Source organism: Hemitrygon akajei, chromosome 11, assembly GCF_048418815.1.
Source record: "Hemitrygon akajei chromosome 11, sHemAka1.3, whole genome shotgun sequence".
Taxonomy (NCBI): Eukaryota; Metazoa; Chordata; class Chondrichthyes; order Myliobatiformes; family Dasyatidae; genus Hemitrygon; species Hemitrygon akajei.
The window spans coordinates 121,005,626-121,074,506 of record NC_133134.1 but is presented as its reverse complement, the minus strand read 5'-3'; the positions used below and the strand labels follow the sequence as shown (position 1 = coordinate 121,074,506).

At 40.4% G+C, this 68,881-nt stretch overlaps 1 protein-coding gene across 4 annotated transcripts; it reads left to right on the top strand.

Annotated features, from left to right (window-relative positions):
* Positions 1–9,877: 9,877 nt before the first annotated feature.
* Positions 9,878–66,827, top strand: znfx1 (zinc finger, NFX1-type containing 1). Of its 4 annotated transcripts, none has more exons than XM_073061611.1 (15): positions 9,878–10,213; positions 25,293–25,413; positions 25,530–25,559; positions 28,810–30,687; positions 34,149–34,280; positions 37,025–37,173; positions 40,306–40,449; positions 41,750–41,867; positions 44,250–44,482; positions 44,817–44,956; positions 47,061–47,215; positions 51,824–51,969; positions 57,510–57,620; positions 59,610–59,705; positions 62,665–66,827. In XM_073061611.1, the coding sequence occupies exons 2-15, from the start codon at positions 25,308–25,310 to the stop codon at positions 65,110–65,112; spliced, it is 5,886 nt and encodes a 1,961-aa protein (XP_072917712.1). In that variant the 5' UTR covers positions 9,878–10,213; positions 25,293–25,307; the 3' UTR covers positions 65,113–66,827. The 4 variants fall into 4 exon arrangements, with proteins under 4 accessions (XP_072917712.1, XP_072917715.1, XP_072917714.1 ...); XM_073061613.1 differs by lacking the exon at positions 9,878–10,213 and adding an exon at positions 10,805–10,937; XM_073061612.1 differs by lacking the exon at positions 9,878–10,213 and adding an exon at positions 10,883–10,969.
* Positions 66,828–68,881: the final 2,054 nt, after the last annotated feature.

Sequence of the window (68,881 nt, the reverse complement as noted above, 5' to 3'; positions counted from 1 at the left end):
AAAAAATTAGAATAAATAGGACTTGAAAGGAAAAATCTCAATAAACCAAAGTGTTTTCTAAATTGTATCCAGATCCTCAGAGTATGTTTAACTATTAAATTATCAGTTAGTTTACTTACAGATAAAGGAAGTGATGATCCAAGAAGAGAAATAATAGAAAATTTATTAACAGAGTTAGCTTCGAAAGAAATCCATACCGGACAATCTACACTATTAATATAATATAGCCAAAACATAAGATATTGTATATTAACTGCTCAGTAATAAAACCTAAAATTAGATAAGGCAAAACCTCCAGTCTTTTTAGATTTTTGAAGATGAATTTTATTTAAATGAGGATGTTTATTTTTCATATATAAGAGGATAAAACAGAATCAAGAGAGTCAAAAAAAGATTTAGGAATAAAAACAGGTAAAGCCTGAAAAAGATACATAAATTTAGGTAGAATATTCATTTTAATAGAATTAATTCATCTAATCAACGATATTGAAAGAGGTGACCAATTTAATGATATCCTTTTTACATGATTCAATAAAGTAAGAAAGTTTTCTTTAAACAGGTGTTTGTAATTCTTAGTGAGTGTTACACCCAAATAAGTGAATTGATTCCTAACTTTAAAAGGGAGATTAGTATCAATTGATATCAAATTATTTAAAGGAAATAATTCACTCTTATGTAGGTTCAATTTATATCCTGAAAACTGGCTAGAACGGGAGGGTAAAGAAAGTACGCAAGGTAACGAGGTCTCAACAATAGAGATAAACGGCAATATATCATCAGCGTAAAGTGAAATTTTGTGAGTAATTCCTCTACTTAAAATACCACAGATATCATTAGATTCTCAAAAAGCAATGGCAAGAGGTTCTAAAGCTAGATCAAAAAGCAAAGGGTTCAACGGACAGCTTTGGCTAGTTCTTCGATGAAATTTAAATGGTTTGGAATTTTGAAAATTAGTAACAACCCAAGCAGAAGGACATAAAGTAATTTAATCCATTGAGTAAAATCTGGTCCAAAATTAAATTTTTCTAAAGGTTTAAATAAATAATTCTATTCAGCCCGATCAAAGGCCTTCTCGGCATTTAAGGATATCACACATTCTGATATCTCCGGGGAGGGAGAGTAAATAACATTTAATACACGGCGTATATTAAAATGGGAATGTTGGTTTTTAATAAATCCAGTCTGATCATCAGAAATAATAGAAGGTAGAATATTTTCAATCCTACGAGCCAGAACTTTAGAAAGGATTTTAGTATCAAAATTGAGTAATGAAATTGGCCTATATGAAGAGCATTCAGTTGGGTCCTTGTTCTTCTTTAGAATAAGCAAAATCGAAGCTTCATAGAAAGATTGAGGCAAGCTACCCAATTTGAAAGAATCCAAAAAGAATAAGTGTAACTGTGGTTTAATTAATGAAGAAAAAGTCTTATAAAATTCTCCAGAAAATCCATCTGGACCGAGAGCCTTTCCTGAGTGTAATGAATGTATAGCGTTGGCAGTTTCCTCATAAGAAATGGGTTGATCCATCTGTTTACAGTTATCTGCAGAAAATGCAGGGATACTTAATTGATCTAGTAAATTATTCATTAAAGTATTATCTTTAGGGGAATCAGAACTATAAAGTTCAGAATAGAATTCTTTAAAGTGTCATTTATTTCAGAGTGATCAGTTGTCCTGTCACCATTAGTTTTGAAAATTTCTTTAATTTGTCATTTAACTATAGAAGTTTTTAATTGGTTGGCCAATACTTTGCCTGATTTATCTCCGTGAATGTAAAATTGAGTTTTATCTTAAGAAGTTGAGTTTCAATTGGATATGTTAACAGAAGATTGTATTTAGTTTTAACTTCAACATGTCTTTTATATAAAACAGGATCTGGAGCTATAGCATATTTTTGATCTAATTGTTTCAATTGATTGGCTAATTCAATTTTTTCTTTATTAGCTTTATTCTTAACACTCGCAGTATAAGAAATAATTTGTCCTTTAATATAGGCCTTGGAAGTATCCCATACAATAAGATTAGAAGTCTCTTCCTTTTTATTCTCTTCAAAAAACAAAATAATATGCCTCTCTAGAAATTTTAAAAATTCCTTATCAGATAACAAAGTTGTATTAAAATGCCAAATACTGTTTGTTTGAGGAAGACCAGGGAGATTTAGAGATAGAAATACAGGAGCATCATCTGAAACAGCAATCTCTTTATATTCACAGGAACGAACTGATGAAATTGTTTGACGATCAATAAAAAATAATCAATCCTGGAATATGTATGATGAACATGGGAAAAAAATGAATACACCCTATCTAAAGGATGTAAGAAATGCCAAATATCAACAATTCCACTTTTCAATAAAAAAGATTGAATAAACAAAGCTGATTTATTAGGAGATGCTGGTTTAGAAGATGGTCAGTCTAAAACTGGATCTAGCCAACAGTTAAAATCTCTTCCCATCACCAAAGAATAAAGACTCATATCTGGTAAAAACGAAAAAAAAAATGCTCAAAGAATCCTGGATCATCAACATGTGGGATATACACGTTGGCAAATAATATTCATTTATTATCTAGTTTTCCTGAAACTATAACAAAACCTCCATTAGTATCAGACATTACTTTGTGTTGGACAAAGGAAAGCGTATTATTTATAAGAATCGAAACTCCTCTAGATTTGGCCTGAAAAGGCGAATGAAAACAAAATACGTTCCAACAGCTAAAAAAACGTAGATTATCACATTTACGTATGTGAGTTTCTCGCAAAAAAAAATAATAGGACCTTAAATTTTCTAATATAAGTAAAAATCTTTTTACGTTTAACAGGGTGATTTAACCCTTTCATGTTAAAACTGAGTAAATTAATAGTTTGGTCCATTTTTAGTATTATTTAAAGGAAGGGTGAAAATGAAAGTTAAAACCAATCCATAAACCTTGACAAATGGTAACCAAGCCAAAGATTGGCTAAAAAAAATTCGAAAACAGCTGAGAAAAAAACCATCCCCCTGCCCACCTCCCAAAGAAGGAAAACCGACCAATAGAAAGCCGGCATCTACAACTACGGAGAACCCCACCCCGCAAAAAGCCTGTTGATCACTCCAATTAGATTCAAGGTTGTTTATATTCCAAGCTAAACTAAACAATATCTAGACAAATTCAATTCTTGTATACCAAAAATACGGTATTAAAAAAATACAAATGAAATTAGTTACAAAGGTTTACCAAAAGTAAAAGATACCATTATTCATACAGAAAGATATTAAAGATTTAATCTTATATCTTCATGAAAAAACAGGCTTAGCAGTTAGCTTTCAAATTAAAAAAAATCTTTTATGCTTCAGCATTCAAACGAAACCATTCAAAGGGTCCATTTTTAATGAGATTCTCAGTCAAACTGGGTAGCCAAGGGACGGGTTAAAACCCTTGTTAAAAAATTCCAACAAAGCTTGTTTAAACTTAGCACATTCCTGCATTACCTCAAGTGAATAGTCTTCGAGAATCTAATAGTCCACCCTATAACAAATCATGCCCCTTTGATGGGATTAGCAAATTAAAAGTTTCTCATTTAATTTTGTGTCTTCGTGTAAGGACAAACTAAACAGCTAGCCTTCGGATTTTAAAAATCTTTGTGCTTCAGCAGTTGATCGAAACCAGTTGAAAGAGCCATTTTTAAGTGTGATTCTGAGATGAGCTGGATAGTGAAGGGAGGGTTTAAAACCCTTGCTAAAAAACTCAGACATAACTTCTTTGAACTTAGCATGTTCCTGCATAACCTCAGGCGAGTAATCTTCAACTATTCTAATCTTGCTGCCATGATAATCAATCATGCCTCTTCGATGAGATTCGCGTATTAACAGTTCCTTTGTTTTAAATTCATGAAAACATATTATTACTGATCTTGGTCTATCTCTGTTAGGAGGTGTAAACAGAGGAGTCCTGTGAACTCAATCAATCATAGGCAAAGATGCCAAAATTTCTGGAAATAATTCTTGCAGAAAGTTTGCTAAGAACTCCATAGGATGATTACCTTTGATTAATTCTTCGAGACCCCGATTGTTCCTTCTACTTCTATTGTCTATGTTGATAATCTTCTGTCTTAACTTTTCATCGGACTTCGATTGCTTTTCACAAAGCTTTTGCAATTCATCCAGCAAACACGAGGAAATCTGCAGATGCTGGAAATTCAAACAACAACACACACAAAATGCTGGTAGAACACAGCAGGCTAAGCAGCATCTATAGGGAGAAGCGCTGTCGACGTTTCGGGCCGAGACGTCGACATCGCTTCTCCCTATAGATGCTGCCTAGCCTGCTGTGTTCTACCAGCATTTTGTGTGTGTTGCAATTCATCCACTTCTGTTTCCAGAGATGACAACATTGCTTCATTGTTTTTCATACATTTATCGTGTTCATTAAGAGTTTGCTGAATAGAATCCAATTTACCCTCTATTTGTTTAAATTCAGAGCTGAATTGCTGAAACTTCTCAGAGGCTTCTCATGTATGACTTTGCAGCAAATCCATAATAGAATCCAAAGAAGCAGGGGGATCATCCTTTTTAGTACCTCTGCCACCCTTTGATGTAGCCATAATGAAAAAATATCACACTTAAAAAGGAAGTTTTAAGACAGGTTGGAAGTAGTAAGATAATTACAGTTGGAGCAATGGGAGATTGCTGTTACTCCATCAGCCACCACCAGGAAATCTCCAGTACCTTACCTTTTTCCAAGCATATTGCAAGCTTTGGGATGCGGTATCAAATTCAGCAACGTCAGGATATTCGCATTCTCAGTTTATATAAAAACTGGCCACTTCTTGGAATATGCACTTGATGTTTCTCTCTCGGTGGACACTGCCTTTTCTATTGGACATTTTCTGCAGCTTTGAGCTGCATTTCATAGCTCCTATGCCTGTGTTTTCTTTCACTCTCTCTGACTGTCAATGAGGTGGCTTCAACAACTGCAGCAATTCTGCCTCACGCTAGCAGAAATATTCTGTTACAGCTATCCCTCTTCCATTTTCCTTTAACTATAACATTTTCCTATCAATGTCCCGCTGTAAGCTCTGACAGCCCTCCACACTATCCACAACACCTCCAACCTTTGTTTCATCAGCTAACTTACTAACCCATCCCTCCACTTCCTCATCCAGGACATTTATGAAAATCAGGAAGAGTAAGGGTCCCAGAACAGATCCCTGAGGCACTCCACTGGTGACCGACCTCGATGCAGAATATGACCCGTTTACAACCACTCTTTGCCTTCTGTGGGCAAGCCAGTTCTGGATCCACAAAGCAATGTCCCCTGGGATCCCTTGCCTCCTTACTTTCTCAATCCATTTACACTACACCTACTGCTCTACCTTCATCGATGTGTTCAGTCACATCCTTAAAAAATTCAACCAGGCTCGTAAGGCATGGCCTGCCTTTGACAAAGCCATGCTGACTATTCCTAACCATATTATATCTCTCCAAATGTTCATAAATCCTGCCTGTCAGGATCATTTCCATCAAATTACCAACAACTGAACTAAGACTGGTCTATAATTTCCTGGGCTATCTCTACTCCCTTTCTTGAATGAAGGAATAACATCTGCAGAACCTCTCTTTTCCATTGATGATGCAAAGATCATTGCCAGAGACTCAGCAATCTCCTCCCTCATCTCCCACAGGAGTCTGGGGTACATCTTGTCTGGTCCCGGAGACTTATCCAACTTGATACTTTCTAAAAGCTCCAGCAAATCCTCTTTCTTAACGTCTATATGTTCAAGCTTTTCAATCTGCTGTAAATCATCCCTACAATCGCCAAGGTCCTTCAGTGAATACTGAAGCAAAGTTTTCATTAAGTACCTCTGCTATCTCCTCCGGTGCCATACACACTTTTCCACTGTCACGCTTGATTGGTCCTATTCTCTCATGTATTATCCTCTTGCTCTTCACATACTTGTAGAATGCCTTGGGGTTTTCCTTAATCCTGCTCACCAAGGCCTTCTCATGGCCCCTTCTGGCTCTCCAAATTTAATTCTTAAGCTCCTTCCTGCTAACCTTATGACCTTCTAGATCTTTATCATTACTTAGTTTTTTGAACCATTTGTAAAATTTTCTTTTCTTCTTCACTAGATTTTCTACAGCCTTTGTACACACAGTTCCTGTACCGTACCATCCTTTCCCTGTCTCATTGGAAAATACCAATGCAGAACACCACACAAATATTCCCTGAACATTTGCCACATTTCTGCCGTAATTTCCCTGAGAGCATCTGTTCCCAATTTATGCATCCAATTTCCTGCCTGATAGCTTTCTATTTCTCCTTACTCCAATTAAACACTTTCCTAACTTGTCTGTTCCTATCTCTCTCCAAAGCTATGGTGAAGGAGATAGAATTGCGATCACTATCTCCAAAATGCTCTACCACTGAGAGACCTGACACCTGACCAGGTTCATTTCCCAAAACCAGATCAAGTACAGCCTCTCCTCTTGTAGGCCTATCTACATATTGTGTCAGGAAAACTTCCTGAACACACCTAACAAACTTTACCCCATATAAACCCCTCACTCTAGGGAGATGCCAATCAATATTTGGGAAATTAAGATCTCCCACCACAACTATCCTGTTATTATTACACCTTTCCAGAATCTGTCTCCCCATCCGCTCCTCTATGTCCCTGTTACTATTGGATGGTCTGTGTCAGAGGCGCGGCCACTGTTACTTCCCTCAGGTAATCCATCCCCAACAGTACTCAAACAGGAGTACTTATTGCTGAGGGGACACTCACAGGACTGCTCTCGTATCTGCCTCTTGCCCTTCCCTCTCCTGACTGTTAGCCACTTATCTGTCTCCTGAGGCCCCGGTGTGACAACCTGCCTATAGCTCCTCTCTGTCACCTCCTCACTTTCCCTGACCAGACGAAGGTCATTGAGCTGCATTTCCAGTTCCCTAACCCAGTCCCTAAGGAGCTGCAACTCAATGCACCTGGCACAGATGTGGCTGTCCGGGAGGCTAGGAGTCTCCCAGACTTCCCATATCTGACACCCAGTACAGAACACCGGCCTCACATATATTTCCTGTTTCTATTCTTCATGGATAACCTACCTGGCCTCGATCTGTTATCACCGAAGCCCCATTGAACCAAAGCTCTCCTACTCTGTCTCCCTCTACTCCGTCACCCGCTGCTCTGATGCCAAGCTGTCTCCTTTTAAACTTCGTGCCGGTCTTACTCGCTGATGTCCACACACTTGCACAGTCATCCCTCGATCAAACCGCTAATGAAAAACCTGTCTCCTTTTAAACTCTTCGCGCCGGTTTAACTCACTGAAAAACAGAGTTTCCCTTCTTGTAGCCAATATTCATGCCCTAAGTCAATATTACCAAAAATAGATATATTGGTCATTCCTATCACTCATTTCTATTTATGAATTCTGTGTAGCAAATGTGATTGCAGTTACTAAAAGACAATAGGAACAGAATTAGATTACTTGGCCCATTGAGTCTGCTCCGCCATTTCATCATGGCTGATCAATTTTCCCTCTCAGCTCAATCTCCTGTCTTCTCCCCATATCCCCTCATGTCCTGACTAATCACGAACCTATTAGCCTCTGCTTTACATGTACCCAATGACTTGGTCTCCACAGCCACCTGTGGCAATGATTTCAACAGATACACCATGCTCTAGCAAAAGAAATACCTCTTCACCGCTGTTCTAAAATGATGTCCCTCTATTTTGAGGCTATGTCATCTGGTCCTAGACTCTCCCACCACAGGAAACATCTTCTCCACATCCACTCTCTTTAGGCCTTTCAACATTAGATAGGCTTCAATTAGGTCATCCCTCTTTGTTCTGAATTCCAGTGAATACGGGCCCAGAACCATCAGGTGCTCTTCAGATGACAAGCTGCTCAATACTGGAATCATTTTTGTAAGCAAGCACGAGGAAATCTGCAGATGCTGGAAATTCAAACAACACACACAAAATGCTGGTGGAACACAGCAGGACAGGTAGCATCTATAGGGAGAAGCACTGTCGCCGTTTCGAGCCGAAACCCTTCGTCAGGACTAACTGAAAGGAAAGATAGTAAGAGATTTGAAAGTAGTGGGGGGAGGGGGAAATGCAAAATGATAGGAGAAGACTGGAGGGGTTGGGGTGAAGCTAAGAGCTGGAAAGGTGATTGGCAAAAGGGATACAGAGCTGGAGAAAGGAAAGGATCATGGGACAAGAGGCCTCGGGAGAAAGGTGGGGGGGTGGTGGAGCACCAGAGGGAGATGGAGAACAGGCAGAGTGATGGGCAGAGAGAGAGAAAAAAACAAACAACTAAATATGTCAGGGATGGGGTAAGAAGGGGAGGAGGGGCATTAACGGAAGTTAGAGAAGTCAATGTTCATGCCATCAGGTTGGAGGCTACCCAGCTGGTATATAAGGTGTTGTTCCTCCAACCTGAGTTTGGATTCATTTTAACAGTAGAGGAGGCCATGGATAGATATATCAGAATGGGAATGGGACGTGGAATTAAAATGTGTGGCCACTGGGAGATCCTGCTTTCTCTGGCGGACCGAGTGTAGGTGTTCAGCGAAATGGTCTCCCAGTCTGCGTCAGGTCTCCCCAATATATAAAAGGCCACACCGGGAGCATCGGATGCAGTATACCACACCAGCCGACTCACAGGTGAAGTGTCGCCTCACCTGGAAGGACTGTTTGGGGCCCTGAATGGTGGTGAGGGGGGGAAGTGTAAGGGCGGGTGTAGCACTTGTTCCACTTACAAGGATAAGTGCCAGGAGGGAGATCGGTGGGAAGGGATGGGGAGGACGAGTGAACAAGGGAGTTGTGTAGGGAGCGATTCCTGCGGAAAGCAGAAAGAGGGGGGCGGGAAAGATGTGCTTGGTAGTGGGATCCCGTTTTCGTGAACCTGCTTTGAAGCCTCTCCAGTGTTAGAACATCCTTTCTACGATAAGGAGCCCAAAACTGTTTGCAATACTCCATGTGAGGTCTCTCCATGGAAAACCTCAGCATTACAACCTTGTTTTTATATTTTAGTCCTCTTGAAATGAATGCCAACATTGCATTTGCCTTCCTCATCACCGACTTAACCTGCAAGGTAATCTTTAGGGAATCTTGCACAAGCACCCAAGTCCCTTTGTGCCTCAGATCTTTGAATTTTCTCTCCATTTAGAAAAAATCTAGGCTTTTATTTCTTCTGCCAAAGTGCATGACCAATCTCTTCCTGACACTGTATTCCACCTGCCGCTTTCTTTGCCCATTCTCCGAATCGTTCTCAGTCCTTCTGGAGCCTCTCCACTTCCTCAAAACGATATTATAACGATAGTCCCACCTCCAAAACTACTACATTTCTGTAACGCCCGCTGCGATAGGCACAATATAAATGACAGTGCACGTTCTTATTCCATGGAACTTGAAACTATGGGAGGTTATAAATATTATTTGTTTGTGTATATATTTTGATATCCTCAGGCGACGCAATGTCAAGGCAGATCTTGCATTGATGTCGCAAAAGGTTTTCAGAATCGGGTTTATTATAATGTGAATTATTTTTTTGTGGCAGCAAAGAAACATTAAATTACTGTAACTTGCAAAATAAATAAAAATGCAACTAAGGAATAATGAGCTAGTATTCATGGATTCATGAATTGTTCAGAAATTTGATGACGGGGGGGGGGGGGAGAGAACCTGTTCCACTGAACCGTGCGTGGGTCTTCAGACTAAGGTACCTCCTTTGTCTTTTTTTAATTTTCAATTATAACACATTGAGAAATAGATTAACTGCACTATTACGGTTCTCGGTATTTTGTTTTTCTAGTCAACTGCTTATTTTAAGCCAAGCTGCATCTGCTTTTACCCGGATGAAACCAGCGATTCGGCATCAGCCGCTGCGGAGACGGGATCCGCCTTTAGCTAAACGATCGCCCTATGATTTCAGCCGATCATGCGATTGGCTTTCAGATCCGGTTGCCGCTCTGTTTCTTCATACCAGAAACCAAATCGAGGAATGAAAACCGAAAGTGACGATAATGGGGGCGGTGATGAATCAGTGCCACTTTATAAAAGGAGGGGACTGTGCGGCTGATCAGACATAGCAAGAAGACCTTTATGACTAATCTGGCCGACAGGCAGTAGACGAAGCGATCCGTTTACTGGCATTTTGATTATTTTATTTTAGTGCTGTCGCAATCGCTAGGCGAAGCAGGAGTGAGGTGGACAGAAACAAGACAAGGTGAGCGCTACAGTAACCAATAAGACGGGCGGAGATGAGTGTTGTCTCGTTGTAGATTAATGTTCGGGGTCATGAATGGGTGAACGGAATGAAGGGGAATGGATGTATTTCGCGTTCCTGTCAGCGACAAGCTCCCCAAGCATGAATAACTCAGAATAGTCAACTCTGGGCAAAGTTATTCCGGAAGTAAAGTGCGCAAACAGAACGCGGAAGTATGTTTATTATTGTAACGAAGTAACTGCAGTGAAAGACTTCTTAACACCATGGGGAATTGCTGGGGAAATGCTCCCTGTACCCCTTCCCCTATAAAGGTGACCGAATTGCGCTGTCTTCGCGAATATGTAACGCGAGTTGCGTCCTCGTCCAGGTTCTGCCGAAGATGATGTCACGAAGTGGGTGGAGATTGGTGACCCATTTTTATTTCCCAAATGCTGATCTATTATATACTGTTTCTCGGTATTTTAATCGGATTTTCCAAAACAGCCTTGTGCAGAAAACAAAAATTGCGTTGACTTGATTCACTCACTCAAAACAGGAGGGAGGTGTGCCTGGCCACCGTGATAATTCTTAGTGAAATAAATTTTCACGCAAACAGGCGTGGGAATATCATTGCCCACATTCTTGTTTCAGTGTGAAACAAGAGGGGGACCTTTGTTGTTCAGATCTTTTCTATTGACATTCAATCCCATGGCCTAACTTTTTGAACACATTGACAACATACCGGGTAAGCCAATAAATAGATAAGGCCACCTTTACGTGAGTATGGAAATAAACGCTCGCTTCCTGTTTTGCAGGATGTAATTTTACCGATAATCCGGTGTTTGTTTTCGAAACTGTTTTGGTTTTGAAATAACCATTTTCCAACAAATGTGACACCGTGAATTTGCTTTGATAACATTGGGTATAGAGGCTCATTAAAAGTTATGTTGTTTGTTTACCGTAATTGCTGCAAAATGGGAGGAGACCGATCGTAAACTGCAGTGATCCATTGGCTTGTATACAGTATTTGTTTTTTTCCTTATGCGGGGGTAAAGTAGCTGACCAATTGGTGCTGTGGTTGAAATGTTGTGCACGTCTAGTTGTGTGTCTGTAGTAATCGTTGTCACCATGGTAAAATCACCTCTTCTCCCATGGATGCTTTCAGACCGATGTGAAAATGATGTCATTGCACCATTGAATTACTGCACCGTCACGTTATTTTACAAGTAGTTTCCTTGCTCTACCTTACAATATTCCGGGGGATGCATGTCTTTTACCAAAACTATGAGAGCTGGTGCCATTTTCTGATGTTCTGTATGTAATTGCCCGCAGATAGAGTATAAACTGACGATGTTGATTGTGTGACCTCTTTATCTATCATTCGCTCCCTCAGTGAAGGTCAGATCATCCTTATGGGCATTACATGTTTTGTCCTATCAGGGAGGACAGTAAAGACAATGTTTAAGTGCATTTTAATGTAAATTTATCTGTGCAGTAACGCAAAAAAAAAACATTTCAGCTTATTGGGACACCATTTATACCCCCGCATTTCCGGTGAGCTCTAAGACTTTGTCGTGCTGAAAGTAGGAGTCGATCTAGTGAAGGTCTTGCTATCTTTTCTTTCAGTTAGTCCTGACGAAGGGTCTCGGCCCAAAACGTCGACTGTACTTCTCCCTATAGATGCTGCCTGGCCTGCTGTGTTCCCCCAACATTGTGTGTGTGTGTGGCTTGAATTTCCAGCATCTGCAGATTTCCTCGTGTTTGCGTACTAACTCTCAGTAGTTTTAACAAACCTGTAAGAAGGCTGCCTATACCGCGCTTCAACGTTGGCTCGGGTGCGTGCTGCTGACCACGGCAGATACACAGTACTCTAGCAGAATGAATTGCTCAGAGTAAAAATAACGATGACTTCATTCAGTAGATAGATTGTTCCCAAAGATTGTTACGTTAGTATTACAATTGCATAGATATACAAATATCAGAGGCGAAGTAAGAAAGAATTAAAAAAAAGTTACCTCCAACAGGAGGGGGTAATCACATCCCTGCTACAGGTTGACTCATATACCTCTTTTGGAGCAGCGCAGTTGTCTTAGTCGATTACTAAAAGTGCTGCTCAGTTCAGCCAAGGTGGCATGCAGAGGATAAAAAACATTGTCCAGAATTTTCCGTAGGGCCCTTTGTTCTATCTCAGCCTCCAGTGTGTCCAGCTTGACTCCTACAACAGAGCCACCCTTTCTAATCGGTTTATCGAGCCCCTCCCAATGGCTAACGGTTCTGGTTCCACTAACACGCCAAATGTGTGTAAGAGTAGAATTACTTTTGAGTTTCAATTACTGAATTAAAATATTGTATAAAACAATCGGGTTTAATATTTATTAAGACCTAAGAACAAACTTATCAATTCTAACAATATAAATGTTTATTAGGTTTTCTAGGGCTGCTATATTCATCACATGAATCGTTATTTGCATTAAATCTGAAGGCAGCTGCATATAAGTTTGCCTGTTGGGAAGCAAATTTATATTTATCTTTCTGTTAGGAATAATTAGCTAAAATATCTGAGATTGGCAACTTGACAGTTGAGTGAAAAGTGCAGACCAATTTGATAATTATCTTACGATAAAATGTGAGACAAAAATACCATTTCACTCTTACTGTTGAGTAAGACTAAAGGAAAATTAGGTTTGGAGTGATTAAGTGGTAATGATGCAATTCTTGTTTTGGAAAGCCATTCTTATGATGTCTGCATCACATGACAAGAACACAACATGTTTTTTGTGTCTGTGATGGTTTTGAAAGAGGTATAGGTGCTCAGTTTTATGATATAGAGCAAATTGTATTCTGTTTTACAAAGATATCTACTGACATATATTACTTACTTACTTTACTGTATTGTCACCAAACAATTGATACTAGAGCATACAATCATCACAGTGATATTTGTTTCTGCACTTCGTGCTCCCTGAAGGTACAAATCGAAGTAAATATAATAAAAATTTAAATTATAAATCATAATTAGAAAATAGAAAAGGGAAAGTAAGGTAGTGCAAGTCAGGTCTGGATATTTGGAATGTACGGCCCAGATCCGGGTCAGGATCCGTTCAGCAGTCTTATCACAGTTGGAAAGAAGCTGTTCCCAAATCTGGCGTATGAATCTTCAAGCTCCTGAACCTTCTCCTGGAGGGAAGAGGGACAAAAAATGTGTTGGCTGGGTGGGCCGTGTCCTTGATTATCCTGGCAGCACTGCTCCGACTGCGTGCAGTGTAAAGTGATCCCAAGGATGGAAGATTGGTTTGTGTGATGTGCTGGGCTATATTCACTATCTTCTCAGCTTCTTCCGGTCTTGGACAGGACAACTTCCATACCAGGTTGTGATGCACCCTAGAAGAATGCTTTCTACGGTGCATCTATAAAAATTAGTGAGGGTTTCAGGGGACAGGCCAAATTTCTTCCGCTTTCTCAAGAAGTAAAGGTGCTGGTGGGCCTTCTTGGCAGTGGACTCTGCTTGGTTAGACCAAGTCAGGTCATTTGTGATATTCACCCCCAGGAACTTAAAGCTTTTGACCTGTTCCACCTGCGCACCACCGATGTAGATGGGGTTGTGTGGTCCGCTACTCCTTCTGAAGTCAACAACCAATTCCTTCATCTTGCTGAAGTTGAGGGATAGGTTATTGTCTTCGCACCATGCCACCAGGTTCTTAATTTCGTCTCTGTATTCAGACTCATCATTACCCAAGATACGGCCTACAATTGTGGTGTCATCAGCAAACTTATATATTGAGTTTGATGGAAACTTGGCTACACAATCATGGGTGTACAGTGAGTACAGCAGGGGGCTGAGTACACAGCCTTGTGGGGCACCGGTGTTCAGAGTGATTGTAGAGGAGAGCTTGTCCCCTATTTTTACAGCCTGGGTCCTGTCTGTGAGGAAGTTGAAGATCCAGCTGCAGATCTGAGTGCTAAGACCCAGGTTCCGGAGCTTAGGAATCAGTTTATTTGGAATGATGGTATTAAAGGCAGAGCTGTAGTCAATGAAAAGGAACCTTACATATGCGTCTTTATTAAATACTACATTTGAAGGAGGATTTGAGTGTAAAATGTGACCACTTTAATTTTCCTTCTTAAGATCTCAGAGAAATTGTAACAAATATCTATTGCCTTGTGGGCATGAATTTTCCCAGCAACATCACATCACCGTTCATGTTAAGTTCACACAACTTATGAAACAGTATGTTGGATTGGTGGTAAAGAAAATGTTAATTGTGCCATGTGTGCAAACTATCATTATAAAAGAATAAAAATGATATATCATAAATGTACTATTCACCTTATAATCTCTTAATTAGTCTCTGGCATTAGTTAAACTACACCCCAGTGCTGTTACAGCATTGCAACAAGTCCCAGTTGCCCCATGTTGTTTGCTGTTCTATGAAGTTGCCATGCAAATGCATCAATACATATCATTTATGTATTCTAATTTATCCTATTAATGGGAAGCTTGCCTTAGATATTTTGAAGCAAGGAATTGTAATTAGCACTTATATCAGGCTCTGTGTAGTTATTTTAGTTACTGCCAGTTATGCCACTGGCACTTAGGGCAGCAGTGAAGGTTACCCATCTGTCTGTCCTTAGTCATCTTCTCTGTTGTGCCCCAGGTGTGGTTCAAGGTCATCGTTTCTGTATCTCTGGTATGGCACCAAGTTGCCTTTGGTCTCCCCATTTCCTCCATCCTTCAGGGGTTCAATGAGTGCTGACAATGTTGGAGTTGGCCTCTCTTCTCATCACATGCCCAACCTATCTGCAGCACTTCCTCATGATTTTGTCCATGTCCTCTTGGTGACACTGAATAAGGGTGATGAACTTAGAACATGGAGTTATGATGCTATGGCCTTCAAAAGGTTTTGGCAATCGCAAGGGCAGGATTGGCTGCTTGATGTTCCAGGGTTTAGATCAGTCCTTCTCAATCTTTTTGCCCTGCAGGAATCCTTGAAATAATTTTCAGGTCTCAGGGAAACCCTGCATAAAAACTATTGCAGGACATTTGCAGCTCATGGTACGTTAGCATGATCAGTAAGCTGTACGTATAGTTATCCAAAATAATTATAAATGCTTGAATTTTGAGAATGAATTTTTGCAAACCTTTCCTGGGAAAAATACAGGTAGTTAAGTTTAGCTTAACTTTCTTGAAATTAATCTCTTTCTTTCCCGTTCATAAATTTTAAAAACTCATAAGGCAAACATAATACATTTCTGTTAAATAACTGGTTTAAGCCAAAATAGTATTTAATTTTTCTGAAGGTAGGCTTCGTAGATTTAATTTAAATAAAGATTGCAATTTGATTTTATTTAATGTTGTTTACAACATGAACATTTATTGACAAAGTTGAATAGTAAAGTTAATAAAAACTATAAGCTACAGCAATATGAATAAAAATATTGCCTAAGACACAATTTTATACAAGACATTGAAAAAACATTTACTTACTAAATGAGACATGTCTAGAAAGCACATGGGTTAAATATAAAAAAGAAAGGCATAATAAATAACTAAATGAGAAAACTGCAAAAATTAAAACTTCACAATACAATTCACTTTTCACCTGCACAATCCACCTTTTGCAATGTTTACAACAACAGCAAAGTGGCAGGCCAACAGCTGAGTTGTGTGTAAGAATTCCTTCTTAAAATGAAAATTTCCCTCCAATGTTCTACTACACTGATGGCTGTTTGATCCTATAAGTCAGTGCATAAGGGGAAGTTGGGCGAGGTAACTCGATAGGGAGAGGCTGACATTACAGCCCAAGTTGGGTGAGTCCATTCAATGCTTGGAAAGTGCACTTCATGTTCCTCATCAGCCTCTTCTCCATCAATACAGCGCCTACCAACTATCAGCTTACTCTCCTCCCCTCCATGCAATACAGCATTCACCATTTGTCAACGGCCTCCCCTATCTCCCATCAAAAACTGGGAATGGACTCAATCAAGTAAACACGGTCCTACTGTGTACTGCCATACTGGGCTGAGAGACTTCTAACGCGATAGTTAGCTGGGCTGCTTGGTCACAGCCCACCACTGTGAGTGCTAGCATTGCGAGTTGTGTGAAGTTCAAAAAATGATGTTACTTGATGTTACACAATCTCTCGCAGAACCCTTAGCAATCTCTTGTGGAACCTCGGTTGACAAACCCTGGTTTAGATGTTTGAAAAGTGACGGAAGTAAAAGAGATGTGGGGAAGCGGCATTGCTAATCAGCAATAATAGCACAGCTTCAGAAAGGGAGAATATCATGGAAGGAATATCTACTGAATCATTGTGGGTTGGAAGTCAGAAACAGGAGGGTGCATTCAACCTATTAAGAGTAGTTTACAGCCATCCCACCACCTCACTCCGCCCAGCAACAGGGAAACTGAAGAGCAAGTAAGTGGGCAGATTTTGTAAAGGTCAAAAATAACAGTTGTTGTCATGGGTGATTTCAGCTTCTCTAATATTGATTGATACCTTCTTAGTGCAAAAGGTTTGGATGGGGCACAGTTTGTTAGATGTGTCAGGAAGGATATAAAAAGTACTGCACCTTGTACTAAGTAATTAATTTGGTCAGATGACAGATCTCTCAGGATGAACATTTCAGAGATAGTGACCATAACTACTTAACATTTAACATAGCCATGGACAAGGATGGGAGCAGACTGTATGGGCAAGTATTTAATTGGGGGAAGGCAGATTATGCGGGTATGAGGCAGGAACTTAGGAGTGCAAATTGGGAGCAGATATCCTCAGGGAAATGCACAGCGGAAATATGGAAGTTGTTTAGGGAGCACTTGCATGGGGTTCTGGATAAATTTGTCCCATCTGAGATAGGAAAAAGATGGCAGGGTGAAAGAACTATGGTTGACAAGAGAGGTGGAACATATAGTTAAGAGGAAGAAGGAAGCATACATAGGGATTAGGAAGAAAAATGAGTCAGAGCACTTCAAGGTTATGAATTATTCTGGGAAGAGCATAAGGATGGATTTAGGAGAGCTGGAAGGGGACATGAGAATGACTTGGCAAGTAGGATTAAACAAAACTCCAGGGTCTACATGTATGTGAAGAGCAGTAGGATAATTAGATAGTTGGTAGGGTCACTTAGGAATAAAAAGCAAAACATTTGCCTGGAGTTGGAGGAAGCTCTTGATGAATACTTTGCTTCAGTGTTCACATTGAGAGGGACCTTTATGATTGAGGTCAGCACAAAACAGATGAATGAGCTGGAGCATATTGAGGTTAAAAAAAAAGGCAGTGTTGGAGCTTTTGGAAAACAATAGTATAGATGACACCCTGGGGCCTGATGGGTTACTACAGGAAGTGAGGAAAGAGATTGCTAGGGCATTGAAGATGACCTTTGCATTCTCACTTTCCACAGGAGTAGTATCTGAGGATTGGAGATGGCAAATATTGTTCCTTTGTTCAAGAAAGGTAATAGACCAATGAGCCCTATGTCAGTGGTAGGCAAACTCATGGAGAGGATTCTTAGGGGTGAGTATTTGGAGAAGTATAGACTTATTAGGAATAATCAGTATGGCTCTGTGAGGGGTAGGTTGTGCCTCACAAGCCTGATAGGCTTTTTCAAGAAAGTGAAGAATACCAAGTTGAAGAAGGTAGATCAATGAATGTGGTTTATATTGATTTTAGTAAGCCAATTGGACAAGATTGAAGGCCCGTCCAGAAAGTCATGAGGGATGGGATCCATGGAAACTTGGCAGCATCGATACAAAATTGGCTTGCACAGAAGCTAGAAGGTGATAGTAAATGGAGTATACTCTGTGTGGAGTTTGGTGATGTGGTGCTAACGTGGGAATCTGTTTTGAGAACCCTGGTGTTTGTGATTTTAATAAATGACTTGGATGAGGAAGTGGAAGGGTGGGTTAGTACGTTTGTACATGACACAAAGGTTGGTAGTGTTATAGATAGTCTAGCAGGTTATTGCAGGTTACAACAGGACAGAGAGCAGAGCTAGGCTGAGAAGTGGCAGATGGAATTCAGTCAGGAAAAGTATGAAGTGATACACTTTGGAAGGTCGAACTCAAATGCAGATTCAAAGATAATGGAAAGATTTTTAGCAGAGTGGAGGGACAGAGGGATATTGGGGTCCAAGTCCACTGGTCCTTCAAAGTTGCCGCCAAGTTAATAGTGTGAATAAGGAAGCATTAGTTTGTAGGCTTTCATTATTTGGGGACTGAGTTCAAGAGCCATAAGGTAAAGTTGCAGCTGTATAAAACTTTGTTTAGACCATACTTGGAGTATTGTGTTTAGTTCTGTTCAGCTTACTTTAGGAAGGATGCTGAAGTGTTAGCGAGAGTGTAGAGGAGATTTACTACGATGAGAAGTGACTGTATGGAGATGTATAAGATTATAAGAAGCCTAGATAGAGTGGAGCCCCACTCAGCCACTTTGTTGGTCATAAGGAAGTCAAATACAATGTCAGCTTTCATTGCTAGGGCAGTAAAATATAAAAGCAAGGATGTAATACTGAGGCTTTATAAGGCATTGGTCAGACCACATTTAGAGTTTTGGACCCCTTATCTAATAAAGAATCTTCTGGCATTGGAGAGGGTCCAGAGGAGTTTCACGAGAATGATTTCAGGAATGAAAGAGTTAATGTATGAGGAACGTTTGATGGTTCTAGACCTGCACTTGCTGGAGTTTAGAAAGAGGATGGGGATCGCAATGAAACCTATTGAAAGTTAAAAAGCTTAGGAAGAGTGAATGTAAATGTTGCGTATTTAAGTAATTTTTGAGTAATATTGTAAATATGCTGTTTGATTATGCATTCTTTGTTTAAGTAATTAATTATGGTTATATATATGAAATAAGGGAATTGCATACATCTTTACCACGTGCACCTCGCTGACAGTAAAAACTAAGTTGGACTGTCATTTCAGACTCTGTCTTTTCTTTTAAATTAGTTTGATGTTTTGGAGTTACAAAACATAACCATGGAGAAGTTTCCTGTAGTGGAGTGTCTAGGTCCAGAGTGCGCAGCCTCTGAATACAAGGACATCCCTTTAGTACAGAGATGAGGAATGTTAGCCAGAGGGTGGTGAATCTGGAAATCATTGGCACCGGTGACCGTGGAGGCTTACTTAAAGAGAATACATAAAGCAGAGGTAGATAGGTTCTTGTTAGCAGAAGCATTAAAGGTTACTGGGAGGAGTCAGAATGGGGTTCAGAGGGATAATAATTGAACAGCAGTGCAAATTTGATGTCCCAAAGAGCTTAGTTCTGCCCCAATGTCTTAGGGTCTTAAGGTTGTATGGCAGCCAGTGGAAATCCTTTTTCCAGTGCAGCAATGACCAATATCAGAAGTCATCTGTTTAGGGTGAGTGGAGCAAAGTGTAGTAGTGATGGCAGAGGTGGGCTGTTTACACAGAGAGTGGTAAAGACCTGGAACCTGCTGTTTCAATAGGTTTCAGTAGGTACATTTAATGTCCGAGAAATGTTTATTTTTGCTGTGGGAGGTGGTGTTCGAGATTGATACAATAGGGACATTTAAGAGGCTTTTTGATAGGCACATGGATGAAAGAAAAATAGAGAGTTATGGCCTATGTAGGAGGGAAGGGTATATTGATTGGGAGTATTTTAAACCGTTGTAAGATGAAGGGTCTATACTGTGCTGTACAAGTTCTGTGTTCTATAGGAGTCCGCTGTAGATGATGCTTTCAAATTGTAGCATTTGGATAATCTTCATGTCCTTTTTCAGGGATCGATTTTATTTGCCATATATATTTACATGTACTAGGAATTTGTTGTGCTTTGGTGTGGCATGCAACAAAAAATAACTATTCAACATTTATAAAGAATTATATAAAATAATGCTGGAAGTATGCATATGGAATATACTGTGTATAAATAAATAAACAGCAGCATGTATTTACAATGTAGACAGAATTATAAAATGTTTAGTTACAGTGCACTGCAGTTACTGCGATAACTCTGGGGGAGAGGTGGAAGCTAACTAGAATAGTTGATCAGATTAATTTACCGGTAAGTAAAAATGCTGATGGAACTCAGTAGGCCAGGCAACGTCTATGGAAAAGAGTAAACAGTTGACGTTTTGGGCCAAAACCCTTCATCAGATTAACTGCCTGGGGAGGAAGCTTTTAAGGTGGTGTGAAGTTTTTGTTTTAAAAGTCCTGTAGTTTTTGGAAAAACCAGTTTGTCCTGTTCCTCTGAAATCAATTGTCCGACCATGTGGTGAAGTAGTATTCTGGTGGTGAATTAATCAAGTCAGTGACATTTGTGGTAAAATCATGTTGACTCCATGAATCCTGGTCAAAGAAAGAGGAAAAATACATCCTATTTTTAATTACTAATGAATGACATGCCCAGCAAGCGATTATGCCTAGCTATCAAAAAGTGGCAGGGTAGCATTGTGTAATGAAATAACACTAGTCATTATAGAGAATGGACGTTTGATTAAAGTACCAGAGGTCAGCCAGTGCTTCTGCAACCTAGACTGGAATTTTTGTTAATTTTTAATTTTTAAAATTTTTTCTCAGCTCAGTTCAAAACCTGAGGTACAGGCATAGCCAAGCATGCTCATTTCTCAATTGCTAGGAACTTTCAGACTATTCTAGTGGTGTTCTGAAGATTTACATAACTATTCCTGTGTAGGCATAATTGTTTAATGTTTTGTGTAGTGACTTTGGGATGATAACAATTGCAGATATTACTATTGGGGCAATGGATACTCTGTTCGTGTTCCATAGTCTTTCAATTTCTTCTTTTAGTTCAGCACTTTTCTGGTGTTCTTCACATTGATTTCTATATGTGTATGTTTGGAATGTCTACGTCTATTTAATAAGTTCTTCTTGCTCGTTTATCTTGTAATATTATATCCAGATGGTTATCATGGATAGTCCTATTTTTAACAATGTATCAGTCGTAATATGATTTGTGGGACTCTGACTCTAAAACTGGATCGGGCTTGTATTTATGGTGAGCTATGGTGTTTTTTATAAGAGTATTATTATTATTATTATTATTATTATTATTATTATCATCATTATCATCACATGTACCAAGATACAGTGAATAGTTTGTCTTGTGTACCGTTTGTTTCGTTACACAGTGCATTTGAGTAAAACAAAATAGAACAATAATCGAACAGAGTAACATGTAACAGCTACCGAGAAATTACAATGTATCCCCCGCTTTACGAATGTTCACTTCACGCCGCTTGGCTTTTACAAAAGACCTACATTAGTAACCTGTTTTTGCATTACAAAGAGGATTTTTGCTTTTACGGAAAATTTTCCTATATAAGTTAATGGTTCTTCACTTTACGCCATTTCGGCTTACGAAATGTTTCATAGGAATGCTCTACCTTTGTGGGGGGGGGAGCAAAAGGTGCAAGATCATGATGAGATAGATTGTGGGGTCAGGAGTCCAATTTATTGTACTGAAGAACTACAACCTAATCTTACAGCAGCAGGGCAAAAGCTGTTCTTGAACCTGGTGGTTTGTGCTTTTGGGTTTTTGTATCTTCTGCCCAGTGGAAGAGCCGAGAAGAGAGAGTGGGTCTTTGATTAATAGGCTGCTTTACTGAGGCACTGAGAAGTATTGACAAGTTCCAATGAGGGGAGGCTGTTTTCTGAGCGATGCTGAACTGTGTCCACAGCTTCATGGTTTCTTGTGGTCAGGCAGAGAGCTGTTGCCGTGCCAGGCCATTATGCCTCCAGATAGGATGTTTTCTTTGGTGCAACAATAAAAATTGGTGAGGATCGATGGGGACAAGCCAAATTTCTTTAGACTTTTGTGGAATTAGAGGTGTTCAGGTGAGGGCTAGACATATACCAGCAAGTATAAACTAGCATACACAAAGTGCTGGAGGAACTTAGTCAGTCAGTCTGCATTTGTGGAGGGGGATTAACGGTTACCAGTTCAGGCCAAGACCCCACATCATGACTGGAAAGAAAGAGGACATTTTGTGGGAAGGGGGGAGGAGCTCGAACTAGTAGGTCATAGGCAAGGACAGTAGACCATAAAACAAAGGGGAGGAGGTGGGGAAGCAAATGTCATCAGTTTGGAGACTACTAAGACAGAACATGAAGTGTTGCTCCTCTGGTCTGCATCTGGCCTAAGCGTGGCAGTAGAGAAGGCTGTGGATACACATGTCACTGTAGGAATGGGAAGTGGAATTAAAGTGGATGGCCAATGGGGGATCCTGGCTGTTCGATGAAGCAATTTCCCCCAGACTGTGTCAGGTTTTGGTTGTCTTTATCCTGATGGCATCAATATTCCACTAACTTTTCACTTCTGTTTTCCCCATGCCTTTTGTTTTCCCTGATACTTCTGGCCTCTTTACCCCCTTCTCTTTCCTCTCCCTTGCCCTTCCAACCTGCCCATCACCCACACTTTCCTCTGTCATGTTTACACCTGCTTTATGCCATGGTCGACTGTCCCCTATATTTACTTATCAAGTATTTCAATGTACTGCTGTCGTAATGTTAACAAGTTACACAACATGCCAGATCTGATTCTGATTTCTATCAAATTTCATTTTCTTCAGCCCTTTGCTTCTTCCACTTATCGCCTTCCAGATTATCAAATCATTCCCACTTCCCCCGCCACCTTCACCATCTCCCCATCTTCCCTCTTGCACCTGGATTCACGTATCACCTGAAATCTCTGCTTCTCCCCTGCGCCCCCCCCCCCCACCCCACCTATTCTGGCTTTTGCCCTTTCTTTTCAGTCGTTTTGAAGTGTCTTGGCTCTAAATGTTCATTTTCCTCCATTGACCTGCTGAGTTCCTCCTGCATTTTGTGTGCGTTGCACTAAATTTCCAGCATCTGCAGTTTCTCTTGTTTCACCAAGCACGTAGTATTCAGAGGCCAATCTTACAGAACTGTGTAAAAGTCTTAGGTACACACATAATATGTATATTATATATATTGCTAGTTTGCCTATGACTTTTGCGCAGTACTGTATTTGTCAATGTGGAGCAGAGAGCGAGTTTGTAAATCTGGCACGAGCGAAGGGTGGAATGCCGTGGGAGCGGTGTGGCAGAGGAGGAGTGCCAGGGAGGGGAGGGGTGGCGCACGTGCAGACACACTCAGCCCTAGGACACCAGGCAAGATCATTTGAAACAGTTGGTTTATTGATCTTTCTTCCTTCCCTCTCACTTCCCCATTTCTCAACCATGTTTACCTTCTCCTAGCGCCCTTCCCATTCTCAGTCCACAATAGAGACCCATGTCAGAATAAGATTTATCATCATTCACATGTCATGAAATTTGTTTTTTTTTTGCAGTGGCGGTTCTGTATAATACATAAAATAACTACAGTATTGTTCAAAAGTCATCGACACCCTATCTGTATGTACAGTATATGCCTAAGATTTCTGCACAGAACTGTAAATGTCCCATAGCTGTCCAGACTAGATACTAAATTTGGAAGATTAGTTTGTAATCCCGTAAAAACCATCCCTTCAGGTATGGAAAACTCTGAGCTTTATGTAATGCTGCATTAATGTTTACAGCACAGTGCATTCGATATATAATCAGGTGACAGTGACACTTTGCAACTTTGCTTAAACTTAAACAAAAGCTAATAGCTATTAATTTATCATTGAAACTTGTCCTTGCACCAGGCAACATCTTTGCACACCCATTCAGTGAGGAATGTGCAACTAGGTATTTGCAGACTTCACATGCCAAATAGTATGATGTTTATGGATAATATTTTTCATATTGTTATTAGGGTCTAGCTGATTATTTGTAGCGATGTGAAGTACAACATGTTGCTTAGCTGATTTCATATACGTAATCTTGAACAATTGTCTGGTATTCCACCCAGCATTCCCATTAATGTGAAAATGATCCACAATGAGAAAATAATTCTTGTGCTTCTAATTATTTTACGGGGAATCTCTATTTCTCTTAAATTGAGAAGAGATTGTGCGCTGGCTCTAGAACCAGAATTAGAATCAGGTTTATTATCACTGCCATGAAATTTGTTGTCCTGTCACACCAGTACAGTATGACATATATAGAAAAATACTAAACAATAAAAATTTTCAAAAAAGGAATAGCAAAGTAATTTCTGTTGGATCATGGACGGTTTAGAAATCTGTTGGTAGACACCAAGCTTTGAGTGTGGATCTTCAGGTTCTTGGGTTTATTTGTTTAGGAATTTATTATTTTTAATTTGCTGAGCTATTTATAAGAGTACATGAAGAAAATGTGCAGGGAATTATGATAACATACTTCTCTAAGTAAATCATTTGAAAATGTTGCTAGAGAAAGGAATGACATTCTGTGTACCAGCAATGAGAGGATTCTCTGATCTCAGAATCACATTCTGACACTCACCAGCATTGATTGTGATTCGGTGCCAAGCATAAAGCACAGGGCGTACCACAACACAATAGAACCCGCAAATTACAAGACAATATTGCAAACAGCCATAAACAATCAACAAGTACTAGAATGGTCATATGCTTAAACATCAACAATCAAACTTATATAAATGTAAACAGATACTTTTAATCAAATTCACAATCAAATCAGGAGATCTAGAGTCATCATTGAAATACCACATCATAAGGTATTTCCAATGAATTATGGATTTGGTTATTTTAACAGACCATCCTTGTGTAATCCCAGTTTCTAAACTCTTCACTGTTAGGATGGTTAACACGTGGAGTAACAGAATATCTAATTTTCCTAGGATTCATTTCCTGGGGAATTCAGTCAGGGGGCCATTGCTGATACTGTTATGTTTGGCGAGAGCAGAGAATTTGGGCATATTTTTAATTGTTAGTAAGTGTCCTTTGAGATCTGCTGATGTCTGTGTGCACATAGTTTGGGTAGAGACCGGGTTGGATTTGCCTCTGGTATCAATTCAATCAAATAGATTGCTATTACTTGTAATCTATGTTCTGCTAACAACGGTTGCTTGAACAAACTTCAAGGACAGAAGACAAGAACAAAATAGAGGAAGCATTATGAAACATGTTTTTTACTGCTTTTTAGACATTAAACCTTGCACCAGGTTTTCTTGGAAATCTCTACTTGTTGCTGGTAAAGTAAATGACATGTAATGGCTTGATGTCCTTCACAGAGCGAGCCATTTCAAATGGATCCAGGCTACAGGTTGAGGGGCCGAGAAGGTGAAGTGGAGAATCCATTCAGGAGAACAGCCATAGCAGAGCAGTCAAGACGAAATCCTAGAAGAGGGGATGGTAAGAGATTTCTTTTTGAAGATTACTGACTGTTCTTTAAGTCTGTATTTTAGATCTAGTTTTCTTTGTCTTTTACAATGTTCTTTTCTTCTTCCTCTTTTTATGCCTTTCTGAAGTATTCACCATTTACCAAGGTAGAAAGGCAGGTAAGTGACCTGCTTCCAAGCCTTAATGATTGCTGCTTGAAGCTGGATTGATAGAGAGGAATGGTGAGACCCTGGGATAAGAGGATCAGCTTGGGAGTGATACAGGACCTCAGGGAGACAGCAGGACAGTGGGATTAGATTGGGATTGATATATACAGTGTGCAGAAAGTTAGTCTTAGAACTGCTGGGTCTGCTGCTAGGTTTGGAGGTCAATGATTCAAGGGTACATTGTTTTCATCACCTCCATTCCTGTGGTTAGAGGGTGGTCACCCAAGAGCATTAGAAGAATGAAAGAGGAGAGGATTCCTACCGAGAGTCCATTTCCAGTGGATGGAGTGTCAGCAGTTAGGCTGAAGCATAAGGGGTTGACATTTACAGCTGTGGTGAGGCAAAATTTTTTCACCGAGAGTTATCAGCCTCCAGAATTCTCCATATTGGAGATTCTCAGGCATAGCATTTTCATCACATTGATAGATAGATTTTGAGCTTTATGAGAGTTTGAGGTTATTCCAATTTGACATACAAATGGAGAAGATCTTCCAGAATCCTGTGACATGGAGGAGTAGGTTTCAGTCATTGACTGGCCTACACTTAGGCTCCTTGTTCTGGTTATGCTGTTTCTAAATGATATTCTGCAACTTAACTTCGAACTCTTGCATCCAATAAAAAGACTTCATGCATAATGCCTCCTCTAGTAGCAACTAAGATGGGGAACCAGCTTTGTTAGAGTACTGCATCACAGTATTTAATTTCACAATGTATGTTCAAGGCACAGGTTTCAGCTAAATACAGTCGGCCCTCCTTATCCGCAGGGCATTGGTTCCAAGACCCCCCGCGGATACCAAAAATCGCGGATGCTCAAGTCCCTTATTTAACCTGAATCAGTGAGCTCATCTTTAGGACCCAGCGGAACCCCAGACTTTATTTAACATGTTCAGAGCGGTGGGCATTAGGACCCGGCGTAGCTCTGAATCCGCGGTGATTCTGTTCACGAAAATAATTATAATCGCTATTGAAAACAAGGTGGAAGTAATAAAGCGATCAGAAAGAGGTGAAACGCCATCGGTCATTGGAAAAGCATTAGGCTACAGTCGGTCAACGATCAGAACAATTTAATGGAGCATGTGAAAGGCACTGCCCTGATGAAAGTTACGATTATTACTAAGCAACGCAGTGGTTTAATTATTGGGTTTTGGGTCTTTGATCCTCCACATCAACCCAGCACAGTGGAGAGCGCACTCGGAAGCGGTCTGTCACTGGATCAAACTCGGGAACTTCCCAAGCCCGGCGCTGAAACATATGTTCTTAAGTGTTTTATATGCATAGAAAGGTAAAATATATACTATATACCAAGACAAACGTTTGACTAACTGACGCTAAATAATACCGGATGTACCTGTTCCGACTTATTTAATAAGAGAACTTCCGATTTTTTTTTCAATCCCGATCCACGATAACCCACGTACATCCTCCCGTATACTTTAAATCAGCTCTAGATTACTTATAACAGCTAATACAATGTAAATGCTGTGTAAAATAGTTGTTATACTGCATTGTTTAGGGAATAATGACAAAAAAAAATCTGTACATGCTCGAACAACAAGTGCTGGAAGAGCACTTTCGGGTTTTCGCGATTCGCGGTTGGTTAAATTTGCGGATAAGAAAGGCTGACTGTATTGTTGTGTTCAACTTCTTCAACAGTGCAGACATTTATTTCAGAACAAGAAAAAATTGAGTCAGTTGTTGATTGTTCTCTTTCTTTCCCCAAAGAGGAAGCGTTAGTATTTATTCCTCTTACACCTAACCACTTTTCATTTACTTCTTGCTTTGACTTTACTTTTTTTTTGCATTACTTTCTCATGTGTGTCTTACATTTTCCATTCTTTGACTGTTGACCTTTATTCCCTGGATTGTAAATGAGATTGGCAGGTTTGATTCTGAATAAAGCCCTGCAGTATTAGATTGAGCTTGAATTTGTAAAACCATCCATTAAAATATCTTTCTTGCTAAATTATCACAAAATGGATTAGAACCTATGAACTATTAGCAATAAAACAATGATGACCATGTAAAATATGCATTCGTCACGAGAGTCCTAGAGGAGCTGAGCTTCATTGATTACAAATGTAATGGATCTGAGAAAAAGAGGACTACATTGATTCCTATACCACGATTTTTGTAAACATTCACATGTTGATTGGCCACAAGGGACAATTTCTGATCTAGGTGCATGCTGTGAATCTTGTTTCCACTTTCTCCTCTTCTGGAGTCCACCTAACAGCTGAGGTAAGTGTTCGGGGTGTGACATACGAAGATTGGATCATGGAATTGATTCTAAATAGTAATGGGAGTTCAGCAGACTCCTAAAGATCTTGTAACTCTGAAAACAAAGAGGTTCTTCTTGTGTCCTGACCAACACACACAGAAATAAATTTTCATTTCCAACAAAAATAAAAAAAATGCTGGCAGACTTCAACAGGTAAGGTAACATTTGTGCAAACAGAAACAATCAATGTTTTGATTGTATGACTCTGTCCAACTATAAGTTCCATATTTCCATCACTTGCAGTTTTAAAAAATATATATTTTTATTCACTTGTCATTTCATCCTTTTGATTATAGGACTATAGCACACAGTATTCATCTTGTATTTGCCCACCCAAAGACAGTCAGAATACTATCAAAGGCGGTCACTGGCTATGATACAATGTGGGAGATCCAATACACATGTAATCTCGGTGATTTTATATTTTCTCTCAGCCAGGAAACACAGCCTGTTTTCAAAGTGGCATTCAGATAGTTATTAAGTACACAGCCAATAAATGAAACTGTAGATAAGAAACTGCAGATAAGAAACTGCAATATAATTAGATGGTGAGTTTCAACTTTTTAAAACTAGAATGCGATTTAAATTCAAGAAAGATACTATGTTAAGCAGTAATTTTGAGAACAGCATTTTGATGGTAAATGCAATATTAGTTGTAGGATAGTTGGGTTGTTTCAAGTGACTTTTATAATGCCCAATTAATTATATTTAAAATAATAATACTGAAAAACTAAGGTTGCATTGTGTGCTGTGGTCCTCTCGAACTGAAGAACAGGCATTGTCCTGAATAGCAAACTATTGCATGGAATTTTGGAGCTCTTTAGATTTACAGTTAATAGAAAGGATAAGAGTGCTTTTGAAAGCATGTGATAATACACAATTTGACTGAAATTTAGAATGTGTTTTCCTTTTCAATGTTTTCAGCCTCTGCAGAACGAGCTTTACCACAAGGATATCATTATAACAGGAACCAGAGAAATGCCACAGGAGCACCGGACAGAAAAGGTGCACCACATCCCAGAAGAGCACTTTCAACACCCAGGCCGGGAGAGTTTGGAGAAAGGAACCAAGATCGTAACTTCAGTCACAATCCCAAGCATGTAGATGGGAGGCAAAATGGTCCCAGAGCAAATCGGAACACAGCTGGTAGAGCCCCCAATGTTCAGGGCATTTGTCAAGGCCCCCAGCAGGGTATGAGGGACCAACACAAAGAACAGAGACATGAACCATGGAGAAGGAACGACCTTCCTGAGGGAGGCAGAGGGAGACAGGCTGAAATGCAGGATAATCCACACCATCAGGAAAGGAGATCTCACAAAGTACCCACAAAGGACAAAGAACACAGTGTGAGAAAGTTAGGTTATAAAACACTGGAGAACCTTCTGGATAAAGAGCCATCTGAAATTGTTATAACATTAGCCTGCAGTTCTGGCCTGAAAGACGTATTAAATAAAAAACTAGACATAAGTTTCATCCAACTCGTTTGTAAAGTTTTGTATAAGGCTTGTCAGTCCAAGACTGATCGTCAGAGCATTCAACACCTCTTGGGCATGGTAAAGGACTCTCAGTTTCTGAAGGTTCAGTTACCTCATTATGTGGTTCAGATGAGTACAGACCCGGTGCTTGCCCGTAGAGAGCAGTACCCTGAACATATTGAAAGAATTCTGTTCTTGCTTCAGGAATTAGTAAGCATCTTTCCAGCCAGTTCAGTTCAAGAGGTGTCTATGGTAATTTTGGTTTTGGACCCTACGGTGAATACACTACGGGCTGCTGGGGTTTCAATTGGTGAAGAGATTGAAAATAATATGGAAAAGATAAAAAATATAATTCAGCACTTACAGCAGAGAAAGCGCGATGGAACGCTAAAAAATGACACCCTTATGTTGCTAGATGATAAGGAAACAAATCCTGAAGACAACTACAGAATGATGACCATCTATCCTACTTACAGTGAGGTGCATCTTGAAGAGAAGCCATTTCTGCGACCTAATCTAATTACTGAAAAATATGCGAGCGCTGAAGTGTACCTCGACACTCATTTTCGTCTTCTGAGAGAAGACTTTGTGAGACCTTTGAGAGAAGGTATCTTAGACTTGCTTCACAATTATAATGGCAAAGGCCTGAGGAGGAAAGTATTTGACGACATCAGAGTATATTTCAATACCCGCATCTTAGTCCCCCTGTGCACGGCTAGTGGTGTTGGGTATAAAGTCCAGTTTGACACGCAGCCTTTGAGATTTGTCCGGTGGCAAAATTCAAAGCGTTTGCTGTATGGTTCGCTTGTGTGTATGTCCAAAGACAACTTTGAGACATTACTTTTTGCAACAGTGTCAGATAGGGATCCTAAGAAGCTCAAAGAAGGTATTGTCTATTTGTCCTTTAATGCACGAAGCCGGCCGCTGCTAGCTGAAGTAGAACCTTCAGATTGTTTCTTGATGGTGGAAACAACAGCATATTTTGAAGCCTACCGCCATGTTCTTGAAGGACTACAGGAGATACAAGGCGAGGATATTCCCTTCCAGAAGTATATTGTAGAATGTAACACAGATATCCAGGCCCCAAGATACTTACTTTACAATAACCAATATGACCTTGAACCACTAATGAAGGAAAAATTAAAATGCTCTGAGGAAATGGACAAAGACCCATTTCAAAGTTTGATGAGGAACACCAAAATCAACGTTCTCAATAACACATCGTGGCCGTCAAAGGAAGCGTTGAACTTGGATGAGTCACAGATGAAAGCTCTGAAGATGGCACTGACTAAGGAACTGGCCATCATACAAGGGCCTCCTGGAACAGGTATGCTTGATGAAACATATTTTTTAAAAATTCATGCATTGCATGCTTTTAGAAAAAGGTAATCTATATCTTTAAGTCATTTATTTTGTTTCTAATATTCTCCCTCCCCTGTTCTCTATTCTGTAATTGTATGAGACTGAATCTTTGGGATTACTGTGCACGTAGCTCCTTCACAATACTGGTTTACATAGATGTTCACAGGAGATGGTCACAGTCCTGCTGCTGGACTTCAGTGGGACCTAATGATCATTCTACTGCCCTCGCAGTACGTGTGTACAAAGCTAGGCTGGGAGTTAAACACCTTCTCAAAAATCACCCTGGCTGGAAGCTGTCTTCAGGGTTTTTAATGAGGAAAAAGTAGTAAAATGATAGAGTAAGATATGTATTAAATTCAATACAGAAACTTGATATGAATATACAAATACCACAGATTATTCTCACGATCTGTGTTAACCAAGGCAATATACATGCAGCATAACATTATTATAGTGTGTAGATCAGAGTGGGCCTGTGGCGCAATGACAGCTTAATAGCGATAAATTTCCTTCAGGTACAGTGACTAAAGGTTTACCAATATTAAGTAGAACCTAAGACTCACCGATATTGCTGTTTCAAGTGCAAATAATGGATGGATGGAGATGGTTGTCTTTCTGCCATGAGTTTCAAAATGAATCCCAAATTACCTGTACGGGAAATGATGTAAAAGGCAGCTTATGTACAGGAAATGATGTTCATACAAATTGCACTGCTTACAAAGTGAACATCACCTTTCAAGGCAGAGCACAATCATTGCACTTTTGACTGGAGCTTCCCATAATACACAAAGGGAAATGTGTGAGTCTAGGGTGAAATGAGGATGAGGGAAAGCAGCCTAATGGCTGTATCTAAGGGCATGGGGATTGGATTAGTGAGTGGCTGTGGCAAGGAGTGTGTCCAGGGGTAGTAATGGATATGCACTCAGTGGCCACTTCATTAGGTACACCTGTACAGCAGCTCGTTAATGCAAATAACTAACGAGCTAATCATGTGGACCAACTCGATGCATAAAAGCATGCAAACGTGGTCAAGAGGTTCAAGTTTTGTTCAGCCCAAATATCAGAATCAGGAAGAAATGTGATCTGACTCTGACTGTGGAATGATTGTTGGTGCCAGATGGGGTGGTTTGAGTATTTCTGAAACTGCTGATCTGGGATTATCACACACAACAGTTTATAAAGGTTACAGGGAATGGTGCGAAAACAAAAAAGAAATCTGGTGAGGAGCAGTTCTGTGGGTGAAAACACCTTGTTAATGAGAGAGTTTAGAGAAGAATGGCCAAACTGGTTCAAGCTGACAGGAAGACAACAGTAATTCCAATAAACCCGTGTGACAACAGTGGTGTGCAGAAGAGTATCCCTGATTGCACAACACGTAGACTCTTGAAGTGGATGGGCTACAGCAGCAGAAGACCATGAGCTTCCTAATAGAGTGGCGGCTGAGTGTAGGTTCAAGGTTTGGGCAGTTGTGGAAAGGAGTGTGTAGGGTGAGAGGAGGGATATTGGGTGAAATCAGTTTTGGTGAGGTGCGGTGAAGTTTGTCAGTGTGTAGATGAGGGAAACGGGTGGACCTCATAAAAATGACAAATACGGGATGTGAAAAGATCTGTCTTCATGGGAGTTCACTGCCATTGTTATTGTGGCTATACAGAGATAGAGATACAAACATTCATTCCCCCCACTGCTTACACTGGAGAAGCTCTGCATGTAGTTTCTTCATTGTTGCTGGCAACTTTAATCATCCAGTCTTAAAAACAGTTCCACCTAAATTCTATCAATGTGGGTTTTGCTACCAAAGGAGAAAACGCATTAGATGTGGTTCACACCAGCAACTGTGGGGCTTACAAGCCTGCCACAAGCACTCCTCCCACCCCACTTTGGATACTCTAATCTCTTTAGCTGTTATGTTAATCCTAGCACACAGACCACTGTTTAAACAAGTCAAGCCAGTCCACAAGGAAATCGGGGTTTGGCAACTTCAGCGTTACAGGGTTGTTTTGAGAGCATGGATTGGAACATGTTCAGGGTGATGGTGACCTATGATCATCTTACAAACATGCCGGACCCATGACTGGCTGATTGGCGCAGTGAAGTGAGGATGTCACTGCCTTTCAATCCATCTGCGTTAGGGCCAATGAGAAGCCATGGCTTACAGCAGAAGTCCAGGCACTGATGAAAGGACAGGGTGCTGGGGGGAAATAAGATGGCCCACGGGTCAGCAAGCACTGCATTTTCCTGTGCCATCAGGAGGGTGAAACAGGACTAACACACAATCTACAGCCATTTCTCTGATAGCACGACATGCTGCGAACGTGGCAGGGCAATCAGACCATAATGGAGAGTTAAGACCACACTGCACCTGAGTGACAGTGATGCTTCTCTTCCTGATAGGTTGAATGTCTTCTAACCATGCTTTGATGATGTGCTGGTGAGTAAGCCCCCACTCCCCGGAGGAGCCAGCACCCTGGCCACAGCCGATGTAAGGCAGACCCTAGTCACGGTCAATCCACACAAAGCTGCAGGACCTGATAACACACCTGTTTGGGTGCTGAGAGACAGTAGCCCAGCTATCGGATGTTCTCACAGATGACGTTAACATGTCCAATGTCCCTCCAGGCTTCAAGGCTTCCACCATCATCCCAGTGCTCAAGAGGCCGACGATAACCTGCCTTAACCTCCACTGTCTGGTGGCACTGACTTCAATAATAATGAAGTGCTTTGAACAGCTGGTCTTGATGTGCATTAAACCTGCTTTTCTACTACATTGGACATCTACCAGCTGGCATAATACTCGAACTGGTCCACCAATAACACAGTAGCCTCTGCCTCATACTTAGTCCTGTTCCACCTGGAGAATGGTGTCTCTTACCTCAGTGTGCTGTTGAAAGACTTCAGTTAGGCGTTCCGTACAAGCATTCCTCAGAACTTGGTGGGTAAACTCTCCTTGTTGGGTCTGAACACCTCTGCATAACTGGATCTTGGTGCCCTTGACAGAGAGATCTCAGACAGTCTGGTGTTGGCAGCAACATGTTTGGCTCCATTGCACTGATCACCAGTGTCCCCCCCTCCCCTCCCCCGGGGATGTGTGCTCAGCCCACCGCTGACCCGAAACTGGCCTGCAAGATCCAGTTCCCCAACAGTATCCAAGCTTTTATTGAGGTGAATGGCCTCAATAATCATGATTGTTCCAGTGTGTTTTTAACTAAAAGACAAAAATTGAAGGAATCTGGTATCTGAGGACTAACCAAGGTTTCCATACAAAAAAAAATTGAATTAATTCTTGCAATACACACTTCAGATTTTGCTTTGCAATTTGTATAATGCTTCTGGAAAATTTAAAGCAAATAAATGTTGCAATGTGCATGTCAGTGATAATCTGATAGTTATCTTCAAACTTTGTAAATAACACTAATTCATCATTCTCAGGAAAAACTTACGTTGGATTAAAAATTGTGCAAGTACTCCTACATAATGAGAAAATTTGGCAAACATATTTGCAGAAGGCTCCAATTTTGGTGGTGTGCTATACAAATCATGCTCTTGACCAGTTTCTTGAAGGTAAGATTCTGCTTTTGTCTGCTTGAAATTTGTTTTCAAATTTATTCAAACTCTGAATATTATATATAGTTATCTTTGCATTTTGTTAACTGAACCAATTTTCCATCTTTTTTGAGCCTACATAAATTAGATAGCTGTGTAATGAAGATGTTACTAAAATTCCTTAATTATTGTCTCTTGATTTATAATATTAAAGATTGATTTTACTGGAGTTTTTTTTAAATATTTGTCATCGGCAGCATGGAATAATAATCCTTATGAGGATCATGTACTTTATTCATCAGTTGCAACTACACTATCAGAAGTGATGTGCAAGGCTCAAATTAGTCATTAGTTGAAGAACACTGAATCTACCACATATTGCAATTGGATTTGTTGGTTATAAGCCTGAGATATAATTCTGACAAATCTGTTGGAATTCTTTGAGGAAATAACAGGCAAGATAGAGAAAGAGAGTCAGTGGATATTGTTTACTTGGATTTTCAGAAGATCTTTCATAAAGTGCCACAGTTGAGGATACTAAAGAAGATAAGAGCCCATGGTATTACTGTAAAGATACCAGCTTGGATAGAAGATGGGCTGATTGGCAGGAGCCAGAGTGGGAATAAAGTGGGCCATTTCTGATTGGCTGTCAGTGACTAGTGGAGTTCTACAGGGGCTGGCGTTGGGACCGCTTCTTTTGGATGATGGAATTGATGGCTTTGTAGTCAAGTTTTCAGATGATACAAAGATAAGTGAAGAGCAGGTAGTGCTAAGGAAGCTTGGGGTCTGCAGAAGGAATAAGACGGATGAGGAGAATGGGCAAAGAAGAGCAGATGGAATACAATGTAGTGAAGTGTATGGTCATGCACTTTGGTAGAAGGAATAAAAGCGCAGACTCTTCTAATTGGAGAGCAAATTCAGAAATCAGAAGTGCAAAGACTCTTATGAGTCCTTGAGCAAGATTTCTTAAAGATTTGCAGGTTGAGACAGTGGTAAGGAAGGCAAATGCAATGTTAGCATTCATTTCAAGAGGAATAGAATACAAAAGCAAGAATGTAATGCTGGGGCTTTATAAAATATTGGTCAGACCACACTTGGAGTATTGTGAGCAGATCTGGGCCTCTTATCTGAGAAAGGATGTGTTGGTATTGGAGAGGGTCCAGAGAAGTTTGTGGATGATGCAAAGATAGGTGGAGGGACAGAGCAGTGAATCTGTGGAATTTATTGCCACAGGTGGTTGTGGACACCAAGTTATTGAGTATATTTAAAATGAAGCTTGATAAATTCTTGATGAGTAATGGTGTTAAATGTTACCAGGAGAAAGCAGAAGAATGGGGTTGAGAGGGATAATAATTTAGCTTTGATGGAACAGTTGATTTAATGGGTCGAATAGCTTAATTTTCCTCCTATGCTTGATGGTCTTATGGGCTAAAATCTTGCAGTATGTCTGCTATTGCAGGGTAGTATGAGTGCTGAATGTGGCTTGGAACATTGAGTTGCATGGGTCCAGCTTATTTTTCATTCTGTAATATAAAGAGGCTTGCAGGCCTGGTGATTAAGATGTTACACTCATTAAATTTCATTTGCATAGAAATTCTGTTTTATTATGCAAGGCAAGTGCTTATAATACTAACTTACTGTTCTATAATGTTATTTGAAATGACTGAATGATAGAAACTACATTTCTTGGTAAGGGTTTCTAAGAACATCCAGAAGCTAGACTAACATTGTTTTATTTTTATTTTCCTTTCTCTAAAAATATTTGCTTGGAGATTCTATAATGCTATGCAATGTGTGTTTTTTTAACTAACAATAGGAATAGAATTTTTTTTAAAGAAAATCTCAATTGCAAAACACAATCAGGAACTTCCAGATATTTGATACGGATCCTTGTGATAAACTCACAAAGGTTTCGGGTGTATGGACATCAAAGAGTGTAAGGCACAGTATTGATGTCATTTACATGCAATTTTCCATACAGATGCAGGCAATGAACTCTCATTTCCACAGAACACAAGGAGACCTTAACTGAAGGTTAAGGCATGATTGGCTATTTAAGATCTAGCTCAATGTGAGTTACTGCTGCTCTGGGGTACTCCTCTTCCTCCAAGTGAATTTCACATGTAATGAAATGTTAGTCATTCAGAGAAAGCACCAGAACCATTGCTTTGTCTTTCCATGGGAAATCCAACAGGAGTGCTATTACTAAAGTACTAAATGGCACAGACTGCAAACCCGAATTTTTAGTATGATGGTATTGGGGTGTGTGACAAAGGTCTCACCCTTATCCAGCTCTGGCTGACAGAGGAGAAGCTTAGCCAAATTAACTTGCACCATCATAGTGAAGAACAGCACAGAAACAGGCCCTTTGGCCCATTTAGTGCATGCTGAAACTATTTAAACTGACTACTCCCATCCAGCTTCAATGGGACCATAGCCCTCCATACCCTTACTATCAATGTACCTATCCAAGCTTCTCTTAAATGTTGAAATTGAGCTCGCATGCACCACTTGTGCTGGCAGCTCATTCCAAACTCTCACGACCCTCTGACTGAAGAAGTTTCCCCCTCATATTCCCATTAAACTTTACACCTTTCACCTTTAACCCATGACCTCTGGTTATAGTCCCATCCAACCTCAGTCAAAAAAGCCCGCATTTCTAAATCCCTCATAATTTTGTATACCTCTATCAAATCTCCTCTCAATCTTTTACATTTTGAAGAATAAAGTGTTACTAATATAACTTACTGTTCTTTTGTCAGGAATCTATGGATTTTTGCACAATGGTCTGGTCAGAGTGGGTGGAAGGAGTAACAGTGAACTACTGAAAAGGTTCACCTTGAAGGAACTGCGGAGTGCCAGGGATTTTAGAAAAAAACTACCCCAGCACCTGCGCGGAGCCTATTTTGAAGTAAGGAGATTTTAACATGCGAGTGGATTGGGAAAATCAGATTGGCACTTGATCTCAAGAGAGAGGATTTGTAGAATGTCTACGGGATGGCTTTTTAGAACAGCTTGTTGTTGAGCTGAGGAGATCAGCTATACTGGATTGGGTATTGTGTAATGAACCAGAGATGATTAGACAGATTGAGATGAAGGAACCCTTAGGAGGCAGTGATCATAACATGATTGAGTTCACTGTGAAATTTGAGAAAGAGAAGCCGAAATCTGATGTGTCGGTATTTCAGTGGAGTAAAGGAAATTACAGTGGCAAGAGAGAGGAACTGGCCAAGGTTGACTGGAAAGGGACACTAGCGGGAAGGACAGCAGAGCAGCAGAGGCTGGAGTTTATGCGAGAAGTGAGGAGGGCACAAAACAGATGACATTTTCAAAAAAGAAGACTTTTTTGAATAGAAAAAGGATGCAACTGTGGCTGACAAGAGAAGTCAAAGCCAAAGTAAAAGCAAAGGAGAGGGCATACAAGGAAGCAAAAAGTATTGGGAAGACAGAGGATTGGGAAGTTTTTAAAAGCTTACAAAAGGAAACTAAGAAGGTCATTAAGAGGGAAAAGATGAACTATGAAAGGAAGCTAGCAAATAATATCAAAGAGGATACTAAAAGCTTTTTCAAGTATATAAAGAGTAAAAGACAGGTGAGAGTAGATACAGGACTGATAGAAAATGATGCTGGAGAAATTGTAATGGGAGATAAGGAGAATGCGGAGGAACTGAATGAGTATTTTGCCTCAGTCTTCACTGAGGAAAACATCAGCAGTATACCAGACACTCAAGGGTGTCAGGGAAGAGAAGTGTGCACAGTCACAATTACGACAGAGAAAGTACTCAGGAAGCTGAATAGTCTAAGGGTAGATAAATCTCCCAGACCAGATGGTATGCACCCTCATGTTCTGAAGGATGTAGCTGTTGAGATTGCGGAGGCATTAGCAATGATCTTTCAAAAGTCGATAGATTCTGGCATGGTTCCGGAGGACTGGAAGATCGCAAATGTCACCCTGCTATTTAAGAAGGGGGCATGAAAGCAAAAATGAAATTATAGACCTGTTAGCTTGACATCGGTGGTTGGGAAGTTGTTGGAGTCGATTGTCAAGGATGAGGTTATGGAGTACCTGGAGGCAAATGACAAGATGGGCAGAACTCAGCATGGTTTCCTTAAAGGGAAATGCTGCCTGTCAAACCTAGTGCAATTTTTTGTGGAAATTACAAGTAGGCTAGATAAAGGAGATGCAGTGGATATTGTGTATTTGGATTTTCAGAAGGCCTTTGACAAGGTGCCGCACATGAAGCTGCTAAACAAGATAAGAGCCCATGGAATTACAGGAAAGTTACATACGTGGATAGATCGTTGGTTGATTGGCAGAAAACAGAGAGTGGGAATAAAGGGATCCCATTCTGGTTGGCTGCCGGTTACCAGTGGTATTCCACAGGGGTCCATGTTGGGGCCGCTTCTTTTTACATTGTATATCAACGATTTGGATTATGGAATAGATGGCTTTGTGGCTAAGTTTGCTTATGATACAAAGATAGGTGGAGGGGCCAGTAGTGCTGAGGAAACAGGGAGTCTGCAGAGAGACTTGGATAGATTGGGAGAATGGACAAAGAAGTGGCAAATAAAATACAATGTTGAAAAGTGTATGGTCGTGCACTTCGGTAGAAGAAATAAATGGGCAGACTATTATTTAAATAGAGAGAGAATTCAAAGTTCTGAGATGCAACAGGACTTGGGAGTCCTCGTGCAGGATACCCTTAAGGTTGAGTTGGTGGTGAAGAAGGCGAATGCAATGTTGGCATTCATTTCTAGAGGAATAGAGTATAGGAGCAGGGATGTGATATTGCGGCTCTATAAGGCACTGGTAAGACCTCACTTGGAGTACTGTGTGCAGTTTTGGGCTCCTTATTTAAGAAAGGATGTGCTGACGTTGGAGAGGGTTCAGAGAAGATTCACTAGAATGAATCCAGGGATGAGAGGGTTAACGTATGAGGAATGTTTGACTGCTCTTGGACTGTACTCCTTGGAGTTTAGAAGAATGAGGGGGACCTTATAGAAACATTCTGAATGTTGAAAGGCATGGACAGAGTGGATGTGGCAAAGTTGTTTCCCATGGTGGGGGAGTCTAGTATGAGAGGGCATGACTTAAGGATTGAAGGGCACCCATTCAGAACAGAGATGTGAAGAAAATTTTTTAGCCAGAGGATGGTGAATCTGTGGAATTTGTTGCCACGAGCGCAGTGGAGGCCAAGTCATTGGGTGTATTTAAGGCAGAAATTGATAGGCATCTGAGTAGCCAGGGCATCAAAGGTTATTGTGAGAAGGCGGGGAAATGGGACTAAATGGGAGAATGGATCAGCTCATGATAAAATGGCGGAGCAGACTCGATGGGCCGAATGGCTGACTTCTGCTCCTTTGTCTTATGGGCTTATGAATGCAGCATGTATTCAGATTCTCAGCTAGTCACCAGCAAGATAATTATTAATTAGTGCATACTACTGGAGAAATCAGAATTTACAAGCTTTATGTTGATATTCTTGAGCCTCTTTTCGCTGATATACAAACGTTTGTATATCTCACTCTTGTTTAAACAACAATCCCCATCTTCAACACACTGTCCTAGTGCTCATTGCCTTGATATTAGACCTTTAAGTTGCATTTACTGCCCCCTAACAATCTGTATCCTGCCTGGTCACCAGTAGTGGTTGAAGACAGGAGATGAGCCAGGATTGAAGATGGAGTCTTTGACTCCCGTGCCAGTTGATCTGGACTGCAGAAAATTCTACACAATAGATTGGGTGTTGGGGGGGTGGAGGGGAGGATAAAAGGAGATAGAGAGAACCTTCACTTCTTCTTTCTACTTTTTTTAAACTTTATGGCACCTACTTTTCTCTGTTAACTCTCCTCTTCACCTTCCTCTTCCTCTAACTTTTTTCCCTCTTCTTTCCCTCTTTTATTACCACTATCAAATTGATATTTTTTATTTTAATTACATCTTCTTTAGTGTATAAAGCATTGCTAAATTCCCATATCTTTAAATGAATATTAGCAATATTTGCATGAAGTAAATTATTAACTAAATTCTGAATTGTTAAAGGTAACCAACCAGATGAGAGAATCTGAGCAAAAGATTTGCAGTGCAGCAAAACACTTGGAGTGCACAACACAAGGAATTGTCCATGAACAGTATTTGGAAAGATACATCTCACAAGTGCACTGGCAAAGCTTGCAGAGTGGATGGGTAAGAATGTTGAAGAAATGGCTCCATAAATTTCATCATGCTTTATCACATCTTGAACAAGTGATTGTTCATTATATGGGCTCGAAGCAATTTAGTAAACCTTTTTATTCAAGATGTCACTAGATGACATCAGGGGCGAATATAACGATATATGGGTTTCCCTTTGTTGACTGATCATTAACTGGTTTAGGTTAGACAATTCATTACACAGCTCTTAATTAATCAAAGCTCGCACTTAAAATAGTTTCCACACAAACATCAGTAAGTATGTTGACCCCAGACCAATAACTTAAAACATGAATTCTCTGTACTAATATTCACTCAGACAACTTCTGCCATTTATAGCACCAAAATAGGGGATCTCCCATTGGCTAAAAGATTCATCCTTTTTCTCCTAGCCCCTAACATGGGGCACCTTCCTTATGATAGTTAATTTCTGGAGTTCTCGCTGCTTTGCATTTGAAACCCCACATTTTTGTACTCTTTCCTTATCAGTTCAAATGCTGTGTTATGACCTTGTTGGCTCTGGCCTACCTGGCTAATGTGTTTCAGTTTCCCATTGGCTCTAGTCCAAACCAGCATCAAATTGTTTACCTTTCTGTCTCTTGGTTCTGAATCACCCTGGTACTAGGGTACACAGGTCAGACACAGATTCCCCTATTCATAAACCTGCGTATACTATCATACCAAAGAATGCATCACAAATAACTTCTTAATTGGAAATCATCTTTAGTTCATCAGATTATCAGGAGTATCACTGTGTCTGCTTTAAACCACTTTGAAGATAGATCTTTTTCTGAGAGAAACAGATCATAAGACAGTTCACAAAATAGAAGTTACAGAGCAGTTTCACAAAATGGCAGCCTCCATTTCTTTAACCAAATTGCAAGAACAAAGACAAATCGTTTGTCCGCTTTCCCGTCCTTGACTCATTTGACTTTGATGTTTTCTACCAGATTTTAATTCCTTCATGGCCAACATCTTAACATCAACTGTAATGAAAGCTTTAACTACTGTAATACAGATGAACTCTAAACAATTGATGAACTTAAGAATGCTTCAGAACTGAAATGCATTAGGTGTTCTTTGTTGTACATTGTTCCTATATTAACTGATTTTTAAACACTCATTTGAGTGTTTATAACCCTCCGTGTTTAAGCCTTGAAACATATTCAGTTTGTGTTAATGATTCTGTAGCTCTTTCCATACTGACCTGCCGAGTTTTTCCATGTTATGATGTTACAACAGATTTTAAGTTTTTTTAGGATTAGAAGTTTTACTAAATGTTTTAATTTTGCAGAATTTTGATCATCAGTTTCCTGGAGAAAAACATTCATTACTCTTAGAGTGGTTTGGTCTTGGCTTCATGGGTGTGCCTGAAATTCCTGGAAGATTACCAGTTGACATGGAAAATGCAGGTACTAAAATGTTCAGATTTGTTTTATCGCAACTCTTGGGTTGTTACTGGGCTACAACTAACATTTTACTCCATGATTCTGAACCCAAGCCTTGAAAATCTCATTTTCCATCTGAGTTGCTGTGATAATGTTGGTTGAAAATCTGGGCAAAACATACAATTATCCTATAGTATTAAACTCAATAGCAATGGAGACATTAATAGAATTGGAGGCTACTGAAAATTAGTGAGAACCTTCAGATATGCAAGAGGTCTGTGAGAGAACTAAATGAAGAACAGTAAGACCAAGTAAAGTTCCTTGAAATTGGTGGCACTGATAGACAAGGTGGTGAAAAAGTTGCCTGACTCAGTTGCCTTTGTCAGTCAGGCCACTTGAGTGCAGGAGATGAAATGTTTTGGCGCAGCTGTACAAAGCATTAGTGAGACGCAAGTATTGGGTGCAGTTCCAGTTGCCTAGCAATTGGAAGCACACATGAAGTTCTAGAGGATGTCAGCAGATCAGGCAGCATCATGGGGAGGAACAAACAGTCAATGTTTTGGGCCAAGACTTCACCAGGACTCCAGCAATAGGAAAGATGTCATTAAGCTGGAAAGGGGGCAGTAAAGATTCATAGGGATGTTGTTAGGACTGCAGAGCTTGAGTAATACAGTCAGACTGGCCTGGCCAGAGTGTGAGTGAGGTCCTAACTTAATACTTCTTTTCTATATTCACCAGAATAGAAGTGTGGAAAGTAGTGGAGTGGCTGATACTCTGGAATTTGTCAGCATTTTGGAGGAGGTGTTTGATAAACATGGATTTCACAAAGAAGGATAAATCCTCAGTGTTTGGTGAAATCTATCTGCTATAAGAGAAGAAGTGGGAAATTGCTGGGACCCTGAGGAGACCTGAATTTTTGTTTACCACAGGTCATGAACCAGAAGACTGGAAGATAGCTAATATCGTTCCTTTATTTAAAGATAGCAGTGATAAGTGAGGTAACTACTGGCCAGTGAACCTTGCATGAGAGGTGGGGAGATGATTGAGGGAGAAAATAGAACATATTGTAGGATTTTGTGAATAAAATGTGTGAGTGTTTTATGTGCTTAACAAAATCCACAGACCTTTCCTTCCATTACAAACAAACCAAAAGCAGTCCTCTTACAGTGATATTATTACATCAGACACCACCTCTTGAAGTGAACTCAACAATTCAATGACACTGTTTGTGAATTACATAGAACAATTTCTATTATGAGCGATGTATGTCATCTGTCACCCATTGCATTACTTTAGTTACTTTACTTTATTGTCACCAAACACTAGAGCGTACAATCATCACAGTGATATTTGTTTCTGTGCTTTGCGCTCCCTGAAGTACAAATCAAAGTAAATATAATAAAAATTTAAATTATAAATCATAATTAGAAAATAGAAAAGGGAAAGTAAGGTAGTGCAAATCAGATCCAGATATTTGGAAGGTATGGCCCAGATCCGGGTCAGGATCTGTTCAGCAGTCTTATCACAGTTGGAAAGAAGCTGTTCCCAAATCTGGCCGTACGAATCTTCATGCTCCTGAGCCTTCTCCCAGAGGGAAGAGGGACAAAAAGTGTGTTGGCTGGGTGGGTCTTGTCCTTGATTATCCTGGCAGCACTGCTTCGACAGCGTGCAGTGTAAAGGATGGAAGATTGGTTTGTGTGATGTGCTGGCCTATGTTCACGATCTTCTGCAGCTTCTTCTGGTCTTGGACAGGACAACTTCCATACCAGGTTGTGATGCACCCTAGAAGAATGCTTTCTACAGTGCATCTATAAAAATTAGTGAGGGTTTCAGGGGACAGGCCAAATTTCTTCCGCTTTCTTAGGAAGTAAAGGTGCTGGTGGGCCTTCTTGGCAGTGGACTCTGCTTGGTTAGACCAAGTCAGGTCATTTCATTTGTGATATTTACCCCGAGGAACTTAAAGCTTTTGACCTGTTCCACCTGCGCACCACCGATGTAGATGGGGTTGTGTGGTCCGCTACTCCTTCTGAAGTCAACAACGAATTCCTTCATCTTGCTGCCGTTGAGGGATAGGTTATTGTCTTCGCACCATGCCACCAGGTTCTTAATTTCCTCTCTGTACTCTGACTCATCATTACCCAAGATACGGCCTACAATTGTGGTGTCATCAGCAAACTTATATATTGAGTTCGATGGAAAGTTGGCTACACAATCATGGATGTACAGTGAGTACAGCAGGGGGCTGAGTACACAGCCTTGTGGGGCACCGGTGCTCAGGGTGATTATAGAGGAGAGCTTGTCCCCTATTACCTTGCAATATAACGTAGAAAACTACAGCACTACAGGACTCTATTCTGGCTCCATTCCTCGTGTCCTCAAAATAATCAAAACTTTTTTTGTGTTAAGATGACCAAGAAGATGAAGATGAGGATAAAGATGAAGAGGAAGAAGAATTAATTCATATCCCTGAGGAAGCAGAGCTCATTCAGGCAGAAAGAGTAATTGATGGGAATGAGCTAAAAATGAGGACCAGGAAGAAGGAAGATGCTGATATTGCTGAACTAGCAAACACATTGTTAGCAATGAATCTGAACCAAGGAACTCAGAAAGCAGGCCAAATTACAGAAGGCGGCTGGCAGGTAAGTGTAGACCTGCGGTTCTGAAATGAGATCTTTTCATTAAAGTTCCAAGTGCATGAATTTGTCAAATCTAATGTAAGTAACAAGCACTGTTACTGGTTCAGTACAAATTCAGCAGAGTATACTGCATGTGTGCTCCATACTGTACAGTACCAGTGTGGGTCAGCAAACTCTGGGCTCATTATGGATAGAAAGTCTTAGGCAGATGCTGCATAACAAGAATATACACTTGAGCAGCTATTCTGTACTCCCAAAAGTTGCTTGTGTTTCAGAATAGTCTGTTCATATGGCTTCTCAGTTCTGCTCTTAGCATGGTGTCCTTGCTTTTGAACAGCAACAACGCCCCCAGAAGAAGAAAATGAAAAGGAGAGCAAAGGGGGAACTGCAGAAGAGTGGTGTTATGTCTGCAGCGGAGCAGGAAAAAATTACCAATATCTGGCTGCTTTCTCTCGAGGACAGGTGGCGACTGTACAGGTGAGAGGACGCACAGTGCTGTCTATCAGTATTCCCTCTTTCATTGGAAGAAACAATAAGCTGCAGATGTTAGAATATTACACACAGTAAATGCTGAAAATATTCAGTAGATGAAGGAACATCAGTAGAGAGGGAAGTATTTGTGTTTCAGGTTGATCAACTGATGAAATGTCATTTTATCTGATCTGAATAATTAATTCTTCTCTTGGCAATCTGGGTATTTCCTAAATTTTCCGTTTCAAGTTTAAATTGGTCAGTGTGTTGTGTTTTCAATGTTAATAAACTCCCTGGTGCTCTTGGAACCATAATTTTATCATTTTACTCCATAGTTACTGCAACTTTTTTCAGTGGTGGTGCACTGTGCCCAATGGATTTCATAGCATAACGATTTCTAGTCCACTAAAGAGGGCTAACTTGTCACCCATTACAGTGGGTAGACAAGGACTATGGTTGTGAACTCCTGCTACAGAGTCTCTTGTGGAGTCTTGACAGAGTTGGTGTAAAGATGTTTTCTCCAAGATAGAATCCAAAACAAGTAACTACTATTGAAAAGCAGACAGTATTTCCTGAGAGTTATGAGCCTTTGGAACTCAAAAGCAGAGATCTTGAATGTATTAAAGTGACGGTAGACAGATTCTCGATAAGCATGGGGCTGTGGTTTGGCATACTAGGCATAAGTGGGGAGCTGAGGTTGCATTAGCCATGGTTTTATAATGGAGTTCACCAGAGGAACTGAGTGGCCTTCTCCTGTTCCCAATTCAAATATCCATCGATAAAGCATGAATATTATGCCCAAGGAATTGTGAGGATGGAGGAAGAAAGGAAGAAATCCTGTCTTGATCCAGAATGAGTGAGATGAAAGAACAAAGATCAGTACGTCCAGTTTGCAGTATCATTCGAGGTAGTCTCTCAGTGTCTTAGACTTGTTTTCTTTAGGTTTATAGAGATGGATTTGGGGACAGCATGGAGCTATGGGTTAGGTTAGGGTTAAGGGTTAGGGATATGGTGGAGTTAGAGGATAGGCAAGGGTCTAGCTCAGTGCTCAAAGGCCAGTTACATAGACAGATGATGAAGGACCTGTGGTTGGATAATAGGCCAGCTAGAACGAGGATTGATGGCCCCAGTTCAATGAGTCATTGGTGGGTTCTCAGTCTGGAGTTCCACACTGGTGACCCGCTAGGTTTGCAAGTCAGCAAGACCGGAGCTTGAGGCCTGGGGTTCGGGGTTCTTGGTTCTTGGTCCTCCAAAATATTCCGCATGGAATTTAAACTGGAGGTGGCAGAGGGTGGACTTTTGAAGAAGAAGAGCTGTCTTAAATTTAAACACGAGGAAATCTGCAGATGCTGGAAATTCAAGCAACACACACAAAATGTTGGTGGAACACAGCAGGCCAGGCAGCATCTATAGGAAGAAGTGCTGTCGACGTTTCGGGCGCCCGAGAGACTGCCCGAAACGTCGACAGTGCTTCTCCCTATAGATGCTGCCTGGCCTGCTGCGTTCCACCAGCATTTTGTGTGTGTTGCTGTCTTAAATTTAATTGGGTTTGATTGTGTGACTACGGTAGGATGAAGATTATTCCATGCTTTAATGGTGCGGGGGAAGTGCGAATTGCACGGGTCCTAGGCATCAGAGAATCCAGAGTTCAAGGCCTAGCCAGAGTCCTTATTCATTGCCAGCGGTGAATCCTGGGGTCGAGAGCCTAAAAGTCTGTGGGAAGTTGAGGTCTGATGCTGGAGCATCTGAGTATACTAGGGAAATGCAAGGCCCTATGTCTGCCAGTCCACTAGTCCACTGGAGGCCTGAGACAACCTGTCCTGGGCCTGTTTCTGGGCTAAAGGACACATTGCCGCACATACTGCCATCACTAATAAATATTTCATCCCCACCGGTCATCTACAAAAGATTGCAGTAACAGTATTCTGTAGATTAATATCCAGCCATTTCCTGAGTGAGCAATGACTATTAACCACCACCTAGTGGAAAAAGACAGACATGCCATGGCTCAGTACTTGAAAACCTGGCACATTGGAAAGGAATAGTTGTGAACTTTTCCCATAACGTTGGTGAATTTGTGACTGACTAATGTAAAACTTTGAAATTCTAGATTGTGGTTATCCATGTATCAGATGGATATAAGGCGACGGATAATCCAGCACGAGCAGCTCTATCAAACAGCAGCTGACAGACTGACAGAGTTGAGGCTGCAAGAAGATCTCTGGGTCCTGAAGGAAGCTAAAGTTGTTGGAATGACAACCACAGGTTTGTTCTCCTTAAGTCTATTAAGGATGTGAATCAGTAGAGGTTGGGCACTTATTTAAAATCTCACCTGGACATAAATCAGCTTTAACCTCCAGGAGACCTGGGGGTCAGAGTCAGAGCAATACAGCCCACATTGCCCTATGTTGCAAGCAATTGAACCATAGCCTGGCCAACCTTTACTTCTTAATCGGGCCCTCTGGTCCTTGCAGCATTCTGGCAAGTCTTTTCTGCACTCTCTCCAGTTTTATCATGGCTTTCCTACAACAGCATTCAAACTGTATACATACTCCAAGCACAGGCTAGCCAACAACTTACTATAATGCAACATAATGTCCCAATTTCTATACTCAAAAGTTTTGACTGATGTAAGACAGCAGGCAACACACATTTTTCACCACCATGTTACCTGTGATACCACTTCCAACAAGCTATTCACGTATTCCTCAGTCCTCTGTTCCATTGACTGTGGGGGTCCATAATACAATCCCGTCTGAGAGACCCTCCTCTTGTTTCTAATTTCTCCTTGTGGCCTCACTGGATGACCCCCAGATGGTCATCCCCAAGTATTCCTGTTATATCCTGCATTATCAATAATGCAGAACTTTTTCCTCATTTACCTGTACTTATGTCACACCTGTAGCATGGGACAACTGAGTTGATGGCTCTCCTTTCTCTGTTCTAACTATAAACATCCCAGATCTGAGTCAATTTGTGCTGTGTTCATCCACCTTACCCGTTATGGAAAAAACCTTGTGTAATGAAATGAGAGTTGTAACTGAGTATTCCTTCCCCTGCTTTTACAGTCTCCTTGCTTATCTTGATTACCTACTTTGCTTTCACTGTTCACTGCTTTAAACCGGTTCAAAGGCCCAGGCCCCTGCCAGACTGTTTTAAACCCTCCTGTGCAACACAACGGTATTGCCTCCTCTCCCATTCAAGTGCAACCCATCTGCCTTGTTCGGGCTTTTTCTACCCCAGAAGAGATCCCAGCGGTCTGAGAAACTGAATCCCCTCCCCTTTGGCCAGCTCCTCAGCCACAAGTACGTCTGGCCTATCCTTCCAATTCTGACCTCGCTTGTGTCTGGCACTATAGAGTAAACCAGAGATCGCGACCCTCAAAGGAAAAGATGCTTCTAACTTCTTACCTCATTTTGTAGGACCTCAATCCTTGTTTCACTTTTGTCATTCATACAATGATCTCTAGCTGCTCATCCTCCCCCTCAACTATTTTCTACAGCCACTCAATCTTAGCATCTGGAGGCAACACACCATTCTGGCATCTCTTCTGCAGTCGCCGAACCTCATGACTGCTTCCATCACCATTGAGTGATCTATCATTGTTAACCTGTCTGACTTCACCTTTTCCATTTCAGCTTGAGGCAGTTACTGTGCCAGAGACCTGAATACTATTGCTGGCACCTGAAAGTATATACCCCCCCCCCCGCCCCCGCCTGGAGTAATACAGCCCAGATTCAGGTCTTCAGTCCAATTGATCCGTGTCAACAGTATCCAAAGAGGTGTACCAGTTATTTAACTGGAGCCTAAGCCTTGGGTTGGTCACCCCCATAGAAGTCTCATAAATGATGTTCTCAAGTTCCCAGATGATCTTATTCTTTTTCCATTTCGGTGACCCAGTCTATTGGGAGATGTAGCTTCGCATAGATGTCATTAGGGAGACTGAGATCCCTTGATTTCCTACATCCTTCAGAAGAGCATTCCACTGCTCTAACTACCATCCTACCTATAGTAAATCAAGTACTGAGGATTGGCAACAAAATAAACTTCACTTGTACTTCTTCACCAATGCCTTTTTAAAGATCCATTGTCACCCACGACACCCAGGCCACTTGCTCAGCCTCCTCACATCAAAGCCTAAGCCCTATCTCATAACTGCCATTCAAAAATGGCTGCTCAACTTTCTTGTTGGCTGCTGTTAATTAGCTAATTAACCAATCCACTGTTAACACGCTTCTTTATGGAACCTCACCAGCAAAGCCTGAGACCTAGCTCATTTAAAACTTTACCACTGCTCTGTGATAAATATGTAAGTGAAATGTAAGCTTGTTTTAAATATGGTTTAAGGCCATTCAACCTAATCAGTTTGTGTTCCATTACATCACGACTGATTTTTATTATCTCTCTCAACCCCTTCTTCCCATAACCTTTGATGCCCTTACTAATCAAAAACCAATCAACTTCAGCTTTAAATATGCCCAGTGACTTGGCCTCAACAACAGTCAGTGGCAATAAATTCCACAGATTCACCACACTCTGGCAATGGAAATTCTTCCTCACCTCTGCTCTAAAGGGATGTTCTTGGATTCTGAGGCTGTGCCCTTTAGTCCTAGACTCTACATATGTGGGAAACATCCTCTCCATGTCCACTCTAACTAGGTCTTTAAATATTTAATAAGTTTCAATGAGATCCCCTCTCAATCTTCTAAAGTCTAGTGAGTACAGGCTCAGAACTATCAAACACTCCTCATATGTAAACCCTTTTATCCCTGAGATTCTCATGAACCACCTCTAGACCCTCTGCAATGCCATGACATCTTTTCTCAGATAAGGGTCCCAAACTGCTCTCAACACTCCAGATGTGCTCTGACCAATACCTTATAAAGCTTCAGCATTACATGCTTACTTTTATATGACAGGCCTTTTAAAATGAATTGTATTTGCAGGAAGTTAACCATTAGTGAATACTGCTCTATGACTCCCAAGTCCCTTTGCACTTCTGAATTTGCTCTCCAATTAGAAAATAGTATGCACCTTTATTCCTTCTACCAAAGTGTATGACCATACACTTCACTGTGTTCCATCTATACTTCTGTGTCAAGTCCTCTAATCTGTCTGATTTCTTGTGCAGACTCCATGCTTCCTTAACACTACCACCTAACTTTGTATCATTCACAAACTTGTCCACACAGCCATCAAGTCCGTCATCCAAATCATTGACATATAATGTGAAAAGAAGCAGTCCCAACACTAACCCCTGCGGAATGCCACTAGTCACCAGCAGCAAACCAGTAAAGGCCATCTTTATTCCCACTCTTTGCCTCCTACCAGTCAGCCAATCTTCTGTCAATGCAAGTATCTTTCCAGTGTCACCATGGGATCTTGCTAATCAGCCTCAAGTGTAGCACCTTGTCAAAGGCCTTCTGAAAATCCAAGTAAACAACATCCACTGAGTCTCCTTTGTCTATCCTGCTTGTTATTTCCTCAAAGAATTCCAATAGATCTGTCAGGCAAGATTTCCCCTTAAAACCATGCTGACTTGGCCCAATGTATCATGTGCCCCTAACAACCTCGGAACCTCATCCTTAATAATGGACGCCAACATCTTACTGAACTCTAAAGTCAGGGTAGCTAGCCTATAATTTCCAATCTTAGCTCCCTCCCTTCTTAAAAGTGGAGTGGAATTTGCAATTTTCCACTCCTTTGAATGACTCTTGAATCTAGTGATTCTTGAAAGATCAAGTTGGTTGATGCACATTGCACAAAAATCTTCCTTTGCCCATGTAGCAAGGTACCTAAAGGTTGATATGGGCACCAAATAGGTACAGCTGACAGGACCACTACCTCATATTGCTTCAATCCTGACTTTGGGTGGTATCTATGTGGCATTTTTATGTTGTGCTTATGACTGTGTGACTTCCTTTGGGTGCTCTGTGCTCTGGTTTCCTCCCATGAACAAGTTCACATGGATTGTTAGGGTAATTGGCCATTGTAATTTACCCCTAATGTGTAGATGAGTGGTAAACTCTAGGAGGAGATTATGGAATGTGGGGGGAATGAAGTTGGATTAGTGTAAATTAGCAGGTGATTGATGGTCACTGTGGACTTAGTGGGTGAAAGGGCCAGTTCCTGTACTGTAGCTCTCTCCTACTCCACGTTCTCCAAGATTTTATAGAAATTACACTATCTAGCTATATGATCATCGCCTGTCTCATCATCCAATTTGGATTTGAGTGTCCCCTTTCCCACTACCACCACTGTTTGCTACATATTTCGTATTTGCTGATGTACTCTACAGCTAACAAAAGAGAACCCAATGGCTTTACTGTTATCCATTCCGATTGACGCCACTCTCTGGGCCTCAATAGATTGGATGTGGAGAAGTTTTTGCAATGGTGGGGGCGTCTAAGACCAGAGGACACAGCCTCAGAATAGAGGGTTGTCCTCTTAAAATGGAGGTGAGGGGGAATTTCTTTAGCCAGAGAGTGGCGACTCTGTGGAATTTGTTGCCACAGGTGGCTGTGGAGGCCAAGGCAGAGGTTGATAGATTCTTGATTAGTCAGGGCATGAAGGGATACAGGGGGGAAGGCAGGAGACTGGGGCTGAGAGGGAAAATGGATCAGCTGTGATGAAATGGCTTAGCAGATTCCAGGGGCCAAATGGCCTAATTCTGTTCCTATGTGGTCTGGTTTTATAATCTAAATGTTGATCTTGAAACTGCATCCAGCACTTCTGCTGGCAGCTTGTTCCACACTCTCCCTCAGGTTCCCTTTAAACATTTCACCTTTCCCCCTTTACTAATGACCTCTAGTTCTAATCTCACCCAATTTCAGTGGAATCTCCAGTGTTAAACTGAATTATTCATTTAAATAGGTGCAGCTAAATACAGGAAGGTTCTGCAGGAAGTCCAGCCCCGCATTGTGGTGGTAGAAGAAGCAGCTGAGGTTCTTGAAGCCCATTTAATAACAACACTCAGCAAAGCATGTCAACATCTCATTCTGATTGGAGACCATCAACAGGTCAGTATATTCTGTTCCCTCCCTGTCGTCCCTTCAGCAGTTGCACATTTAATCAATTGAGGTAATTCATCAACTTTTATAACCTTGTTTCTATTCTCACCCAGTTGTTAAAAAGTTCAGAGTGCATTCATTATCAAAGTATGTTTACTATATACAAGCTTGAGTTTCATCTCCTTACAGGCAGCCACAAAGCAAAGAAACCTGATAGAACCCTTTAAAAAAGATCGTCAAACACCCAATGTACAAGGAAAATAAAACAAATTGTGGAAACAATAAAAGTAACCATTAACGTTCAGAACTGAAGTTCACAGAAGTGAGTCCACAGCTATGAAACTAGTTACAGCTGATCCAGGAACACATTAGTTGCAGGCCACAGCCTCAGTTCAGTGCAGAGATGAGTAAAACAAAATTAAATTGATGATTTCCAGTTCCATCTTTTTTTCCCGAAATCTAACAGTTCAGTGGGCAATCTAGCAACCAATGTATAAGGTTCATTTTTTTCATCTATCCACCCCACAGATCAAGTGCTTTTGAATTGACCAATGGCAGGTAAACATGTAGGAATAATTACTTTATTTTTGATCAATTCAGCTTACGAATAGATGCAATATCACTTGGACTGGAATTTGTCCTTGTGTCTTTTGCGTCTGTTTGCATATTTCTTCCAGTTCCATCTCTTTTGGGTGATTGTCAATAGCTCAAGCATTCCTTCTCACACCACTGAACAAAATGTAATGCAGCTGAAAATAGAGCACTATCAAACCCAGTCCCAGCTGCATATCCTGTGGCAGGAACGCAACTGCGTGACTTCTTGATGGGATTTTCATTAGCTGTAGAAATATTGTTCTAGCATCCAATTACAGGTTGAGTACCCCTTATCCGAAATTCCGAAAGCCCTCTGAAATCCAATTTTTTTTCAAGTGTTGGCATGATATCACAAATGGAAATTTCCCTAAAGCATTGGGAAAGTTCCCGGGTGGTATGCAGGTCCCTAAGCATTACAGACAACTCTGAGAAGTGATATAACATCTGTAATGAACGAAAGTTAATGAGAAATAGAAAAACTTTGTATAAAGTGAAAAATAAAGATCTTGATTGTGTGTTGAAAGACTGGATTCATCAATGTCAGAGTTAATATATGTAATTTAAAATGGTATGCTGGTCATGAAACAAAGGTCGATCAAGACATTCTGAAATTGAAGGTAATTGTGAATATTCAGTAGGCTGGTTGCAGAAATTTAAGAAAACAAAACTTTTTAAAGATAAAGCATCTGCTGATCATGAAGCAGCAGAGAAATACATTGATATCTATGAAGATCATCACTGATGAAAGATCTAAAACTAGAAAAAGTCTACAATGCTGATTTTTTAAATAATTTACATAAAACAAAGAAGTAAAATACAAATAGAGTATACTGTAACCTTTTAATTAAAACATGGCAGCGCAGGGGAGACTGAAAGCCTGTCATTGTTTGCCATTGTTCAACAGCTGATTCAGGTACGTATTCTCTCCCAATGCTGCTGTGCTGCTTTTGCTACCCTGCACACATTGTATTTGCATTATATTAGTGCTAAGTAATAACTTTTACTGTTAAGTACTTATGTGTGATGAACAAGTCTAAGACAAAGACTGCTTGCCAGTAGCACATAAATTCAGAGTCAGCAATGATGGTGATCCCATGATCCATATATTAGAAAATGTGGGGGAAAAAAAGCAAAAATACTTTCGGCCCCAAGCTTTTCCGATACGGGGGTACTCAACCTGTATCTCCAAATCATTTCAAAAATCAAATAGTACCCAATATTCATCTCCAATCTGAACTTCAGCCTCACTGATCAAAGGATCCAATATTTTGTTTTGACTCATGGCACAAAATTTCACCATGTTTTCCTGAAACACACTAATTAAAAGGGTCAATGCACAAAACCGCATTCTTTTTTCGGACTGCTCCCCAGAACTCTGTATTCCTACTGCTCACAGTGGTCATATTTAACAGTGAGCCTTTTTTAAATCTTCAATCACTTTTCCATACTCAAATCTGGCATCCTTTGGGGGATATCGCTCAGTAAAGTTGTGGAACAGTTTGGAAATCCGCCAGAGGCATTGAAGGTAGTTGCAAGGATCATACATGAGCAGGCACTTAAGTACTCAGTGTGCAGAATTTACAGGGAGTGTTACATACAACTGGTTGTGTGTAGCAATGTCTATGCAGGCTAGGCTTCACTAAGATCATCAGAAATGATCATAACCATACCAGGTATGGTACAGTGGCTAACTTTGGACTGCTTATGTGGAAATATGAGATTGAATCCTACCAAGGCAAATGGGAAATTCAAAATTAATTATTTTAAAGAGTTTATTTTAAAAATAATTGAATTTCAACAGTGCTAACCATGAAAGAATTAGATTGTCATTTCTGGTTAATAACTGTCTTCCTTGCCCCTTCTGGCCAATGGTGGGTCTAAAATTACATAAGATCAACTGTGAACAACTCTCAACAGTTCACAGGTAATTCTGGACAGACAACAAATGCAGGCTTTGCCAGTGACATCCTGTATGGGAATAACAGAAATGTGATCTACAACCTCAAATACAGGCTTGATCATGTGTTTGCCTGTGAGTGCTGAGGATTATGGACATTTTTTGCAGTGTTTCTCTTTGCAAAAATATTCTAGAAACCTCCTGCCACAACCATCAGAAAGGAATCCAGAATCCTCCTGCATAAATAGTTGGGTTTCTGTGGTTACTGTTCTTCACCAGATATTTCTGAGTCCTTGAAAACACTTTGAATCCCTTCTACCACTGTTACAGTATCTATCTTGAGAAAGCAGTATTTATTTGGAGATACAGGCCCTTTGAGAATGCAGGGTGACTTGGACAGTTTGGGTGAGTGGGCAAATGTATGGCAGATGCAGTTTAATGTCGATAAATGTGAGGTTATCCACTTTGGTGGCAAGAACAGGAAGGCAGATTACTATCTAAATGGAGTCAAGTTAGGAAAAGGGGAAGTACAACGAGATCTAGGTGTTCTTGTACATCAGTCAATGAAAGCAAGCATGCAGGTACAACAGGCAGTGAAGAAAGCTAATGGCATGCTGGCCTTTATAACGAGGAATTGAGTTTAGGAGTAAAGAGGTTCTTCTGCAGCTGTACAGGGCCCTGGTGAGATCCCACCTGGAGTATTGTGTGCAGATTTGGTCTCCAAATTTGAGGAAGGACATTCTTGCTATTGAGGGAGTACAGCGTAGGTTCACAAGTTTAATTCCCGGAATGGCGGGAATGTCATATGTTGAAAGATTGGAGCAACTGGGCTTGTATACACTGGAATTTAGAAGGATGAGAGGGGGTCTGATTGAAACATATAAGATTATTAAGGGATTGGACACGCTGGAGACAGGAAGCATGTTCCTGCTGGTGGCTGAGTCCAGAACTAGAGGCCACAGTTTAAGAATAAGGGGTAGGCCATTTAGAACAGAGATGCGGAAAAACTTTTTCACCCAGAGAGTGGTGGATATGTGGAATGCTCTGCCCCAGAAGGCAGTGGAGGCCAAGACTCTGGATACATTCAAGAGAGAGTTAGATAGAGCTCTTATAGATAGTGGGGTCAAGGGATATGGGGAGAGGGCAGGAACGGGGTACTGATTGTGTAAGATCAGCCATGATCACATGAATGGCGGTGCTGGCTAGAAGGGCCGAATGGCCTACTCCTGCACCTATTGTCTATTGTCTATTATGCCCACTGAGCCACGTTGCCCAGCAACCCACCGATATAACCCCAGCCTAATTACACGACAATTTACAATGAACAATTAATCTACTAACTGGTACGTTTGGACTGTGGGAGGAGATCTGAGCACGCGAATGAAGCCAATATGCACACAGGAAAAACGTACAAACTTCCTTTCGGAGAATGCTGGAATCAAACTCCGAACTCTGACACCCCGAGCTGTAATAGCATCATGCTAACCACTGTGCTATCGGGGAGCCCCAGCATGACCCTTTACGAGCTGGGCTCTGAAACAGCAGCTGCAAGGTTATGTGTTGGCACTCAGGAGATCTTGCAATAGATGATTTGTATATAACTTAATATGTGTGTTGAAACTAAATGTGCAGAAAATACTATGAAATCCAACAGCACATTTCTGGGAATCTGACAATTGAAGATTGTGACCTTTTTCTCACCTTTTAAAAGCAACATTACGTTCGAACTCTGAAACAACACTCTTTTAATTCCACTAAAAACTGCAAGTCCATTCAATATTAAAAGCGGTATATAGCTACAATTCAACACTTACTCAGTGAAATGTAGTAAAGCTTTGGAATGGGAAAGCAAATTACCTTTTTTTTGAAAGCAAGAACTGGAAGGACCACCAGCCACCTTGGGCAAAATTTGGCACTTCTGATTTCCAGCAGAATGTGCTAGCAATTTGTACAGTATTATGGTCTGTCAGCAAAATGGCACCCATACCAAACGAGTAATGAGCCCATTCAGGAATACAGTTAGTCCTCTTTATAGCTTCAAATGCCAGAATGTAAAATTCAACATTGTAACCGTATTACACTTTCTGTGTTGCAAGCTCATTTTAAAAAAGTTTATCTTCTTTCAAATTGCCTTGGGTCCATAATCCATTGCATAAAGTGTGTTGTAAAATCCAAAGTGTAGATGTTCTCAAATAATGCCAAGTTCAGCTAGAGAAGCATAACTTTAAATGCACTACCTTTAAATGTACGATGCTGCTTTAAATTGTCACAATGTGTTCTCTATTTGTTTCTAGTGAGATCACAAAATGCAAACTGGAAACCCAATAACTAATCCTCTTAGGGCCTTGATTTTAAACAGACTCGTAGTTTTTTACTGTTAAATAGAGAATGGCCAGTAGAAGATGATTTCTTTGCTACAAAACTGTATTTTTAAAATGGCACTTAAATATTAGTAGTATATACCCTTTAACCAGCCTGAATATTCAGGTGATAAGTGCCAATCAAAGACATTTAATCATCCTTTACAGTTTTTAACTGGAAGTACAAAATAGTGCAGTTGACTTCAATAACTGATGAGCACCACAATGTTGATGAAGAAGATATTTGGCACCTGTTGCTTAAAAAAAGAAAAAAAAAATACTCGCTAAAAAAAAACTACTGGCTAATCTGATCTGTACTTGGGTTCCCTCTTTGTGTTGTTCCATTGTCAGCCCCAGTGCTCTCTCCAAAGTGAAGAGCTCTTACTGTCTGGGGATTAGTTGCCAAAATAACATGAGTTGAATTTTGAAAGATTACTGTTTAAGAAGATTCCTTTATTAAATCTTCTTTGTAATGCAGGTTGAAGTTATAATTCAAGTCTAGCCACCAAATATGCTGAGCTGTAGATAGTTGGTGACCATCCATTTGCTCACTGTGATGTGGCTTCTTGAAATTATAGCTCTGTTATTCTTTCTGTACTTCGAGTGGTCTTGAGAATATGTAGTTGGATGTTGATAATCAGATTATACGAGTTACCTTTATGCTATCTTCAGCCATTAATGTAGTGTTTCCTTGACAGCTTCGTCCCAGTGCAACAGTGTATGATCTCGCCAGAAACTTCCATTTGGAAGTTTCTTTATTTGAAAGACTGGTAAAAGTCAACGTTCCATTTGTGCGACTGGATTATCAGGTGAGAATGAGTGAAGTGTATGCCAAACAATTTCATGACCAAAAAAAAATATTGAATATTGTTATGATGTTTTTTTAAAACAATTGAAAAACTGGCATTTTCTATCCACAACCTGAAAGTGAAAGGCCATCTTTAAGGTTTTAGGCAATACTAAGCCAAAAGAAAACATCTTTGGTAATTTTTCAAGGATTGGTTCTTTATTAGAACATTATAAATAAGGGCACCTGGAGACTATTCGGCCCTTCGCACTAACTATGATACAAATTAAGATCATAATAGATCTTTCATTTCTTCACAATTTCCCTGCAATAATCCATACCATTGACTTCTTTAGCATCTGAAGATCTATTAATCTCCTCTCTTAAAGTCAATGACTGAATCTCTACAGCCTTGTTGGTTAGATAATTCTAATGATTCATAACCGTTCTCTATGAATAAATTTCTTTTTGAGTCACTCCTGGCAAGCCAACTCCATATTTTGAGATTCTGACTCTGGTTTGTGATACCCTATCCTGGAGAAACATTGACTCTGCATCTGTACAAGTTAAATTTTAGTGATATCATCTCTCATTGTCCACTCAGTTTCTTTAGGCAACAAGCCCATCTTAGCAATCAATATAGTAAAGTTTCATTGCATTCCCTTGATTGCTAGTATTTCCTTCCTCAGGTAGAGAGGCAGGACCTGTTCATATTATTCTAGATATGATCTCATCAGGGCATTATTTCATGGTAGCAACACTGTACTTCCTGTGGTTTCATACCTATGAAATGTTCTTACAGTAAAGACTAGTGTACTGTTGACCTTTCCAACTGCTTGATATACTCTCATGTTAACTTTCAGTGGTTCATGAACAAGAGCACTCAGATCCTCCTTTTAATTTCTCAACATATTAAAAATATTCATTTTCTATTTTAATGGAGCAATACGAACACAAACAATATACCCTTCTGTTTTGAGGTTTAAAGGGTTGTCATGCTGCTACATTAATTTAAAATGAATACTAATATTGCATTTGTTAGTGATGATCTAGTCCTTGTCCTCATCAATTATTCCATACTGCAGTGGGTATAAGGAATAACTTTCCCATGGTCTCCATATCTACAGCACAGATTTCAGCCAAATGCTATCACTATACATTCAGATGGCACAGCTCTGGAACAAAACCAAAGACCAACTACACCACTGAGAGTGCATTAAGTTCCTGAGTTGGCTTGATCGTCTCCTATACTGATGGTTGCTCTACCAATCTAGCACAAGAATGACTTGGCTACATATAACAAAGTGAAATGTTTCACTGTGGCTGATGTTTTGCAGTCCACCCCTCCCTTCCTATGCCTTTTCTGAGCAGCTCCTAGATTACTTCCAGTTAGAACATCCACATACTACTCTCATTGATGACAACTTCCCACAGCTCCTTGCCAACTTCAAATTTGACTCAATCATGGTGTCTTAGTCACTGCTATGTAGGACCCAAGTCCCCAATTCACCAGCCAAAGTCACCTCACCCATGACATCAACTTCTCCACCAATTGACATGCTTCCTATTTAACTTGTAATACCCATCTGCCCTTTATTGTATGAGCCCTGCTCTATGTGAAAAGTTATCAGTCGGGCTAAGTAATACATTATTTTACAAGGAAAGATTGAGAAGCTCGAATTCTGTCCGCCTCAGTTTGCCAGTGTGATGTGATTGAAGCAGACAAGATATCAGAACACATCCTTTCTTACCATTGAGATTAAATTGGTCCGCATTTGCTGGCCTCATTCCCCGTCATTTTGATTTGAACAATAGTATTAACATTTTACCTTTTGTGAGTTATCTCATAGAGCACTGTATAGAAGGAGATGACAAGAACCCCAATTTATGTTACAACCAGATTATCCATGATCTTATTGAGCAGCAGAACCTACCTGAGATGCCAAATGGTCTACTTTTACTCCTACTTCATACATATATTTATAATGAAGGGTTAACTCTTTCTTTTCAGCATCGTATGAGACCAGAAATTGCTGAGCTTTTAACTCCTCACATCTACGAGCACCTGGAGAATCACCCATCTGTAATGGATTATGAAAACATTAAGGTATATTTTTTATATTAGCGGATACGTATTTAGGGCAATGAAATGAGTGAAAATGAACAGCGTTTACTGTTAAACTTCAATGATTTATTGATTCACTGACTAACTATTACAAAAACTTTAGTTAGGGAATAATGGGGTGTCTTCTCACGTCAGTCACTGGGAAATCAAAGAAGTATATTTAAAATAAAATACACAATCCTGCAGCTGGTTGTCCTAGATTTGACACGGTCTCCTACACACAAAATCATAAATTAGTCCATATTGCAGTGGGTATAAGGATCAATCATTAAAATAAGTGCAGCCACCTATATTTTTGATGCTTGGTGATTAAAGCTGACTTGTTTAAAAACTTGCCTGGAGTTGCTTTCCCCTGGTTTCCATATCTAAAACACAGATTTCAGTCTGACGCTACCACAATAAAGTCAGATGGCCTAGCTCTGGTATAGAACCAAAGACCAACAACACATTATGCTCTGGTGTCAGCTTGATCCTCTCCTATACTGATGGTTGCTCTTCCAATTTAGCACTGTAGGAAGGAAAGATTGAAAGGCTAGACTTCTGTCTGTCTCAGTTTGCAAGTGTGATGTGATTGCAGCAGACAAGATATCAGAACACATCTTTTCCTTACCTTTTTCCCTAAAAACTTACTTTCAATTGAGATTAAGTTCAATGGTCTGCATTTGTTGGTCGCATTCCCCATCCATTTTATTCGAACAATAGTGTAACATTTTACCTCTTGCGAGTTGTCTGGTAGAGCACTGTATAGAAAGAGACTAGAAGAACACCAATTGATGTTACAACCAAATTAGCTACAATCTTACCGGACAGCAGAACAGCAAATCATCTCAAGGAATATAACCAGCAGGAGACTCTTATTGAAAAATCCGGAAATACTGACTTGAAATTGTCACAAACACTATTTCAATGCTGAAACAGGCCAACACTTGCTGACCCTGACACATAATACACAAACCCAACTTCTGCCATCTCCATTGAGATCCTGTCACTAAGTACATCTTTCCCTCCACTGCATTCCCCCCTCCACTTTCTGGAGGGATCACTATGTGACCCTTTTGGACACTTTCCCTACCTCGCTGATCTCCCTACTGGCACTTGTCACATTTGTACGGATAACAGGCAGGACAAACAAGAGTCGGGATAGACAGGAGATGTTGCTTACATGGATTTTCAGAAAGCTTTTGACAAGGTGCTACACGTGAGGCTGCTTAACTAGAGCCCATGGTGTTACAGGAAAGATAGAAGAATAACTGACTGGTAGGAGGCAAAGAGTGGGAATAAAGAGGACATTTTCTGTTTGGCTGCCGGTGACTTCTGGTGTTCTGCAGGGGTTGGTGTTGGGACAGCTTCTTTTCACATTAAATATCAGATTTCGATGATGAAATTGATGGCCAAATTTGTGGATGATACGAAGATCAGCGGAGGAGCAGGTAGTCTGCAGAGGACTTGAGCGGAATGGGCTAATGGACAAAGAAGTGGTAGATGGCAAACAGTGCAGGGAAATGTATGGTCATGCACTTTAGCAGAGGGAATAAAGGTGTAGACTATTTTCTAAATGTGGAGAAAATTCAAAGATCAGAGGTGCAGAGGGACTTGCAGATTGAGTTGGTGGTAAGGAAGGCAAATACAAAGTTGGCATTCATTGCGAGAGGACTAGAATATAAAAGCAATGATGTAATGCCGAGGCTTCATAGGTCATTGGTAAGACTGCACTTGGAGTATTCTTGGGCCCCTTATCTAAAAAAAGATGTGCTGGCCATTGGAGAGGGTCCAGAAGAGGTACATGAGGATAATTACAAGAATGAAAGGGTTAGCATGACAAATATTTGATGGCTCTGGGCCTGTACTCACTGGAGTTCAGTAGAATGAAGGGAAATCTTGTTGAAACCTATCGAATTTTAAAAGGCCTAGTTAGAGTGGAGTTGGCAAGACATTTCCTATAGTCAGGACTAGAGGGCCCAGCCTCAGAACAAAGGGATGTCCATTTAGAACAGAGATGACGAGGAATTTCTTTAGCCAGAGGATAGTGAATCTCTGGAATTCATTGCCTTAGACAGCTGTGGAGGCCAAGTCAATGAGTATGTTTAAAGTGGAGGTTGATAGTTCTTGATTGGTCATCTTGTTAAAAGTTACGGGGAGAAAAGGAGAATAGGACTTGGAGGGATAATAAATCAGCCATGATGGAATGGTGGAGAAGACTCAATGGGCCTAGAGGTCTAATTCTGCTTCTATGTTTTATGGTCTTAAGTGCGACACCTGCTCCTACACCTCCTTCCTTACCAACATTCAGGGCTTCAAGCAGTCCTTCCAGGTGATGCAACACTTCACCTGCAAGTGTATTAGGGTCATCTATGGTACCAGGTGCTCCCAGTGTAGCCCTCTCTACCTCTGTGACACCCGACACAGATTGGGGGATCACTTCATTCTATCCGACACGAAAGGCGGGATCTTTCAGTGGCAACCCATTTCCAATACAGTGTATCCTCCACTGCAATGAGAGTGGTGCGTGGCCAAGTGGTTAAGGTGCTGGAATGCCCCCTTCCATTCCAGTCCTGATAAAGAGTCTCAGACGGAAATACTGACTGTTTATTCCCCTCCACAGATGCTGCCTGTCTTGCTAAGTTCCTCCAGCATTTTGTACATGTTACACATAATGTACAAGTTCATTAATTTGACCTAACTTGTGTACCTAATTATATAGCCAGAACAGTTCAATTTCAGCTAAGAAAATGCTATTGAACACTTGGTAGCCTGGGTTGTAATGGAATTAACTAACCCTCAAACTTTGAGTGTGTCACACTTCTGCTAAAAGTTATTTGGATAAATAGACAAGTTTATAATTGTCCAGTTCAGGTTAAGCTATACAGAACTATTTTAGTTGATCATGATAACCTTTACGTTACTTTTTAACCTCTCTTCTCTCTCCACAATTTTTCCGTAGGGGATTTCAACAAATCTGTTCTTTGTAGAACATGATTTCCCTGAGGAAGAAATCCGGGAAGGCAAAAGCCATCAGAATCAGCACGAAGCTGCTTTTGTTGTTGCACTCTGTCATTATCTTATCTGCCAGGATTACTTGCCTTCTCAGATCACAATCCTCACCACCTACACAGGGCAACTCTTCTGTCTACGCAAAATGATGCCTTCTGAGAAGTATGCTGGTGTGAAGGTTCACGTGGTCGACAAATATCAGGGAGAGGAGAATGACATCATTCTTCTTTCTCTGGTGAGAAGCAATGAATCGGGCAAAATTGGATTTTTGCAAATAGCAAATAGGGTCTGTGTGGCACTATCAAGGGCCAAGAAAGGTCTTTACTGCATAGGAAACATGAGTATTTTAGCAAATGTTCCTCTATGGAGCAAAATAATGCATACCTTGCGTGCAAGAGGCAATATTGGTCGTGCGCTATTGCTCTCTTGCCAGAACCACCCCAAAACACAGACCTTAGTGTCTAAAAAGGAGGATTTCAGCAAGGTGCCTGAGGGAGGCTGTTCCCTGCCGTGTGAGTACAGGCTGGACTGTGGTCATGTTTGCACAAGGGCATGCCATCCATATGATGTGGACCACAAGAAATACGATTGTCTGAAACCATGTCAGAAAGTGATTTGTGAAATTGGGCATAGATGTACAAAGCCATGCTATAAGAAATGTGGCAAGTGTGAAGTAAAGGTGGAGAAGTTAATTCCTAAATGTGGACACTTGCAGGAAGTGCCTTGTTATAAGAACCCAGCAGATTTTTGCTGCAAAAAACCTTGTTCAAAAATACTTTACTGTGGACATAATTGTACTGTGACCTGTGGAGAGAAATGTGCAACATGCAAGGAGAAAGTTCCAATAACCTTAAAGTGTGGTCATGTCCAGGAAGTCGAATGTTACATAAAGGAAGCTGCAAAGATTGGGAACTGTGTTCCTTGCAAACAAAAATGTAATGCTATCTTGGACTGTGATCATAACTGTCCTGGTTCCTGTCACCTTTGCTATGAAGGTCGCTTTCATGAAAGTTGTAAACAACCATGCAAGCGTTTGCTCATTTGCTCTCATGAGTGCATGGAGCCCTGCACAAACCAGTGCCCTCCATGTCAAAAGCCCTGTGAAAACCTGTGCAAGCACAGCAAATGCAGGAAGAAGTGTGGCGCTTCATGTACTCCGTGTGTAGAGCCTTGTGAGTGGGCTTGTAAGCATTACAAATGCCGAAAGCTCTGCTCAGAGCCATGTGACAGGCAACCTTGCAATGAGCCTTGCAAAAAACTGCTGAAATGTAGGCATCCTTGTGTCGGACTCTGTGGTGAACCCTGCCCGGGTAAATGTCGCGATTGTGACCGCGCTGATCTCACTGAAATTTTTTTTGGTACTGAGGAAGAACCTGATGCCAGGTTTGTTCAACTGGAAGACTGTCACCATGTTTTTGAGGTAACTGGTTTTGACCATTACATGAATGATGATGAGGAGGAAGGCAGTGATAGAGTTATAAAGCTAAAAAGCTGTCCAAAATGCCAAACTCCCATCAGGAAGAGTCTGCGTTATGGAGCAATGATAAAAAAGAGCCTCTGCGAAATTGAAAAAGTGAAGAAGCTTGTTCATGGGGATGTAGAAACAATCAAGCAATCTGCAGCAGCTTTGATAGTTCAACTGAAGACATGCTCCATCATAGCTGAACAGTTTCCAAGTCTGTATAAAGACTTGCTCTCTTCATTGCAGTCATCTGTAATGTCACTATATAGTCTTTCTGTCATTGAAAATAAAATTTCATTTCTTTGCAGACTTGGTAAACTTAAAAGGCAAGAGATAGCATTAGATTTCTCCATGAAAGAAAAGTTTAATACTAAATTATATGAGTATCTAAATTGGATAGGCAAACGTCGAGAAAGATTTACAGAACAGGAGCTTAATGACCTGCAAAGTGAAATTCAAAGGCTTACATTCCTTGTTGACCTCTACGTTCGGTGCAGTAAGGCATCAGGGAAAAAATTGGACTCTTCAACAGAACAGACTGTTGCACGTGTGCAGCACATCCTGGAAGGCACAAAAAAATTTACCAACGAGGATGAAAAGTTAGTTAAAGAAAACATGGAAAAATTAAAGTTGGCTCTGCCCGAAACTGCCCTTGGCATTTCTGAAACAGAGCGAGTAATGATAATTAAGGCAATGGGCCTTCGTCAAGGTCATTGGTACAAGTGTCCAAATGGTCATGTCTATGTTATCACAGAATGTGGAGGTGCAATGGAAAAAAGCAAATGCCCAGATTGCAATGCAGTGATTGGGGGTGCCAACCATACTTTGGAGCTTAGCAACCAAGTGGCTACAGAAATGGATGGAGCTCAATATCCTGTCTGGTCAAATACTGCAAACAATATGTTGAATTATGAAGAACTTGCAGAATTTTTTTGAGTAAGCAAGAGTTCTCATTCATTCCTATGCATAAAATCTTGGCGTGTTTATGGAATCTTGTGACTTTGCAGAACTTTGATGATGCTGTTGTAAGGCATGAATATCAGGCTTCATTTTATCCAGGGGCTGTGCCGTGTATTTTATCCTTTGCAAATTGAAAGCAAAATTAATTAGGTTGAATTACAATATGTTTTGGATTAAGTTTGTATTGTGTCTTGAAACAATTGCATTTTGGTATAATTAAATATCAGTCATATATTTAAAATGTTTTAATCTAGAAATAATTTGGAGTTTGTATGTATTACAGTCAATGTTGATCTGTAAATCCAAAACAAATTAAGAGTAGGTGGATCATTGTTTTTTTCACTTTGTACTCTAATTTTATGTTTTGCTTTTACTTGTCATTAAAATGCAGCTTTCATAGTTTATTTTTCCTCTGGAAGGTAATTGACTAGTTTATTGCTAAAATGCACACTTGGAAAACTGAGGGACTAACTAGGTTTGTATAGTTGATTTTGTCCTTTACAAATGAATGTCACTGTCCCTCCTACTGATGGTAAATTTGCAGCCATCATCCACAGGAACCAGGAAACTCTCAGGAAATTTCAATCTAAGTATAATCCTAACCTGAATTGGAGATTCAGGAGAAGCCTGGGGAAATCCCAGTCAGGAAAAGCCATGCTCCCGCCATTCTTTGGGATATTTGGGCAGCATGCTGTATGCCGAGCCTCCTCTTCACCTAGAAGTAGGTGAAGTAAATCTGTCAGTGAACGTGGTGACAAGGAAGCAATGTTGGTTGCGCAGTGAACCAACAAAGATGAACTTTTTTCATCTGAATTATACTTGGACTTTCTTTAAACGAGCAAGTTTCTTCATGAATAAATTCTTGAAAATTACCATATCAAAAGAACAAAAATTGGGAATACCAGGAGGCTCCCAGCTTGTGGAGTTTTAAGTTATTGTGCGAATGACAGACCCTACTTTCTACAAATCTCTTTTCGCACATCTTTTGAGTCCATCTAGTGACTGGAAGGCCAAAAGATCTCCTGGCTGAGTTGCTGAACACCTCAGGCTTGCCTCGTGGTTGATCATCTGAAGTCTGCAAACGTTGCACCTTGATGTTTAATCTAGGAGTAATAGGCCAATGCTATATTAAGTCAGTTGAGTTAAATATATAAAGAGTAGGCACCAACCCAGTCGATGAGATAATTATATAAAGAGCTGCAATATGCAACGCTTCAGGAATATTTATAAAGAAATTGGACAAACATTGTTTAGGGAAATATGCACCTATTGAAGTGCTAGTACATCTCTAGAGTTTGAGTATTAATGTTTGTAACCCTAGGATATGGTTTCCTTTCAAAACCTTGGCTGTCGTTAACAAACCATTCAAGGAGATACTGCAGCAACATTGTAGAAAATGGTTTTCTTCTGTCAATGTTAATCTTCATCCCACAAAGTGAAGAATCTGGTTTGTTCCGATTATTGTCTGTTTGTATGAATGATTTCTAATCACTTTTTTGTGGTTTTAATGTAAAGTTATTAACTTTTAGCAGATTTTGTTTTGCCATAGATAATTTTGTTAGAAATCTTAAAGCCGTTTGTCAGATTAAACAATTAATTACAGAATTGCTTGTGCCCAATATTCAATGTCCCTCAAAAATGCAAACAAATAAAATAACTTTAATAAAACTTCTTAAAGTAAGTGAAAAGAATGCTAAATTAATATTGGTTTCAAAAAATGGTATCAATGAAAGAAAAGTAATATTTTGCATTGAGGTGTCAACTGCCTTGTGGATAAAAGCCAGACGTGCTCCATGTGTGCCAATCTTTATTGGCTCAGTTTGGTCCTAATATATTGACCATCTGAAATTCAGTACAGTTAGCATGTATTATCAAATAGTATTCATCATCAAATATGCAACAATGCAAAGCAATGTTATACTCCCTTATATTTTTATGATAAAACAGTGAAACAGCTTTTACAGGACATTTAAAAAAACAAGTAATCAGTAGCTTAGTCCGAAGAATTTCTTTAAGGAGAGCTCAGGTGAGCTTGAAAGCGGATCTGCTGGGAAGCCCTTGTTACCATTGCAGTGGGAATCATTTGGTACCAATAGGATGGTTCAGACTGTGGAACACAAGAGTATTTAATCTGTATGTGCAGGCAAAACTTAGCAAAGCAAACCAAAATGGTGTCATCAGTTAATAACTCATCAGGGTGATTGATAAGTTTGTGGCCTAAGGTAGAAGGAGATGAGTTATTAACTTAAAACTTTCTGGATAATCAGTCAAAGAGCTGACCTGCATGTGCATGTAACGAGAGCTGCATAACTCATCTCCTTCTACCATAGGCCACAAACTTATCAATCACCCCTACTGTGGACACTTTCTGGAGGCCCAAGATCCGTATGCTCCACGACCGCTGGACTAAGTGTGTAAATGTAGGAGGGGACTATGTTGAAAAATAAATGTGCTAGGTTTTCTAAAATTGACTCCTACCTTAGGCCACGAACTTATCAATCACCCCTTGTATATCTAAAAGGAAAGTATAATGTACCATGTAACACTGATCCAGGGCTCCAATTTTCTATGAATCCAACAGAGAAATTGGAGGAAGAGACATCAATTCCTCAGACTACCACAATGCGTTAAGAGCTGAGACTGGACTCTACTCACTGTTTGCTTGCTCGCTATGGCCAGATCACCATGACCAGCACATTAAAGACTGGCCTAGTCAGGATACCCCAGAACAGTCTTCACTTAAGCAGGTAAAAGATGTTCTGAATCACTGCTTTGCTTTGGCCTTCCTCCCAGACCTACTTTTGTTCGAGGTAGGCACATGTTCACTCAGCGGTCACTTTATTAGGTACACCTGCTCATTAACACAAATATCTAATCAGCCAATCATGTGGCAGCAACTCAGTGCACAGTCAAGAGATTCAGTTGTTGTTCAGACCAAACATCAAAATGGGGAAGAAATGTCATGGAAATGACTTTGACAGTGGAATAATTGTTGGTGCCAGGCAAGGTGGTTTGAGCATCTTGGAAATTGATGATCTCCTGGGATGTTCACACACAAAATTTCTAGAGTTTACAGAAGGTGGTGGGAAAAAAAAACAAAAACATTACGTCAGCAGCAATTCTGTGGGCAAAAATGCCATGTTAATCAAAGGTCAGAGGAGAATGACCGGACTCTTTCAACAGGGAAGGTGATGGTAATTCAAATAATGAGGTGTTACAACAGTGGTGTGCAGAAGACCATCTCTGAATACACAACACATTGAAGTGGAAGGTCCCCAACAGCAGAAGACCACAAATGCACACTCAGTGGCCACTATATTAGGTACAGGGGATAGCTCATAAAGTGGCCACTGAGTGTATATTAAGTGGAGGAATTTTGCCAGTTAAAAACAAAGCTCAGTGATTTGAATGAGCAAATATATTCTCTGTGGAAGAAAATAGCGCTTTTAGTTTGTTCTGAATGGATAGACTACTGTTCTTTTTCAATGGGCATTCTAACAGATTTTGTACTATTTTTCATTTTCCACTATTTCTTGTATAGTAATGTCTATGGGACTACTGAGAGACTGGACCAGTGACCATGTTCTCCCCTGGAATCCTGTGTTATACAAAGGGGCTTGCTGTAGCTCCACACAAGAAGACCCTTCCATAAATCCTGCCCACATCTCACCCTAGCCTGAATCTGTAATAAGCCTTAGACTAATGATCGGAAATATTAATATCTTTCTTTATTTACTCTACCAAG

Bases quoted from the DNA above. Each gene is read 5' to 3' on its own strand.
- znfx1 (XM_073061611.1), top strand. From the start codon at position 25,308: ATGGATCCAGGCTACAGGTTGAGGGGCCGAGAAGGTGAAGTGGAGAAT. The intron at 44,957-47,060 runs GTGAGAGGACGC...TTGAAATTCTAG, and splicing joins GACAGGTGGCGACTGTACAG to ATTGTGGTTATCCATGTATC. The intron at 57,621-59,609 runs GTGAGAATGAGT...CTTTCTTTTCAG, and splicing joins TTGTGCGACTGGATTATCAG to CATCGTATGAGACCAGAAAT.